We start from the raw sequence: 72,089 nt of genomic DNA, 5'->3' as shown, positions 1-72,089 counted from the left end.
TACCCTGTTTTTCTTAAGAGTCACACATGGTTTCATGCGAAACTAACCTACAGACATAAACAAGCAAACAAAACAATAACAAATCAAAGAGAAGAGGATAATGCGAAAGAAAATCAAGTAAGAAAAGTACGTGAGCAAGCAAACAAACAAACAAAGAGAGAAAATATGCATGCAAGAAAATAAAACATAAAGAAAGCACTACTCCTACTCCTAAGCTAATTGTGCATGGGTCTGCTCATGCAAAGTGATATTTCCAATCAGCCACTAGTGCATTGGTTGACCCATGTTGGTGAAGGCATGGTTTGTGAAAAGCATAATCAAGTGAACCAGCAAACATGAAATATATAACAATGAATACCCCCACACTCTGAGTTTAAATGTGTCCACATAAAAGAATTCATTAGACAGTGCAGTAAAAAAAATATCAAGAATTCATTAGATAGTGCAGTAAAAACAGTATATCAGGAATTCATTAGACAGTGTAGTAAAAGCATAATAAAGCATCACACATAAGTAACACACATGAACACCAAGATATAAGGCGGAAACCAAATGTGGGTGAAAACCATCTGCTGTTGTCGTCTTTGTCTTATTTTAATAATAAGAAAATTATGTTTACAATTTTTGTACTGGTGCAGTCTTATACCAGTGTGCAGGCTTCTACCTACAAAAGGCTACAACCTTCTCTCATTCTACAACTTCTACTGGAAGGGAGCTAGAACCCCCTAGCTCTTGTACTAGCTGATATGTTTACTAGTATATAGGTGCCAGCCTACAAAAGGCTACAACCTTCTCTTTTCTTCCAGGGACCACATTTCATAAATTTTCAGACTAGATCCATCAAGAACATCATTCAATCATCAAATATATCTGCATCAACCAATTTCCTTTCAAACCAACCACAACCGAATTAATCAATCACTTTGACAACCCATCAATCTAATCATTCAGAATGCTGTCACCAGAATAGAGTAACTGGACCCAAGCCAGAACCCAGAACACTAACAATAAATAGAAGAAATTAAAACATATTTTATAAGGTATATGCTACTTCCATGTGTTGAAACTGTGTGCATACGTGCTTTCCTCAAAGTGAACTAGTGTACTGATCTGAAAATAAAATTTATGATGTATACGCTGCTTTGATATGCAGAACCAGTGTGTATATGCTCCTTTTCTAAAGTGAACCTGCGTGCAAATCTATAAATGATGATTTAAACATTACAACTATCCCAGACTTCAGTCATACCCAAATCAATATATTTACAGACTACAATATGCGTCAGTTATTCAGATACATGATCAAACCATATAAAGATAATTCACCTCAAGCCTTAAGATCGTAATACATCATTAGATCTTATCCTTCATCAAATGCTAGGGTTCATCCTTGCTTCAGATCAAGCACAACACCATAAGCCAATCACCTACATATTAGATCTCACACCTCATCAGATATTCGATACTTGCACACCCTGGCCTAATGATATTCTCCTCCTTTTATAGTTTGTAGGCCTTTCTCAATACCATGGACCAAAACCACTTAGGACCAATATCTTGGACCAAATATCTAGGGTCAATACCTCGGACCTGATACCATGGACCAAATGCTTTGAACCAAAAGCTTAGTTTTCCAAGGTATGCATGCTTTTCCTTTTGTGAAAGTGGGTGTGTACGTATATGTGACTTGTATACAATGAATCTGCGTGTATACAGGACTTGGCCAATGGTGAACCTGCTTATACCTCTCTTTCTTCATTCTATGAAGTCTGATCTGTAACTCTATGCTGTTAACTTGTTGTACTATGATCTTTCTTCTGAGTGAGTTGCCATCAAGGAAAACACCTGTGTCATAATGCCAACAATCTCCCCCTTTGGATTTGATGGCAACACTAAGTCACTCTCCCCCTTTGACATCAAGGGAAAAGGGTCATGCTCCCCCTGAGTACATGTTGAATTCTCTAATATGCTGAAGTGTGTTGATTGAGCTCCCATGATTGATTCCATGCTCCCCCTGAGCATAAGCAAATTCTGCAAAAATATGTTCTAAAAGAAGAACATGACTCTATACATACATCTCAAATGACCTTCCTATCACTAATGACTCATACATACATCCATCTCCCAACCAAGTGGGGATATACCAAATTTGACTCATCCACCCAACCAAGTGGGGATATATAAATTGTTTATACATGTCAAAAACAAGAAACATTACATCATCCATCCCATGCATAGTGGGGTTACAAATTAGGTCTTTTCATGACCGTTACATTAAAAGATATACATGACATATATAACAGAGACCAAATATCTTAAACAAGACCATGATAGTCATTAGAAACTATCATATGATCTGCACCATCAGCAGCATCTGTCAACAGCATCTAGACCAGCAACCTGTATATGTCCATCATTAGTTCTCAAAATATCATCAACCATGTTCTCCCCCTGAACCTATTCCACATGTTCACTGTCAGATCTGATCATTGCATATGTTAGTAAGAGATATCAAAACATCATCATCAATCAGATATACATCAAGATATCAACAACTTCATGAGGACCAATATATTTCCACATGTTATCAGTAGATTGAAACCATCATCAAACAGAGCAGATAATTGATAGAACCATATCAAACCCCTTTTTTTTTTACTCTGGACCATTGCTTTTCTTCAAACCAACATATACGTGACTGTGGTGTTAGAAACACGCGTATGTACATGACTATGCTTCATGCAACTCGTGTATAACCACCTTTCCTTAAAGAAAATAGGATTTAACAATAGGATGATGCAACAACTACTCCCAACTTTTGTCTGAGATATTCAAATGTCTCTTTGGGCAGTGGTTTAGTGAATATATCAGCAACCTATTCTTTTGAGGGAACATACTCCAATTTGAATTTTTGTTCAAGCACTTGTTCTTGTAGAAAATAATATTTGATGCGTATGTGCTTGGTCTTGGAGTGCATGATTGGATTCTTTGAAATACTAATGGCACTTGTATTATCGCATAGAATGGAGATGGGTGGAGTACATGTGATCTAAATTTCTTGCAAGGTTTTCATCATCCAAAGTAGTTGTGTGTAGCAAGATGTAGCAGCCATGTATTCTACTTCAGATGTAGATAATGCAATTGAACTTTGTTTCTTACTAAACCAAGACAATAACCTGAAACCCATATAGAATGCACCACCACTAGTGTTGTTTCTGTCATCAACACATCCTGCCCAATCTGCATCTGTATATGCATGAAGTGTAAGATCTATATCCCTAGGATACCATAAACCAAATTTCTATGTTCCTTTAAGATATTTGAAAATCCTTTTGATTGCCTGAAGATGTGATTCCTTTGGATTTGCTTGGAATCTTCCAACTATTCCCACTGCATGCATGATGTCCGGTCAGGTACCTGTTAGATAAAGTAGAATGCCAATCATGGATCTGTAAGTTGGTTTATGCACCCTTGCTAATTCATCATTTGAGCTAAGATTGCATCCTATTACCATTGGGGTACATACTGATTTAGAATCTTCCATGCTATACTTTTTCAGGATCTGTTTGAGATATTTGGTTTGTGAGAGAAAAACACCATCTTTATTTTGTTGAACTTGTAGACCAAGAAAATAGGTAAGCTCACCAAGAAAGGACATTTCAAATTCTTGCTGCATTACTGAAGCAAAATTCTGACTCATGGATTCTTCATAGCTTCCAAAAATGATATCATCAACATACACAACAATTATTAGCAATTTACCAGTGTCCATCTTTGTATATAGATTGCTATCTACTGACCCCTTTGAAAAACCCTGTTGGTGAAGATATTTGTCAAGACAGTAATACCATGCCCTTGGAGCTTGTTTTAGACCATAGAGATCTTTTCTGAGTTTTCATACAAGTTTTGCATCATTTCCAAGAATGAATCCTTTTGGTTGTTCAATATAGACTTCTTCTTCTAAGTCTCCATTAAGAAAGGTAGATTTTACATCCATTTGGTATACTTTGAATTTCTGAAAACTAGAAAGAGCAAAAAACATTCTTATGGCTTCAAATCTAACAATAGGTGCAAAAGTTTCTTCAAAACCTATACCTTCTTGTTGAGCATATCCTTTACAAACAAGTCTGGCCTTGTTTCTAATAACATCTCCATATTGTTCAGCTTGTTTTTGAATATCCATTTATTTCCTATGATATTCTTATCATGAGGTCTAGGAACTAATTCCCAAGTATTATTCTTTTCAATTTCCTCAAGTTCTTCATTCATGGCCTTGACCCAACATTCATCTCTACATGCTTCATTTACATTTTGAGGTTCAGTGGAAGATAGTAATGCTAGATAGCTTGAAGCTTCAACAACGGTTCTTCTAGTCTACACACCTGCCCATTTTTCCCCTAAAATTTGAGTTTCTGGATGACTTTTTTTGAACATACCTGGATGGAGTCTTTTCTTCTATCGTTATCTCTTCTTCTGGTGCTTCATTGGTTTCTTCTTGAAAATCAGTGTGATTTGATGTGGGAAAATGATCCTCATCTTCTTCATTGTTATAATCTTTGGTTTTTATCTGTTTTGGATTTTTGCATGCTTCATCAACCACAACATCAATACTTTCAATAATTTTCCCAAGTCTTTTATTATAACATTTATATCCTTTACTTTAGGAAGAGTAGCCAAGAAGAATACCTTCATCTGCTCTGGGTTCAAACTTACAAAGTTTTTCATCAGTCCTTTTGATGTAACATTTGTTTCCAAAAACTTTGAAGTATTTTATAGTAGGAGTCTTAACATACGGAAGTTCATGTGGAGTTTGAGTGTTGTTTACCCGAACATTTGCTTGGTTGAGAATAGTGACGGCGGCGAATGCAGCTTCACCCTAGAAGGTTGCAGGAGTTCCAGATTCATCTAGCATAGCACGAGCCATTTGTTGAACAGTTTTGTTCATCCTTTATACCACTCCATTTTGTTGAGGATTCCTTATGGTGGAGAACTACCTTTTTATTCCATGTTGTTCACAAAAGTCAAAGAATTCATCCAAGTAAATTCCCCTCCTCGATCAGATCTGAGGCATTTGATTTTGCGATCTGATTCATTTTCAACCAAAGCTTTGAAGGCTTTGAACTTTTCAAATGCTTCATCTTTATGCTTTAGAAGACCTATCCAACACATTCTAGAAAAATCATCAATGAACAATATAAAATATTCTTCTCCACGAGGTGACTTTTTCCTTGATGGTCCACATAAATTAGTATGAACAAGTTCAAGAGGTTTACTAGCTGATCCTTCCTTTTCGATGAAGTGAGATTTGGTTTTCTTACCGAATTGACATGATTTGCATATAGTATTTTCAAGAATGTTGATATCTGGAAGATCACAAACAGCCTGGAATCTACATGCTTTTCTTATTTGAGAAAAACATAGATGTCCCAATCTTCTGTGCCATAGCCAGTTTTCATCATTTTTGCTAAGATAGCACTGTTGTTGTCCTCCCTTGAGTATGTATAGGTTGTTTGGAGTTCTTGTACCTTTGATCACAGCTTCTCCTGTATCAAGCTCACGAACAACACATCCATTTGATCGAAACACTACTTCATTTCCTTGATCACACATTTGACTTACACTCAACAGGTGATGCTTTAAGCCATCAACATACATAACATTCCTAGCTTAAAATTTTTCTTTCAAGAAAACAAATCCTTTACCTTTTATGATAACAGGAGTGTCATTTCCAAATGAGACACTCTTTTCCTTTTATAAGGCATTATATGAGTGTAGTTTTCCTTTGTCACCTGTCATGTGTTTTGAGCATCCACTGTCGATGTACAAATGGTTTTCTTATCCTTTTGCATACAAGGCTATACCACATCTTTCTGTTTGCGGTTCTCTCTTTCTCCATATTTTGGGATTTAATGGAGTTTGCTCCTTTTGATATATTTACTGAAATTTACTCCTGCATTCAGATTCTTCACGGCCAAAGTTGTTACAGATTCAACATTTTATTTCATTTTCAAGAAGATAAAATATATTATAGGAACCTTTCTTGACCCCTGTCACATTCCTTTGATTTCGTGCTTCTCTAGTCATGATGGTTTTGTAAGCAACACATTGGGCAGCTTTGTGTCCAAAATTATGACATGAGAAACATTGACCATTGAAGAAGTTCCTGCGATTATCGAATCTACTGACCTAGTGATTGTAGTTTCTATTGATATTCATCTTTGAAGCAAATTGAGTACAATTTACCTGAGGTTGGTTGTGGCTTTTGTTCATCCTTGAAGTAAATTGAGCCTGATTTACCTGGTGATCTGCTTCATGCCTTTGCTGATGATTGTCAATCTGTCCACTGCTCTTTGTTGCATCAAGATAGCTTTAGTGGAGGTTGACGGTTCTGTGATTGAGATGCTTCTTCAGTATATCCAAGACCTATCTTCATCAGAGGAGAACGCTGCACTTTGATAATTTCATTTAATGTTTTTGATCCTTTAGCAAATCTGAGATTGAGAGCTTTTGTTTTCTCAAGATCCTTTCTTAGACCCACAATCATATCGTGTTTTTCTCTTTTAGCAAGTTGGTATGTCAAAGTATCTATAATCATATTCTTTTCTTCTAAATAGATTTTGAGTTTAGAGATTTCTTCATACAGGTCATCTTCATCTAAAGCATGCAAGAAATCATCATCTTCATAAGCCATCAGAAGTCTATAGTCATTACTATTTTCATCTTCATCACTATTTGATAAACCATCGCTATCTTCAAGAGTATAGTAGCTCTTTTTACTTACACTTCTTTTTTTATTCCATTTTGCAGATTCCTTCCCTTTATCATTTTTATCTTTATGAGGACATTTGGCAACATAATGATCGACTCTACCATAGGCAAAACATTTGAAAGGTAGTTTACCTCTGAATCTTCCGGAACCCCGTTGAAGCTTCTTGACAAAGTTTACTTCCTCTTCTTCTTTTGAAATATGGACTGATTCATTGAGTTCTTCTTTTCCTTTTACTGAAGCTTTAAAAGCGGCTTCTCTTATATTTGATGGACCTCCTTTTCTCATCTCAAAGGCAGTTAAGATTCCGTGAAGCTATGTCATATTAATAGTTTGTAGATCATGCTTTTCTTCTATGGAAGATACTTTTGATTCAAATTTAGTAGACAGGGATCTTAAAACTTTTTCAACTAAGGTAACTTCCTTTATCTCTTCACCCAAATTCTTCATGCAATTAACAACCTCATTTATACATAAGAAGTAACTAGCTATACTTTCATCATTGTGCATCTTGAGAGTTTCATATTGAATTCTGAGAGTTTGCATCTTAGCACGTTTTACTTGAGAGTGTCCGTCGTAGCATAGAACGATTTTGTGCCATATTTCTTTGCCTAATTTGAGCTGCATAAGTTTGACAAACTTTGATTGTGACAGACTTCCCAATAATGTATTGACAGCCTTGGCATTGGTTTCATATTGCTTTTTACCTACCGTATCTGTAGGAATTGCTGACGGAAATGTATATCCTCCTTCCACGATTTCCCATACATCTGTTCCAAGTGATTGAAGATAGGTTGTGATTCTTACCTTCCAATAAACAAAGTTTCTCCCATCAAAGATTGGTTGTTTTATGGATCCCCCGCTTTCTTGATTACTCATGATGTTGGATCTTCCTTCAAGCGATCAAGCTTCTTCTGAAGGACCTGCTATAATACCAATTGTTGGAAACAATACTGAGAGGCGGGTGAATCAGTATTATTAGATCAATAATTTAATTTTCAAAAATGATTTGTATATGCTACTTCATCTTAGTGAACTACCGTGTATACACAACTATACTTAATGCGATCAACGTATATGAAGAGATCTTTTGATTTACGCAAATTATCATACATTAAACTTTAACCAGTATATTAGGAATTCATTAGACAGTGCAGTAAAAATGAAATAAAGCATCCCACATAAGTAACACACATAAACACCAAGATATAAGGTGGAAACCCAATGTGGGTGAAAACCACCTGCTACTGTCGTCTCTGTCTTCTTTTAATAATAAGAAATTTTTTTTTACAATTTTTGTGCTAGTGCAGTCTTATACCAGTACGCAGACTTCTACCTGCAGAAGGCTACAACCTTTTCTCATTCTCCAACTTCTACTGGAAGGGAGCTACGACCCCCTAGCTCTTGTACTAGTTGATATGTTTACTAGTATGTAGGTGCCGGCCTACAAAAGGCTACAACCTTCTCTTTTCTTCCAGGGACCATGTTTCATAAATTTTCAGACTGGATCCATCAACAACATCATTCAATCATCAAAAATATCTACATCAACCAATTTTCTTTTGAACCAACCACAACCGAATCAATGAATCACTTTGAGAACCCATCAATCTGATCATTCAGAATGTTGTCACCAGAATACAGTAACAAGAACCCAAGCTAGAACCTAAAACACTACAACAGCAAACAAAAGCAACTAAAAATATTTTATAAGGTATACACTACTTCCATGTGTCGAACCTGCATGCATATGCGCTTTCCTCAAAGTGAACCAGCGTACATATTTGCAAATAAAATTTATGATGTATACGCTACTTTGATATGCAAAACCAGCGTGTATATGCTCCTTTTCTAAAGTGAACCTGCGTACAGATCTATAAATGATGATTTAAACATTACAACTATTCTAGACTTTAGTCATACACAGATCATTATATTTACAGACTACAATATGTGTCATTTATTCAGATACATGATCAAACCATATAAAGATAATTCACTTCAAGCCTTAAGATCCTAATACATCATTAGATCTTATCCTTCATCAAATGCTAGGGTTTATCCTTGGTTCAGATCAAGCACAACACCATAAGCCAATCACCTGCATATTAGATATCACACTTCATCAGATATTCGATACTTACACATCCTGGCCTAATGATATTCTCCTCCTTATATAGTTTGTAGGCCTTTCTCAATACCATGGAACAAAACCACTTAGGACCAATACCTTGGACCAAATACCTAGGGTCAATACCTTGGACCCGATACCTTGGACCAATACCATGGATCAAAGATGCCATGGACCAAATACTTCTGACCAAAAACTTAGTTTTCCAAGGTATACACACTTTTCCTTTTGTGAAAGTGCGTGTGTATGTATACGTGACTTGTATACAGTGAATCTACGTGTATACGCGACTTGGCCAATGGTGAACCTGCGTATACATCTCTTTCTTCATTCTATGAAGTCTAATCTATAACTTTGTGCTGTTAACCTGCTATACTATGATCTGTCATCCGAGTGAGTTGCCATCAATGACAACACCTGTGTCATAATGCCAACATCAACATGTCAGGGGATCTCCCCGTAAGAATTCCAACCTAGACCTTAGACTATTTGGAGAAGGAGTCCAAGTAGTGGGTTGTATGGCATCACCTTGACTGTGGTTGTGTCCAAAGGTAAGTAATATTTCCTTGTTGGAAGCGAGGTTGTGACCTTGCAACAAGTCAAGGAAGGTGCATGAAAGGCTCTAACACATGGAAGGGGAGAGGAGTGCACCTCTTAGAAGCCTGTGATAGCACGTAGCTTGAAAGGGAACACACGAGCTGAAAGACATCATGAGATGGAAAGAAGGATAACCAACGATCCAAAATGATTGATTATAACAACGACATGTTTCAATAAGATTCATAAAAAAACATACGGAATAATCCACACATACATGTGTAAATTATAACTACATACATCTTTAGAGTAACCAGGATAGCTGAACTATAATAACAATATATGCATGAAACATGTTGGCTTTGTTATATTAAAAGAGTGAAAGATCCAATCATACATACAACCATGAAAACCACTAGCCCCGATAGTAGAACATTATAGTGACTGTCACATGCTCCTCCAAAGAGATGTACTAGCTCTGCATTGTGGAAAATCCAAGGCTCATTATAATACACTCCAAGCTTTCTCTAAGTTATACCTATCAAAATCTTGGATCCCAAAAGCATATGTAATGAGTTATGAGGTTCTATATATAGCAAAGTGTGGGGTGACCCTTGAAATTCCCCTTTGTGACTCTTCAACTACCTTCACAACTCTTCAACTTACACATGGCTATTTACATTCTACTTTTGACACTTGGTATTTCAATTTACAACATGTTTACAATACAATTTGCACATGTACTCATGTGAGACAAAAATGGGCTTGAGAAATCTTTACAAGATATCACTAAGATTGGGATAGCTATGGGAAGACTAACTCTTTGACATCCTCTTGATGATCAATGGTGGTGAACTGATGCTAAGCTTGGTGGTGTATTATGGTGTCCGTGTACTCCATGGTGACATCCTTCTAAAAGTGAACTCTTGCCTCCATGTTATTTGGGTACACTAATTTGGCACTACTATCCAACTCTTTAGATAACATGCACATCATGGTCTTAAGTGCAGCCAGACGAGTGACATACTAGCGTATAGTGTTTGCACTCATTTGGAAGTCTACCCTGGTGGCATGTGCATTAATTGATTCAAGTACATGTCTAGCTCCATTCGGACTTGGTTCTTTGCTTTCACCTCGGTGAGTGTGCCAATGGATGGGATTGCATGCATGTGCACAATGACATCCATGCTCTTGAATACTCATGCATGTGAATCTTGTAAGTTGGTGATGAGCTATGGGAGTTCCTCATAGTTCTGGATCTGACTCCAGATGTGTGCCTTGAGCTCCACTACCTTTGGCATCATCACCTTTTGCAAGTGCAATGGGGCTCCATCGTACCTCATTATCCATATCTGCATGTGATCAATAGTAGTGTGTATGTTTGTCAAGATGCGTGATCTCCTAGAACAATATTGCTGCCAACCATTAATATGGACAACTGACTTATCCATGGTGACAAACCTGAAGTAAAACTTCCGCATGAATACCTCGAGAGACACTAATTCATCAAGTATTTCTTTCTTCAACTATGCTATGGTGGATGTTGTAGCTTTCTCTTCTCCATACTTGGTTACTTGCAACTCCTTATCCATGTGCTCATTCTCAATTATCAAGAATCTCTCACTTGAGAGGGTAGCTTCAGCATATGCCTTTGTCGCATCGGCTAATGTAGTTGGATGCCTGCACACATTGGAAACGATCACTCGATCTTCAAACTACATAGGAGATACTTGGACATCTGGGGTGGGAACTCTACGCGACTGCACAACAGTGTGTTGTGACTCGTCAAAGGATATGTTGTGAACATCTGCTTTTGGATTGTCCTCAAGGATTTCAATGTCTCCTTGATCACTTGGGACTTTCTCTTCTCCTGGATCTGGTCAAGATTGTGGAGTGAACTCTTGGTAATTAGGAATGAGGTCAATGTCTTGATCTAGCCTGTGCTGAACCACATCCATTCCATCTGCTCCAACATCTATTCAATCTCATGACCAAAGTCCTTCTCCTACGACTGCTCACCCTATTTTCTATCTACCAGTTGTTCTAATGAATCAATAACCTCTATGGGCATAGTTTCATCAATGTGTGCATGTTGTGACTCCTGATGTTCTTGTTCCTACTATGCTTCCTTCTCTCTTCTACGCAACTCTTGTTCTTCCCTTGGTGCTTTCTTAAAATCTTGAAACTCCTTTTCTGCCTCCTTCAGTTTTTTCTTCTCCCTCTGTCTTTGTGCAATCCTTCTGTCGTGTTGTTGCCTCTTTGCCTCAAACTCTAAATTTTATCTCAAGACTAGTGGATCTACTTTGAACTTGCAACTTTGCTCCACCTCTGCACTATCTGCAACCTTCCTCTTGCCTTTTTCAAGCATAGGTCTGTTTCCCTCTATTGCTGCCGATGTTACTGCTCTCTAAGATGTTGGTTCCTTTTTCATTTCTAACCACTCTACAACCATTCTAATGAGTTCATTAAGCCTTGAGAAGTTATAGTAGTATCTCCATGGGTCTTCCTCAGGCCAATGACATGCCCCGTGGATCCAAGGATCATGCACTCTCGCACAGTGGTCTTCCACTAAGAGATGCAGCTCATATGGATTGAAACATTTAGTTTTGAAGGCAAACCTCTTGAATTCCTCCATCTTGTTCTCAACATGCTTGATATTCTAGATCTCATACAACTCTATCTACAAAGGAAGAGCTGTCCAAGGTGCCTTCTTCTTCCTACACTGTCTTGCTAATAACCCTGTCGAGATGTGGTATGAAACTTATTGCATGACCAGCTTATCCATGACAAACTTTGGTAAAATATGCAAAGCCTTCTCTGCACTGTACATCCAGATGAAGGTTCCAAGGGGTAAGGCATACCAATCTATTATGTTAACCAATTCCTCCATCACTACCTATGACATGTAAGGCAGATCCTTCTCAAAGATCATCCTATACACCGGGGTCATGAAGTGGTCTAATAGTTATATTATAACTCCATGGAAACTTCACTCGAAGAACAAACTACAATAGGTGTTCACAGAGGTTTCTGAAGGTGTTCATGACCATCCCAAGCTTGGGAACTGCTGACAAGCACAGATTGCATCAAGTATGCAAGCGGACATGAAAATATTTGCTTTCTAACCCTTGGGCAGATGTCGGGCTTCTATTACTTGTCCCTTAATATGGAGAGCCAACATGTCAGACCAATTGAAAGGTATTCCTTCATTCGCTAATTGATCCAACACAATCACCCAACTCTACGAGAATGTTTTTATACTCTCTTAAAGAGACATGCAAAGATGACCAAGAACTAATAAGCCTTCCACAATATCCTTGTATTTTAAGCTTGGTTGGGTGTTGTCATGACATTATATGGCTCTTTCACCTAACTCTTCAAGATGTCTCTCGATTTTTCACTACTGTTGGGCCTAGTTAAGGGTGCATCCATTATGACTACTAACTGTGAAAAATGATACATCTCCTAGATGTCCTAGGCCCTGTAGGTAGCAAGTTGTATTCCACTGACACTGCTCCACACAATTGTCTCCGGATCAGTATGTGAGACAATCTAGTGGATCATGTCCACGCATGGAAACGTGGGATACCTGCATGCAATCTGGTACAAACCAGACTTGTGGATGAGGACATAAAATCTACAGTCCTCTAGATTCTCCTTGAAGGTGCCTGAAAAGATGTCATTGATGTCCTTCCATTTGATCTTCATTTGCTTGTCTATGAACAACTTAGTGTCTTCATAGATGGCCAAGCTCATAGACACTTGCTTGACCACATCTCGAGTTGCGGTCTCAATGGTGTCCTTTTACCCTGCTCTCTCGGAAGTCATTGTACATGTACTACTGAGAGACTATTGAACACCTGTGATACCTAGAGACATAGAAACACTCATAGAAAATAATCTATCAGTTGAAAAGAAAAGGTAACTTCAGGACTGACATGCAACACACCTAGGTGTATCAGTGGAAGATTTGCACAAATTTTACTGGGAGGTTGCGAGACTGACTGTCAGAACCATGCAAAAAATAGTCTAGACTGTCAATGAGCTAACTGAGTGCTGAAAATGTGTAGAGCACAGTCCAACTTGGCCTGCTAAGGATTGAAACTACACATTGTGCAGTTTTAGTCACCATGACTACAACTTGGTAAAACTACATTGAACAATTCTGGGGGCCAATTGAGGCACTGCCTCTTAGAATTACACAGAGAGATCCTGGGAGGCTAGTGTGAGGTAATATTTGTACAATTTTTGGTAGCAAGGCAAGGAATTCCATCCCAGAAATGTGCAGTGCAAGCCGAGCAAGGCAAGGTCCACACCTAGCAGCTCAGACCCGCTAACGAGCAACTGAAAATAGTAAGGACTGAATGCATGTGCAAACATGGGTGCAGATATGAGTGAATGAACATGCATACGATCAATGAATGTGGGATTTAGTAAAACAAGAAAAAAAACTAAGTGTGTGAAATGAGTTGCTGCAACGACGACTGTTAGAGCAGAAACAATGTCATGCATGCGACAGCAAGGAGATGCAATGAAAAGCTTGAAACAAATATTCTACAAGCTAACATGAATTAAAACAACAACAGACATTCAATGAAACCAAGAAAACAACACTCACACAAGCTGAAATACAAAATGTGCTAGAAAAGCAGCAAAAGACATGAAAAGTGGACTTACCCAGAAAAAGTTGAGTTGAGAGTGTCGAAGGTTCCTAGATGCAATGGGGATGCCATAGCTCCAAGATCTATGTGGGGAATTAGCTTTGAAGTGTTGAATAAATAGTTTTGACAAGATCGAGGCTTATGATGCACATGCCACAAATCTAGGAAAAAGCGACACTTGGTGGGAGGTTTCTAAAACTTCTTTTGCATGTAACCTCCAATTGCTAAAAATAGATCCCTAAAATCTAGGGATAGTTTTTTCTTTTTTCTTTTTTCTTTTTCAGGAAAAAGCTGCCCATGCATGCAAGCAAGATTGCCTAGTCATGGAGAGAACAGGTCAACTTGGGAGCACATGCAATGGACAACAATCCTCTCGATGATTTTTGCATAGTTGTTGGGCTAAGTGGCTCTGGCTACCCCTCTAGCTCTATGCAATTTCTGGACTGAAGCCAAGGCTGCTAGACAGAACTGCACAAATTCTAAGAGTAATCATAGTGATGGGCTGCTCTACGCAATTTTTAGGGGTAAGGGAATCATCTTTCTCTGTGCATTTCTAGAGAGTAATAGGCTGCCTTGATGTTTTGCATAATTATGGAGAGCAAGGCTTGTTGTCGTCCAGTTCTGCACAATTATCCAAGTGAGAACAACAACACATTGGAGATCAAGTCTCAAGATGTCATGTTGCAGGTGAAAAACAAGCAAGTTAGCCAACACAATTTGATAAGCCAAGAAACTTAACTTTAGAAGATGTACCTGGGTAATGTAAGACATGCTGCTAAGGATGGTTGGTAGGGAGGAATCAAAATGAAGCTAAGGAAAACTTTTGGAGGATGGTTTTAGCTGCTACAACACACAACAAAATAATATGTGATATCATGTAATGAATCCTCCAACTAATCGGTCATGCATGGAGGATCGATCTCGTATATCATCTAGAATATGACCATGAAGAAGTGCTCTGGTAATACTTCGTATATGTAAAAGCCCCTAGTTGATTTTCCCTTGTAAATAAAAAAATAAGACCAATGTCATGGGACACGTATTCGAAGCAGAGTTTTGGGAAAAACATTGTGATGGCGTATCACTAATGATTAGTTAACGGCTATGGAAATTGGCAGAGGCATTGGTAAAGGAAAAGTGCCAATAATTGGAATTTTGTTTATGAAATAATATAAAATAAGAAAAAAGGGAGATGAAGGTTCATTGGTTTGTAGGGGAGGAAAACTGAAAGAAAAATGAAGGAAAATGAGGAAAATAGAGGCCCTAACGATAAAAATGCCTCTAAGCATAAATTCACAACATTTTTCAGTTTTAGATTGAAGTTCTCTTCTATTCTCTAATGCAGGAGCATCCAGCACCCTTAGTCAAAAGGAGGAATCGAAAGCAAAGCAAAGAAGAAGACGTGGACCACCGAGAAAATAGGGACAATTTTGTTTAAAACAAAGCTTAATTGATGGAAGCGATAAGTCTCTAGAAGACTTTATCTGCCGCATATGTATGCATGTAGCAAGCTTTAGGGCTTTAGTTGAGTGATTCAAGGAAAGGATGTGATTGGATCCTTCACAGTGATCTGATCCAATGTTTCCATAGAAATATATGTGTAATGAACTTGCGCGATCACTATATGAGGCAGAGTGATATAGATAGAGTTAGTGTAAACAGAGTGTTGAAATGTAGTCGAGAGGAGAATCTGTGCTAAGGCTGAAATGCCTTAGAATTGTAATTGTGCTATGTATAATAAATGTGTTTGTGGGTTTCCTGCATGTCTGTGTAGTATGTTCCCATTCAATTCTATTATATATATAACTATTGTGTTGTGTGTTGATGGAATATGATAGAGGAAAGCCTGAGAAAGGCGTAAAAATCCATCAAATGAAAGATATTAAGTCCAAGAGGACACTGGAGAAATGATACACCTGTTCCGTTAAATCTATTAGATCAACAACCTAGATCAAATTGCAAAGGAGCAGAGAGCTCATATCGCATCAGTAGAATCATTAAAACGATATCAGAACTAAGCGAAATAATGATTTGATCAAGAATTTCAATTGAACGATAACCATCGGAACAGACCACGATCGAGGGTTGCGATCAAATCGCTAATCGTAATCGGGGAGTTCAAGAGATAGTGGTGGTGCGATGGAACACCAATCGGAGATGAGCGATGTGGCGATGTCGCTGATAGACCAATCAGTGATCAGGTAGTCAGAGTTTGAGAGAAGGCAGAGCTCAGTGTAGTGAAAAGGTTATGGAGTGCCGACCCAATGATTTATGTAGTCAGGTTAATGGTATTTCAGATTCGGCTTATGTGTTCAACCACATTATTTATTGTGTATTGCATTAGGATATATGTTTTCGGATTATTAAAGGGAATCCCAGTAAATGTGTAGCCATGGTTTTAAGGCCTAAAAGCCTCAAGAATGCTTTTGATAGTGTATGGGATCCCGATACTGTAAAGAAAGCTTTGATAAGTGTTGTGATCCGATTACAAAGGCTTATAGCCTCACAACCGCTTCCGATAGGCTTTGTGGGCCATAACCCATAGGCCTCATGATCAATTTTTAAAGGAAAAGTGATTTTGGTTAACCCCCAATTTCACTTTCCATCATTTGGTATTAAAGCAGGGAAAGTTTTCCTGTGAGAAGAAGGATGAAGAGTGCAAGCAGAGGAGAAGGAGATACAATGGTTTAAAGTATGGAGAGTTATGGTCTTACTGTCACACAGAGAATGAGAGCTAAAAGTGAGAAGATTGCCATAAACCTAGAGCAAGGTGTGCTCAATTGGTTCCAGAGAAGAGAACCAGAAGGATGCCAAAAGACTGAATGAGAAGAGCTTGGTGAGGTATCATGTAGTAGAAGGATACTATTACTGCAGAGGCTTGGTTGTAGCTCATAGAAGACCATGAAGGTAGTTCCACTGAAGAAGTGAAGTATCAATGGGTAGAATTGCTAAGGAGAAGGAGAAGCATATGACCAGGAGGTCATAAAATTTTGTGCCTCGGGAGTCTAATGTAGGAGCATTCAGCACCCTTAGTCAAAAGGAGAAATCCAAAGGAGAGCGAAGAGGAAAATGTGGACCATCGAGAAAATAGGGAAAATTCTATTTAAAAATGAGCTTAATTGATGGAAGAAATAAGTCTCTAGAAGACTTTATCTACCACATATGTATGCATGTAGCGAGCTTTAGGGCTTTAGTTGAGTGATTGAAGAAAAGGATGTGATTGGATCCTTCACAGTTATCCGATCCAATGTTTCCATATAAATATATGTGTGATGAACCTACGTGTTCAATATAGGAGGCAGAGTGATATAGATAGAATTGGTGTAAATAGAGTTTTGAAATGTAGTCGAGAGGAGAACTCGTGGTAAGGCTGAAATGCCTTAGAATTGTAACTGTGCTATGTATAATCAATATGTGTTTGTGGGTTTCTTGCGTGTCTATGTAGTATGTTCCTGTTCAATTATGTTATATATATATATATCTATATATATATATATAATTGTTGTGTTGTGTGTTGACGGAATATGATAGAGGAAAGCCTGAGAAAGGCGTAAAAATCCATCAATTGAAAGATATTAAGTCCAAGAGGAGGTTGGAGAAATGATACACAACATCCGTTAGATTTGTTAGATCAACGACCTGGATCAAATTGTAGAGGAGCAGAGAGCTCATATCGCACCGACGAAATCATTGAAACGATATCGGAATGGAGAGAAACGATAATGAGATTACGAATTTCGATTAAACGACAACCCTCAGATTAGACCAGGATTGAGGGTTACGATCAAATCGCTAATGTGAATCTGGGAGTCCAAGAGATAGTGGTGGTGCAATGGAATGCCGATGGCCGGTGAGTGATGTGGCGATGTGACCAATAAACCAATCGATGATTGGGTAGTCGGAGTTTTGGAGAGGGTAGAGCTCAGTGTAGCAAAAAGGTTATGGAGTTTGGACCCAACAAATTATATAGTCAGGTTAATCGTATTTCAGATCCGGCTTATGTGTTTGGCCACATTATTTCCTCTGTATTGCATTAAGATATATGTTTGTGGATTGTTAAAGGGAATACTGGTAAATGTGTAGCCATGGTTTTAAGGCTTAAAAGCCTCAAGAATGCTTTCGATAGCATATGGGCTCCTGATAGTGTAAAGAAAGCCCCAATAAGTGTTATGGTCCGATTACAAAGGCTTATAGCCTCATAACCACTTCCGATAGGCTTTGTGGGTCATAACACACAAGCCTCGGGATTGATTTGTAAAGGAAAAGGGATTTTGGTTAACCCCCAATTTCTCTTTCCATCATTCTCTCACGATCTTATACTCTTGCACACTTAAAGCATTCATGCATATTTCTTAGATCACTCTATCATACATTGGATTCAAATAAAGAAGGAAAGGTGATAACGAGAAATATTCAGGGGATATCAGGATCATAAACTACAGTGGGATTGCTTTGTAGGTAACATGTTGCATGTATGATCTCCTTATTGATTTATGGATGCATGGGATATGCATGTGATTATTTGGTTATGATATTTCATTGGCATACAGGATTTCCTAGATTGATAGTGAATTTAGCCTTGCCTTGCCATTTCCTAGATAACCATGATGTTGTGGGCTTTTTTTTTCCATTTGATTTTTTTCTGGTTAGTGCTCATAATTCCTTATGGGTGTGGGTTATAAGAAACAGAGTGGAAGCCCTAAAAAAACTTGGATTGAGTTACTAGTCCTGGAGCCAAGGTTGGACAAATTCTCTAGAACCATTGGTGGGTTCAGTTTCTAGTCTTGGAGTTGGGTTGGACAAATGCTATAGACCCCTGGAAGCTTGTGAGTTGACTTACTAGTTCATAGAGTCCTAGACTTGAACAGACCTGTGGTGTTTCCATGGGTTCACCCCTATCCCCTATTCTTGCAAATCTTTTTATGGAAGATTTCGAAACCAAACCTTTAGCCTCGGCTCGTCTCCTTCCCAAGCTGTGGAAAAGGTATGTAGATGACACTAATGTCATCTAGTCCCATGGCCAAGAGGAGTTGGATCTCTTCTTCAATCACCTTAACTGTCAGTCCTCTACCATTAAGTTCACTATGGAAAAAGAGGTCAATGGTTGCCTCCCTTTCTTGGATATTCTTATATCGAAGAATAAGGATGGTTCTCTCTACCACTCAGTGTTCTGGAAGAAAACACATACTGAGCAGTATCTTCATGCTGATTCCCATCATTTCCCTGCTCAAAAGTTGGGTGTTCTTAACACCCTCGCTACTCGTGCCCTGAGGATTTCTGATAGGGAGAGCTTTGATAAGAAGAAATCCCATCTCCTTAATGTCTTTGTGGAGAATGCCTATAATAGGCGCCTAGGTCAGAAGGGTTTCCTTAAAGCCTCTAAAAACTCGTTAAGCAAAAAAGAACCTAAAGAGCGCCGACTAAGGGTCCGTCTTCCCTATGTATAGGGAACCATGGACAAGATTGCTCGGATTCTTAAGAAGTATGATATTCCCTCAACCTTTAGGCCGCTCAACACTATTCGAAAATCCCTCCGATCAGTGAAAGATCCCATTGACCCGAAAGACATGAAGGGTGTTTACTTGATCTCTTGTTCTTGTGGGACCCCCTATATCGGGGAAATAGGGCACTCCATCCATCAAAGGATCAACTAACATGCAGCTGACCTAAAACATGGGAGAACCAAGTCTTCAGCGTTAGCAGAGCATGCGGAAAAGACCAAGCATAAAGTGTGTATTGAGGAGGCCAAGGTTATTGCCAAGGTTGCGCAGTTCCATCACCGTAAATTCAGGGAAGCTATTGAAATTGAAGGAAGGCCGAAAAATCTCAATAGAGATGATGGCTGGAAGATCAGTAGCTACTGGATCCCTTCCCTTTCTTCCTAGTCTTGCTTTTTCTAGCTTTCGTTGTTTCCCTTATTTTCGCAGTTCTTTTTCCTTGGAGCCGTGTCTTTCCTTCCTCCTAGGGTTTCTCCTTTTGGCTCTATAGTTTTCTTTTGATCCTGTTCTTGTCCTTCTTCTTTTTAGAATGTGTCGCTTGCTTGATTTATTTATTTTTATTTGTATTATTTTTTATTTCTTATTTCATTTTTTTTTTTAATATTTTCTCGTTATTTATTTATTTATTTTTTATTTATTTTTTTTTTATATGAATTTTTATAATTTATTTATTTATTTATTTTTTCTTCGATATTAGTACCTTTTACAACCTTCTACTTTTTAATTAAACTGTATATATTATTATTATTATTATTATTATTATTATTATTATTTTGGGTTAAGTTAACTTAATTTTCTCGTTCCAATGTTTTGATTATTTCTAACTAACTTTTATGAATATTACTTTATATATATATATATATATATATATATATATATATATATATATATATATATATATATATATATATATATATATATATATGCATATATTTTATACATATATTATAAGAAAAGGTCCTTTATATAACTAATTCCCATCTAAATATTAAACAACTTATAATTTTTAATTATCAAACATAACTTTTTAACTTACCATTAACACCATTTAAATTATTTTTTATATATTTTTATATTTTTATTGGTTACCTAATCTAACTAATTTCCATTAAATTATAATAATTTTTATAACCCTGGTCCTAAAGTCAAAATTAGCCATTGGTCAAGTTAGCTGTTGGAGACTCTGCTCAGACTATTTAACATGCTAAGCTGGATCTGTTTCTTCAACTTGTCCTGACGATGAACCGCACTAGTTGGTTCGAAACGTGTCGACAAAGGTTTTCCGAATGTGATTTACGCTGAAATCTCTTCTTAAAAAAATTATGTGGAGACCGATCTAGTTGGTATTAAAGACACAAAACTATGAGGTGGAATCACTAGTTGAGGGTTGAGATGATTTTACCTCTGGAAACCCTGGTATGGTTCTGTTTGGTTTATTCCATGAGATCCCAAATTCATGCTTGGAATATGGTTCAAGGATGATTGGCTGAAAGAGAGATTTGGTTTAGCCTAATCTATGCTTGGGTGGTACGTGGAAGTCCCTGACTAGGTTAGTTTTGCATATGTTAATAAGAACTCTTTTCCTATTGTATTCTATGAGTAATTGTACTTGTTATTATGTGACTTTCATGATTTTTCTATCATGCTTATTATTCTAGTTATATGTTGGTTATAAGTATAGTTCCATAACAGGTTGTAGCTATGGCTCTTGATACGTTTTGATTAGTTGATGAACAATTGAATAATGCATGAGATAATATATGTTATTATAGATATTATGAGAGGGAATTAAATGTTCTTGGTGAATCTTAGATAAGTTTTAGACCCCTATATTTAGATATGCATCAATGACCTATAAATTACATGCTTTCCATATGTTTGATGAAATGTCTGTCATGGTTACGGCTGGTTGGGTCAAGTCCTTGATCAAGTTTTGTATGAAATATTTTGTCCTGATGTTATTGACCATTCTGGAGAGTCTCACTTAGTTATAGGTAGTGGTCTGGAGGCTAGCATGAAATGGTGGCTCAGAATCTCTGACCGCATTGACTGAACTAAAAATTAGGCTACAACCGCATCGATGCAATGTTGTGCATGCGGTTAGGGGTTTCCCACCATTTGGACAACTTGTTGTTGGTGTGGTTCTGGGCCCAGGGTTTAGAAAAGATGTCTAACTTAGGGTTTGGGCACTTGGGGTGGTTTTTTAGCCTCTTAGTGACCTGTAGCCCCTGTCAGACTTTGTGGGCCATCATTTTGTCTTTATTAGTCTACCCCACTTTATTAAATGGATATAGGACATCAAGTCTGATAATATTAGCTCTCCCTCTCATGTTTACCTCAATAGACATGCATAATTTGGTAAATGTGGGAGGGGTGTTTATAGGGTGGCATCGAATAGTGTTTCCATTCTCTTTGGATGATATCTAATTCCACATATTTGTATCCGATCTGCTAGGTTTAACAAATGGACTGGATGGCTGGATTGTGTTTTTCGTGCATGCATGTTAGTTGTCTATGTGTTCATTATGAATGCATTTTGATAGGCATTGTTGTAGTAATGTCGTCATGTAGAACTTGATGTTGTTGATTTCATTATATATACATATGTTATGCTAATCCAGATTGATTTTGCAAAAGAGATAGCCTCCCATGAACTTCACTGAGGTATGTTAATTATGCTTCTATTTGGTTTATCTGACATTTTATGTTTGCGGGAATTAAAAGATCAAGATGACTAGTAGAATGATGGACTAAAGTTCACTCCATTATCCCTATAGATTAGATGAACAACATGATGATGATTACTCCCCTAACATAGTATATACATTGAGAAGCTTGAAAGCTGAGATTAAAAGTTGTAAGGAAGATAATGGTAGGATCATTCAGTCATAGGAAAGAATTTCTAGGGCATGAGAGAAGAAATTAGAGGTTAATGCAGTCATACTTTCGAGTCTATGAGATTTGTAAAGATAGTGACTGCTTAGAATTAGTGATGGATAGGAGGAAAGGAATAATGGCGCATATGGAAACAGGTGCCAATCAGGATACAAGTTTGACAGGGATGATACATTCAGAGATGGTAGGTTCTTGGATACAACTCAGAGGAGGGGTAATCACTGCAGGATCTATTCTAGTTTTGGATCAGAGAGACAACATCATAATCACCATCACCATATGTATAGGATAAGTTAAAAGAATTACATTCCATAGGATTTCAAGAAAGAAAAGCCTCCTACATTTGATGGAGAAATGAAGAAATCACAAGATCTAGAATCTTGGTTGCCTGGGATTAATAATTTTTCTAGATTACATGATTATTTAGAAAATATAAAAGCCATGATAAGTACTTTCAATATTAATGGAAAAGTAGACATTCGGTGGGAATATGTGAAGAATTGTAGGGACGTTCAAGAAGAAGAGGTCACTTGGAGTCATTTTGAGATACTTTTCAGGAAGAAGTATCTATCTGAATGATACTAAAATGACATGGAAAAGGAATTCTATGAGTTGAAAAAAAAATATATGATCTATGAGGAGTATACTAGCATATTCTTGGAGTTTTTTAGGCATGTGCCTTATCTTAAGGATGAGAAAGCAAAATATTTAAAGATTCATCAATGGATTGATGGTATCATTCAAAGATAGAATTAAATTTTATGAGACTAGATCATTGGAGTAAACCATTAGGATGTTGAAGTAGTATTATGAACAATGAAAGCACAGGAGTAATTGTAAGTAGGATTGCAAAGGTAATGAGAAGAATAAAAGAAAGTGGGATAAGAAGAGAGGAAAACCTTGGGATAAAAATGACAATGCGAATGCAACATCATATAAGAAGTTCAATGCAGTTGACGCATGATAGGAATTTTAGTCTATGGAGCAAAACAAGGGTGATGGTAGGAGGCCTTTATAATGTTGGACTTGTGGCAAGGATCATTGTAGGATAGAATGTCCAAAAAATCAAGGTGGCAGACCGCAGATTTATACTGCGTAGGACGAACAAACATTTGGGGATGTTGGACAAAGTAATCCTCGAATTTATGCAGCTTTGGATAGTATGTAGGCTGATCATTGGGAACCTGTTATCAAGACAGAAGGTAAGATTTTTCATCGTATTGTTTCTATTTTTATTGACCCTCGATCTAACTATAGTTATATTAGTCTTTACTTGGTGGAAAAGTGTTTCTTGAATTAAGAAGTGCATGTAGATTCTTGGTTAGTGTATTTTTCTATAAGAACTAAGAAAAGAGTTGATCATTGGTTAATATCTTGTGCATTTAAGTTTAAAAGTATGTCTACATTAGCGCTTCTAAATGTGCTTTTTTTGGGATCGTATAGTATGTTGTTGTGTACAGATTGGTTGTACATTCATAGGACTAAGGTTAATTTCTATGATAAGGTTATTGAGTGCTTGGATGATGATGGAGAAAAGAGTATCTTGTAGGGTAAGAAGAAGCCTACATCAATGTGAATGGTCATAGCTATGCCAGCAAAGCATAGTAGCTAGAAAGGATGTGTATTATTTGTAGTTCATATTTCTAGTGACAAAGGTAATGATATTGAGGATGTTGAAGTCTTGAAGATTTATCTAGTTTTGTAGTATTTTTAGGATGTATTTCGAGAAGATATTTCAAAGTTACCACCTCATAGCGAAGTGGAATTTTCTATTGAGTTGATGCTAGGAGAAACACCAAGATCGGAAGAACCATATAGGATGAGCACTCCAAAGTTAGTGAAATTGAAGCTACATTTGAAGGAAATGATTGAAATGAATACATTAGGCCAAGCGTGTCACCTTTGGGTGCACCCATATTGTTTGTGAAGAAGAAGGATGGTACTCTCAGGTTTTGCATCGACTATTGGCAGTTGTACAAGGTGAGGATCACTAATAGGTAGCCATTTCCAAGGATTGATGACTTGTTTGATCAATCGAAGGGAACATTAGTATTATCAAAGATTGATTGGAGATCTGGATATCATCATGTACACATCAAAAGAAGAGGATATCTACAAGACTATTTTCGAGACTAGGTATGGGAATTATGAGTTTGTTGTGGTTCATTTTCATTTGAATAATGCTCCAGCTACTTTCATGTGTTTGATGGATAGTGTGTTGCATCCTTATCTAGACAAATTTGTGATAGTATTCATTGATGACATACCGATATATTCTAAGAATAAGGAATATCATGCAGAACATCTGGAAACATTGTTAAGGTTGCTGAGAGTGCATCAATTTTATGCTAAGATTAGTAAATGTAGTTTTTTTTAGACAAACATTCATTACTTGGGGCATGTGGTTTCCATGGAAGGTATAGTAGCGGGCTCGAAAAATACCAAACTCCTCAGAATGTGGATGAGGTCAGGTCATACATCGGGTTAGCAAGTTATTACAAGAAGTTCATTAGGAACTTCTTACAGATTGTCTATCCTATTACATCCTTGCAGAGAAAAGGAACGAAATTTGAATGGAAATAGGAATGTGAAGATAGTCTTCAGCAGTTTAGGTAATTTCTTACAAATGCTCCTGTATTTAAGATTACAAATCCAAATAAAGAGTTTGTGGTATGTACAAATGCTTGCATGAGAGGAATTGGTGGAATCTAATGTAAGAAGGACAAGTAGTACGATTTATGTTAAGGAAGTTTAATGAGAATGAGTAGAACTTTGTGAGGCATAACCTTGAGTTGGTAGTGCCCATGCCTACATTTAATATGTGGATACACTATCTTCTTAGTAGGAGGTTCATTCTGATGAGTGGTCATAGTGGGATAACATATTTTTTTTACCAACCGAATATGAATTCAAGGCAAGCTAGGTGGTTGGCCATGCTCAGTTGGTTTAACTTCGAGATCGTGTACATTAAGGGAAAAGAAAACTAGGTTGTGGATGCTCTTAGCAGAAGAGTGCAAGTAAATCACATAGAAACTATGAGCTCATATGGGAAAAGATTATAGGATCAGATCTTGTAGACGGGATAATAGGATGAAAGGTAGCATCAACTTAAGCATAGGTTAGAACAACATGGTACATTTGAACATGATGTAGAATATCATCTCACGACATATGGTTTATTCAGATTTAGCGACAAGATTTATGTGCTAGACAACATTGAGCTGAAAAATATTATCTTGAGGGAATTTCATGTCAATTTGTATTCAGGCCACCTGCGATATCAGAAGACATTAAAAAATATTAAGAAGTTTTGTCATTGGTCGAAATTGAAGAGAGAGGTGGAAGTATTTGTTGTGATATTTTTGGATTTTTAACAAATAAAAGAATAATGTAAGCATCCAGTTGGTTTATTGCAACCAATTCTAATTCCAGAGTGGATATGGGAAGTTATTTCCATCGACTTCATTATAGGTTTTCCAAGGAAATCTATACAGCATGATTCCATCATGGTTGTGATTGAAGGGTTGACAAAGGTATATCACTTCATTTGAGTGAAGTCAACAAATTCATATAGTGAGGTAGCATAAGTCTTCATCCTAGAGATAGTGAGACTGCATGGTGTTCCTAAGAAGATTGTATCTCACAAGGATGCTAATTTCACTTCCAGGTTTTCAAAGGAGTTGTTTGTATTTTTAGAGGCAGAGTACACTTATCATCTACGGATAAATGGAGAACCAGAGAGGGTCAACATGATTCTTGAGGATATATTGAGGATGTACGTCATGCATCAAAAATGGAAAGGGGAAGAGTATCTAACATTATTTGAGTTTGCTTACAACAATGGGTATCAAGAGTCACTGAGGATGAGTTTGTTTGAGGCACTTTATGGGTGGAGTCATAATACTCCTATCAATTAGGGTGATAAGTGAACATGCTATCGATTGGACCGAAATGTTGGAAGAAATGGAATAGAAAATGAAGGTTATTAAGAAGAATCTAAAGGTAGCACAATACATGCAAAAGAGTCATACAAATTAGCACAGGGTGTTTAAGGAGTTTTAGGTTGGGTAACATGTGTACTTGTGCATTATTGGCTTGATGGGGCATGGCCCAAGTTCAGCGTTATCTGCGTCAACCAACAAAATCGTAACTGCTAGCCCTTTGGGAAATAACCCATATAGTGCAGGTTGTAGTCTCACCTGAAACAATATTGGGGGATGACAGAACCAGGTTAATGCATCTAGAGGCTTGTGTGATGGATTTCCAAAGTTCTTAAGGCTCAGATATAGCTTCGTGCACCTTTAACCCTTCCAAATAGACAACTATTGTAAATCTATCTAAATGAATTCCAAATATTCGTAAAGGTCCTTAATTATCCTTAACATGCATAAAGAGTACATATCTACTAGTTTCGCGTAGTAAATAAGCATTAATTCATACAAATCATAAAATATAGTGAAGATACATAAACTTTGCAGAAGTAATAATTAAGACACAGATGCATGCGAATCAGCTCAAAATAGTTTTTTCTAAGTATAATCTTTGATATACAAAATTCTTTTCCCTACACACTTAGTTACAAGAGCCCTCGCACTCAACCTATGGACTTACCTAGGTCTCCACGCACTAAGCTGCAGGAGGCTTGCCCTTCCACTTATGTATAGGAAATTGACCTTTCCTGCCTTCGCACATTGCCCTTAGAATGATTCTCATCAAATAGACACTTCTTAAGACTCGTTATGACTCATCTATATATAGCAGTTTCTTTACAATACCATGGTCCGTGAACCATGGGCAGGTCTCAAAAACTCTCTATCACTTACCCACCTAAGGGAATAAAGCCCCTTTTCCCATACTAGCTTTGCACTTCACTTCCACATTTTGTAGAGACTTTACATTCATTACAAAAAGGTATTACAAAATTTATCAAAACTTGACAAAATGGCCCCAGAGATCCTATCCTAACAGGCCCCCAACACAAATTGGGTCACTCGCCCTTGAGTCACTTGACTGGCACATCAATCTTCACCTAGAGTTTGTGGAACTCCACCTCTAGTACCTAAAAATCAATAGTGCCCTGCACCATGGACTGTTGTACTTCCTCTACTAGCTTTTCTATAGTAGGACCTTCCATTGAAAGGCCCATCGTCCTTTGTGTTTGCTGGATTGTCTTCAACTTTTCTTCTACCGATAGAGTAATATGGCTTCCTTCCTTTGTCCATGGTTTTGTCCTGGCCTTTAATATGGCCTCCTTTTTCTACAGCTCCTCCATTTGTGTCTGCAACTGTTTTGCTTCTGTCAATCGAATGAAGTGATAAACTGGGACCAAAGTGTGCGTAGTCACCCCGAGTTCATCAAATTTCTACTGCTTCTCTTGGATATTGTTAGGTCCCTATAATACTAGTGATTACCCCGTTACTATTGTAGTTGTATCCCTTATCAATATTGTTGTGCCCCTATTGTCCCCATATTGTTATTACTGTGCCCCATAGAATCCCTCTATTGTTATTTTTGTGGCTTCATATTATTATTGTTAGGTCGGTTGGGTTATATTGTGACTCCTTAAACTCCTATATATGGAAAGGAGGTTTTGTCATTTGAATCATCCAAGAATTGTTCATTTGTGTAATGTAAAGGAGGTTGCCCCCTCAAAGAGGCTGAATTCTAAGGCGTTCAACTATCTTTTCTATCTTTTTGTGAGCTGGTTTCATAACATTTGGTATCAGAGCTTTGGATTCTAGGGTTTCGCTATTCCAAACAGGTCATCGTGGCATTTTCGTTATAACTTTTTTTCTGCGACATTTCAGAGGCTAAGAAGAAAAACCATTTGAGACCAAATCACACTAAACCTCCGGTCCAAATTTCAGAGATTTTTGCACTATATTTGCAGAGATATGATCTGAGGAAGTTTGTCTTTTTGCAGACTCCTGGATTACATTCCAAATATGTGACCTGGGGAAAATCATCATAACATTCTCTCTGAGCATCGGATTGAAATTTCGACAGAAGGTATAGAAAGAGGACGGACTGTAGTTTCTTGTATATATTTTTCAGAGCCAAAGGTCGAAACAGTGACTCATGGCATGTCGTATAAGTTTGCTCTACTAAACTAGTCTATAATCAGGTCACTGTGGGAGATTTGCCATAAATCTTTCCTGGAGAATCCAATTTGGATCAGACTGGTGGCATTGGAAAGAGGACACAGAGGGCTATCATAGATCGTAATTTCAGAACTGGATGATCCAAAATTATGGAGATACATCAGATTCAATATCAAGCTCCTACAATGTAAAAAAAGGTGTGTAGTTTTTTTTTTAAATTTTTGCATAAGCTTGGTTTGAAAAATTAGTTTGAAGGAATTCAAAGGGCATAGTAAATCATTACTATCGAAAATTGATTCCCTGAGGAAAGCAAATTAAAACACCTAGTAAGCAACCTGAAAGCTCTAGCATGACTCATGAAGAAGAGGAAGAAATGCAACATGATATATCAAAATTACGAGACCAAGTGCAACAAGTGTCACTTGCACAAAAAGTAACAGAATCTAAGATGGATGGTTTAAATAAAGATGTAGAAGCTAAGATGGATTGTTTAAAGAAAGGTGTAGAAGCTAAGATGAATGATGTGGAAGCTAAGATGGATTGTTTAAAGAAAGGTGTAGAAGCTAAGATGAATGATGTGGAAGCTAAGATGGATGATTTGAAGATAGATTTGAAGACAGATTTGAGGACAGGAATGGAAGATTTGAAGACAGCCATGGAAGATTTGAAGACAGATTTGAGGACAGATTTGACAAAGTTTCTACAAGAAATGATTACTAATGGTGAAAGGGTAGTAAAGGAAACTCATGATGAGAACAAAAGAAATGTTAATCATGATTTCATAGACTCTAATGTTGGATCAAAGACCCACTATATTCCAAAAATCGATATGAGGAAGTTTGATGGCAAGGATCCCGCAACATGGATATTACAGATGGAGCAATTTTTCGATCTCAATAATGTGCAAAACACACAAAAGGTACATATTGCAACTTTATATTTGGAACTAAATCAGTTTGTATGGTATCAATGGCTTTGCTCTCGTAAGAAAATTATCACTTGGCTAATTTTTATGGAAGAATTGACAGCACATTACGAGGATACAAAAAGAAACACTTTTTTTAGCCAATTGATAAGTCTCAAACAAAAGGGTTCAATAATGGAGCACATTGAGGAGTTCCAAAAATTGAACATAAGGGTAAAAAATATTCTAGAGGAGCATAGGATTGATTTGTCAATAGGGACTTTAAAGGATAATATCCAACATGATGTTCGCCTTTGGGAACCTGATTCATTAGAGAAGGCATTTAGGTTAGCAAGAAAAATGGAAAGCAAAATTATGGCAACCAGGAAGCATACCACTCACAACTATAAAGATGGAAGTGTTGCTGCCCCTAGTCTTCCACAACCTATAAGGTTGACACCACAACAATTGGAAGAAAAAAAGAGCAAAAGGGCTTTGTTACAGTTGTGATAGCAAATACAGTAAAGGTCATAAGTGTGCTGAGAAGAAATTATTCTACATAGATTGTGAAGAGGAAGAAGAAAAGGAGCAAGAAAGGTTAAAAGAAGAGGATATACTCCAGGAACAAAGCCTAGATAAAGATGAAATGAATCTGACCATATCTTGTAATGCATTAGCTAGAATTACCGCTCCTCAAACCATCAAGATAGAAGGACAAATCAAGAAGAAAAAGGTAATAGTGTTGATTGATTAAGGAAGTACCCACAATTTTATTCATTGTAAGATAGCAAAAGAATTGAATTGCTTCCTATATCCAGCACCAGAGTGTCAAGTGATGGTTGCAAATGGAGGAATGATAAATTGCTCTGGAAAGTGCCATAATATCAAGCTATCCATGGGAGAATATGTGTTGACTAGCCCAATGCTTTTCATTCCAATGGGAGGTGCTGATGTTGTACTAGGAGTCCAATGGGCACAATCCTTGGGTACAAGAGCTTTTAATTTTCAATAACTTTCCATGAAATTTTCTGCGGAAGGAAAGGAAGTTGAATTAATGGGTATTGCAGGGAAACCAAGAAAGATAATTAGCTCTAACGGTATGACAAAGCTTCAAAAAAAGGAACAAAGAGGTGTAATAGCACAATTATGTTCGCTAGATGTTTCCACATCAGAATCATCTATTTCTCCAGATCTCCAAAAAGTCTTGGAAAATAATTCCAAGGTATTTGAGACTCCCAAAGGTCTCCCACCTATTTGTGGTCATGATCATGCTATTCATCTGATTCTAGGAAGTGTTCCTCCAAACATCAGGCCATACAGATATCCATATGCCCAAAAGAGTGAAATTGAACGTATGGTTACAGAAATGCTAGAGGCTGGTATAATTCAACCTAGTCAAAGTTCTTTCTCTGCTCTAGTATTATTGGTGCACAAGAAGGATGGATCATGGCGCATGTGTCTGGATTATAGGGAGCTCAATAAGCTCACTATTAAAGATAAGTTTCCCATTCATGTCATTGATGAATTACTGGATGAATTGCATGGATCAATTTACTTCACCGAGTTGGATCTTCATTCAGGATATCATCAAATCAGAATGAAGACTTAAGACATTCTGAAAACAACATTTAGAACTCATGAGGGTCATTATGAATATTTGGTCATTCCTTTTGGCCTTACCAATGCACCTTCTACATTTCAAGGTTTGATGAATTCCATTTTCAAAGCCTTCCTTAGAAAATCTGTGTTAGTATTTTTTGATGATATACTAATCTACAGCAAGTCTTGGAAGGATCATGTTGAACATGTTGACAGGGTGCTACAACTATTGGAGGAAAAACAATTATATGCAAAAAGATCCAAATGTTTCTTTCGAGTACAACAGGTGGAATATCTGGGTCATATTGTATCTCATGAAGGAGTTAAGGTAGACCCTAGCAAAATTAAAGCCATTAAGGAATGGAAAATCCACACATCCATAGAGAATTTGCGAGGATTTCTCGGGTTGACTGGGTATTATCACAAGTTTGTTAAGAATTATGGGAGAATAGCAGCACCTCTAACAACATTATTGAAGAAATATGCATTTTCATGGACTCCAGAAGCAACAAAGGCCTTCAGACATCTTAAAGAGGCAATGTGCCAAGCACCAGTCTGAGCTACACCGACTTCAAAAAAACCTTTATTGTGGAATGTGATGCTTTAGGAAATGGAATTGGTGCTATTTTAATGCAAGATGAAAGACCCATTACTTTTGAAAGTCGTCCAATCAAGGGAAAGTTTTTACACAAAGCTATTTATGAGAAGGAAATGTTGGCAATACTACATGCACTTAAGAAATGGTGACCCTACCTAATGGGAAGACACTTCAAGGTAAAAACAGATCATGATAGCCTTAAATAATTTTTAGAACAAAGATTATCCTTTGAAGAGCAACAAAAGTGGGTCACAAAGATGTTGGGTTATGACTTTGAAATCATCTACAGAAAAGGGAAGCAAAATGTGGTGGCAGATGCACTCTCAAGAAAGGATAAGGATGTGGAAGCATTGTTGTGTGCCATTTCTATTATCCAACCAGATTGGATAAATGAAGCAATGGAGGAATGGAAGAATGGTGAAGAAGTGTGGGAACTTATTCGAAAGTTGCAATAAGATTCCAGTACATCTGATACATTTAGCTAGCAAAATGATTCATTATGGTACAAAGATCACTTATACCTCTGTAAGAATTCACGACTCAAACAAAAGATTCTTATGGAATTGCACACTTCTCCCTTAGGAGGGCACTCAGGATTTTTAAAAACTTACCACAGGGTTAAGAAGGAATTTTTTTGGGATGGCCTTAAATCAGATATTCAAAATTTTGTGGCGGAATGTTTGGTTTTCCAACAAAATAATGTTGAAGCAATTCATACCTCGGGTCTATTACAACCTTTATCCATTCCAAGCCAACATTGGGAGGAGGTTTCAATGGATTTTATCATAGGTTTACCCAAGTCTGAGGGAAAGAGTGTCATCATGGTGGTAGTTGACAGACTTACCAAGTATGCACACTTTTGTGCATTATCACATCCATTTAACGTCATTACAGTTTCTCCTGCATTTATGGAAACAATTCAAAAGCTACATGGAAATCCAAAGATTATTGTAATTGACAGATATCCCATTTTCACTGGAAGTTTTTGGACAAAATTATTTTCTTGTCTTGGTACTCAGTTAGCACATAGCTCATCTTATCATCCTCAATCTAATGGGCAAACTGAGATAGTAAACAAACATTTGGAAGGATATCTTCGTTGCTTTTTATCTAATAAACAAACACAATGGGTCAAATGGTTGCCTCTGGCTGAATGGTGGTATAACACTTCCTTCCATACAGCAACAAAAATGACACCATTTATGGCACTTTATGGATATCAACCACCATCCATCACATCATATTTAAGAGAAAATTCTAAGGTTCAAGCAGTGGAACATCACATCGAACATCAACAACAAGTCCTCCAACTCTTAAAGGATAACCTCATGTTGGCACATAATAGAATGAAACAACAGGCAGATCAACATCGCAGTGAAAGAAGTTTTGATGTAGGTGATTGGGTATTCCTACGGCTACAACCATATAAACAATGTCCCTCAAGCAAGCTAAGAAGGATAATAAATTATCACCAAAGTATTATGGTCCATACAAGGTGTTGCAAAAGATTGGTACTATGGCATACAAATTGGAGCTTCCTGCAGCTTCTCAAGTGCACCCAGTTTTCCAAGTTTCATGTTTAAAGAAGGTTATAGGCAACAACCCCCCAGTTCAAACAATATTTCCAGAACTTGACAAGGAAGGAAAAATTATATTGGAACCGGAAGCAGTCACAGAAACAAGAACTTGACAGCTACAAAATCGATCAATTTCAGAGTATCTCATCAAGTGGAAGAACTTATCTGTTGAAGATTCCACATGGGAGGATGAGAATTTTATACAGAAGCATCCATAACTACGCAAGCGTTGAGGACAACACTTTTTTGAAGGAGAGGGTCATGTTAGGTCCTTATAATACTAGTGTTTACCCCATTACTATTGTAGTTGTATCCCTTATTAATATTGTTGTGCCCCTATTGTCCCCATATTGTTATTATTGTGCCCCATAGAATCCCTCTATTGTTATTTTTGTGGCTTTATATTATTATTGTTAGGTCGGCTGGGTTATATTGTGATTCCTTAGACTCCTATATATAGAAAGGAGGTTTTGTCATTTGAATCATCCAAGAATTGTTCATTTGTGTAATGTAAAAGAAGGTTTCCCCCTCGAAGAGGCTGAATTCTAAGGTGCTCAACTATCTTTTCTATCTTTTTGTGAGCTGGTTTCATAATAGATATCCATGCGAATTTTATGCAGAGTTGGGTCCTCCTGCAGAGTCATTGATAATTCCATTTCATGCTCAAATATTTCTATGCAGCCCTTGGCTATTGCATCCAAAGTTTCCATTCCCTCTTTGATCCCTGCTTCGCACTTCTCCTAGACTTCTCGCAGAGTGGTTGGTTGTAACTTCAATCACAACTTTGAGATCTGCATCTATAAGTCAAACTAGACTCGACTGATTTCCTCCTTTGATTCTCTAACTATGACAGACAACTTTCAAATCTTCACTCCTGATGTTGCATCTTTGGGAATATTAAGTTCTGGCAGCACATTACATTCTTGTATAATGGTGTCCTCCAAGTTTTGGCTGTGCCTAGCCAATTCTTCATTTTCCTTCAGTGCCTTTGCCTTCTCTATAAATTTTTGCTCGTTTTTCATCTCTACTTCGCTGATGACTAATAACACGTGCTTCTCCTTGACCATAAGCTTGTCTAATACCCCCTAATCTAGTTCATGGAGGGTCTGAATAAGTAGCGTGGCTAGGTTGACATCCACATCCTTCATATGTACAAGCTGGGTGTTTTATTCATCTATCTGTGTGCATAGTGATCCTTCTGGTAATGGTATCACTCTGAGATCCAGAGTCCTATCTGTCTTGTTAGACTCAGTCTTGTCAGTCTTCTATCAAAGTCAAATTCACCAAGGTTCATTTCTTGTCATGTGCAGTCATCAAATACCAGTTTGGTCAAAAAGGGTCATCTTAATCCTTGAGTCCAGGGTTTTGTCTCCAGAAGTGTTCACTAACGCCTATAGGCCAAAGAGAGATTCAATAAGGTTTCACTTCAAGATCCACATTATTAATAATGATGAAGGACAGTTCTTCTTCAAAACTCTGTTTTAAATAAGAAATTATTAAGTTCATTCAATACATGGTTGATAAGGTTTTACAGCTCTTCAGGCAACCCTGCCCATCTTGGTAAGTTTAGCAGCTCCTATCCATGCAGAAAATTAACCAAGAAAAGGTCATCATTTCAAGCCAAAATCAGAATGGAAGTTAAAACACATCTGTAGTATAATTTGTTCTATTTGCATAAGAATCTTGCACTATAGTTTCCAGATCCAATTTTGTTATGACAGTGCCAAGGGGAGGAGTCTAATCAGCCTACAGGAGGGCCGAATATGTTGTTTTTCGCCAAACAATAGGAGAGTTGAGTTATTTATCATTCTGGGGACCAGTTCCAAGAAGATTTGCTACCACCACCAGCTGATAGCGAAGTCATAATGTCCAGAGTTGAGGGCTTGCAGCAGTTGAGATTAAATATATGATGGTTGTCGTTTGCAGATCCAAGGACATGTAAATAAGGAACCTGTTCCAGATTTATTCATGCTCAGAATTTCAAGGTATTATGGCCGCATTGATGAGAGAACCATAAAGATTAAGCAGCCAGCACTGCACATACATTATTGTTGATACAGAAGTGCTACAAGAAGAGAGTTGCCAATCTTAGTAGATGTTGAAAGAAAGAGAGAAGATGAACTGCTTACAATGACAGATTATGTTGTGTGCTCAGCAAAGTTTCCTCAGCCAGAGAGGTGAAATACTACATATTGTTGTCATGCTTCTGCTATATGTTCGGGCAATTGTAGAATAGACCTGGACAGAGACACCATCTCTTGCAAGTATACTTCTTGGTATGGCTCTGAGATTGCCTCGCCTTAAGTTTGTACCTTTGACTTTGGGTGAAGCAGGATGTGTAATGCTTGAGAAACATTATAAATATTTTTCACCATGACTTTTTATAATTATTTGTCACCAATCAATTAGCATGCGCATTCAAGAAAACATCAAACAAATCGATTGCAAATGTGGGAGGGTGAAATTTGTAGGTTAAAGCTAGAACCGTGTGTTGAAGACTGGGCGTGGTGCATAGGATGACTGGCGCGACGCACATGGGCCGCGTGGTGCATTGGGCGCTCCTCCACAGTGCATTTTTTGCACAGCCATGGCGCACTGGTGACGCGTGGCGCATACAGCCCAAAGGCCTGAATTTGCACGAAATTCCCCCAGCTCAGACTTAGCATGGATTTGCTAGCTATAGGGCATTCTTAAATAGCCCCAAGCAGTGCGCCTTTGCAGATCTTCTTTACTACGCCTTGGACGCCCACAAAATCAATTCATGAGCTTGTTTTTCATAACCATAAGTTTGAGGAAACCGTGGCAATAAAAATTCCTGGAAACTATAGACGGTTGGGACGCAAAGCTACAGAATTCATTCATGTGCCCAGAATTCATTCCGAGATGCGAAGTGTTTGTACGAGAATTTATATGAAGGGTTTTGTTTAATCTCACACTCGACATTACTGAACCAAAAGAGCAGCAATGGATGACGCCGCCGTAGTTCGGAGGATCCGTTTGATATTCGAAGATCAAAATATGATAAACATGAAGCAAAGAAGGTACCAAGGGTAGAAAAGAGATAATGCAGTCTCTACCTTTTGTCCAACTTATACAGTGACCTATCGCAAAGCAAAATGTTTTTACAAGATAAGACCCTTCCAAAAAATTAACTTACACCTTAAGCAAGGATGGGATATCACTGGTTTCCGTCATGCTTTCTTCACGTTGTCGGTTTAGTCTAGGCTTTATGGCTGGATCAAAAGTGCATTCTCATTCCTTCCTTATTTTCAAGGCCCCCATATGCTGTGAATATTGTCAGTCTGCTCTCGTAATATCATGAGTTATTCACTGACATTGTTGATAAATTTTCCAAAATATATATATATATATATATATATATATATATATATATATATATATATATATATATATATATAATATATATATATATATATATATATATATATATATATATATATATATATATATATATATATATATTTAAGAGACTAAATCTAATGAACGGGAAATACTAATGGCGAGATTGGTTTTTATATATAAAAAATCAAAAGGGTGTTAGATTTATGAAATATTTTGTCGTGATTGAAAATGTAAATATTTAAATCATCGGCGTGGCAATGTGAGTGGTGGCACTTTGGAATTTCTGGAGAGAAATGGGAATGACATGCCAAGTTGAGTGGGGGAATTAGCTGGTTAGTGGAGGTTGTGCGATTATTCGACCAGTGGGATGTAGCGTAGGTGTTCTTTTTTATGCTAGACACCCAGTTGAATAAGGTGAATCAGTTCTATAGAACTAAAGAAAAGGAGTTCCTTGAAAGAGGGGATGCGTTGAAGGAACAGCTGGGAATTTTGAAGGGTTTGAAAGCTTCTCTCACAGAACCAAAGGAGAAAAAATCATCTCAGGGCAGTGAAAGTGAGAATAATTCCACGCATTCTGTCGCTTCAACGGATGACTGCAAAGATGATAGCATTCGTGAGCCTGCAGAGGATGGTGATCTTGAGGACAAGCAGGAAACGACGCAACTAGAGGAGGAAGGTATCATTGGTTTTGAGAATAACGTCGCACGATTGGTTGAATCACCCAGGAGACGGTCTATGGATGGAATAAGATCCAAGAAAAACAACGATAAACACCTGAGCAAGATCAAGTCTAACCCTAGAAGTCGCAGTTTTAGCTCACACGATCAAAGCATGAGAATGGACATTCCCCTCACCACACCTACCAGGACGTTCTCGGAACTCACGCATGTTCTGTGGGACGATTTGATGAACCAGCAGAACAAAGACATGCCGAAAGGCAATCGATTTATGCTTAACAAGAAGAATCTTCACCGTGCCGAAAAATTGATCCGCGGAGCTTTAGTGGAGCTATATCGTGGGCTAGGTTTCCTCAATACTTACAGATCGTTGAACATGCTAGCATTTGAGAAGATCTTGAAGAAATTTGACAAGGTAACAGGGCAGCAGCAAATTTTACCTATTTATTTCAAGTTGGTCGAGAGGTCATACTTCAACACCTCGAACAAGGTGGTAAAACTGTCCGATGAGATTGAGGAACTGTTTGTTCAATATCTCGCAGCTGATGACTGCCGAAAGGCAATGACATATCTCAAGCCAAAACAATCGAAAGTGTCCCATACAATAACATTCTTTATTGGGGTTTTCACGGGATGCTTCTTAGCTCTGTCTATAGGGTACATAATCATGGCCCATTTAGCTAAACGATACCTTTTGCGTAACATGACAACTAGTTACCAAGTTTTCAGCTTGATCAATTTGCACATATTCTTGTAGAGATGTAATATAGTCATGTGGAGAAGGCATCAAATCAACTATATATTCATCTTCGAATTTTCGCGAGAAAGAGAGCTTAAATACCAGGATGTATTTTTGATTTGTACAAATTTTATGACAATAGTAGCGGGTTGTATGGTTGCCCAGCTGGCCCTGAGAGAAAAAGGGGTTTTCTCTGTTCAAGTTGATACTATTCCTGGTCTCTTGTTATTGGCCTCCATGGTAGTCCTACTATGTCCACTGAACATTATTTATAGGTCAACAAGATTTAATTTCCTTCGAGTTCTATGTAACATTGTCCTATCGCCCTTCTATAAGGTGGTGATGGTGGATTTTTTTTTTTCACGGTTGATCAACTAACTAGTCAAGTTCCGCTGCTAAAGCAGTTGGAATATGTAACATGTTATTACGCTAGTGGAAGTTATAAAGGGAACTAGAACTCTCATAGTTGAACAGATAATAAAAATTCCACAGACTTACTATACGTTGTCTCGTTTCTTCCCTACTACTGGCGAGCTATGCAGTATGCGAGGATGACAACAATGTCTACATTATCATGGAATTCTGTGAAGGTGGGGAATTGTTGGATAGAATATTGTCCAGCTGTGGAAGGTTCTCAGAGGAAGATGCCAAGGGTATTGTTGTGTAGATTTTGAGCGTAGTTGCCTTTTGTCACCTTCAGGGTGTGTTGCATCGTGATTTAAAACCAGAGATGAAAGACTGAACGATATTGTAGGCAGTGCATATTATGTAGCACCAGAAGTCCTTCACCAATCATATAGTATGGAAGCAGATGTATGGAGAAGATCAAAGCATTCAGGTTTTCCATTCAGATTCTTCTTCATATGTTTCATGTGCTAATTTTTTTTTCCAAGAAGATATCTGCTCATCTATTTGTTCAGAATTTTTTGGGGACCAGGAGCAGTTTTTTATTGAAGTACATTTTGAAGAAAGATCAGAAGCAGGTGAAAAGGACACCTTGTTCTTTCAGCAAGAGGTAAATCTTCATGTTTTTTAGGATCCAATGGCCAATCTGTTGCAGTCAGCTGTGAAAGTGTTTATTTCAATGTTCAGTGATGAAGGAGATCATGGTCAACTATGTTTTTGGATGCCTAGTGATTAGTTTGTATTGTTGACCAACAGATCTGATAGGAAGAATCAGTCAAGAAGCCATCTTCTTGATTGGTTGCATTGGCATTTTGATATAGTTTGAGGATATATTATCTTGTAAGAAACACGAGTGGCCATGTACTGCCACCCAGCTTTAAGTTTTAAGTCCAGGTCTTTGCCTTTTTGAGTTAGTTTGTTAGAGTCAAGTTTTTCAGTCATGTCAGTTTGCATTGAGTCAGTTTCAGTCAAGTTTCAGTCAATAAATTGAGTCGTGTTGGTTTGTCGGAATAATGGACTCCATAGCCCAATGGACGAAGGCACTATCTAGCTCTCCCAGAGATCTGATGTTCTTGGCACCTCCATGGAGCGACAACTGCCATCCCAATTGGAGCCAATGTTAGACTTAGTCTTGTCAGTCTTTTGTCAGAGTCAAATTCACCAAGGTTCATATCTCGTCATGTGCAGCCATCAAATACCAGTTTGGTCAAAAAGGATCATCTTAATCCTTGAGTCCAGGGTTTTGTCTCCAGAAGTGTTCACTAACGCCTATAGGCCAAAGAGAGATTCAATAAGGTTTCACTTCAAGATCCACATTATTAATAATGCTGAAGAACAGTTCTTCTTCAAAACTCTGTTTTAAAGAAGAAATTATTAAGTTCGTTCAATACATGGTTGATAAGGTTTTACAGCTCTTCAGGCAGCACTGCCCATCTTGCTAGGTTTAGCAGCTCCTATTCCTGCAGAAAATTAACCAAGAAAAAGTCAGCATTTCAAGCCAAAATCAGAATGGAAGTTAAAACACATCTGTAGTATAATTTGTTCTATTTGCATAAGAATCTTGCACTATAGTTTCCAAATCCAATTTTGTTATGACAGTGCCAAGGGGAGGAGTCTAATCAGCCTGCAAGAGGGTCGAATATGTTGTTTTTCGCCAAACAATAGAAGAGTTGAGTTATTTATCATTCTGGGGACTAGTTCCAAGAAGATTTGCTACCACCACTAGCTGATAGCGAAGTCATAATGTCCAGAGTTGAGGGCTTGCAGCAGTTGAGATTAAATATTTGATGGTTGTCGTTAGATCCAAGGACATGTAAATAAGGAACCTGTTCTAGATTTGTTCATGCTTAGAATTTCAAGGTATTATGGCCGCATTGATGAGAGAACCATAAAGATTAAACAGCCAGCACTGCACATACATTATTGTTGATACAGAAGTGCTACAAGAAGAGAGTTGCCAATCTTAGTAGATGCTAAAAGAAAGAGAGAAGATGAACTGCCTACAATGACAGATTATGTTGTGTGCTCGACAAAGTTTCCTCAGCCAGAGAGGTGAAATACTGCATATTGTTGTCACGCTTCTGCTATATGTTTGGGCAATTGTAGAATAGACCTGGACAGAGATGCATACTTCTTGGTATGGCTCTGAGATTGCCTTGCCTTAAGTTTGTACCTGTGACTTTGGGTGAAGCAGGATGTGTAATGCTTGAGAAACATTATAAATATTTTTCACCATGACTTTTTATAATTATTTGTCACCATTCAAATAGCATGCCCATTCAAGAAAACATCAAACAAGTCGATTGCAAATGTGGGAGGGCGAAATTTGTAGGTTAAAGTCGGAACTATTTGTTGAAGACTGGGTGTGGCGGATAGGATGACTGGCGCAACGCACATGGGCCGCGCAGCGCATTGGGCGCTCCTCCACAGTGCATTTTTTGCATGGGCGCGGTGCACTGGTGACGTGCGGCGCATTGGGTATGCCGCGCGGCACATACAGCCCAAAGGCCTGAAATTGCACGAAATTCCCCCAGCTCAGACTTAACGTGGATTTGCTAGCTATAGGGCATTCTTAAACAGCCCCAAGCAGTATGCCTTTGCAGATCTTCTTTACTACGCCTTGGACGTCCACAAAATCAGTTCATGAGCTTGTTTTTCATAACCATAAGTTTGAGGAAAGCGTGGCAATAAAAATTCCTGGAAACTATAGACGGTTGGGACGCAAAGCTACAAAATTCATTCATGTGCCCAGAATTCATTTCGAGATGCGAAGTGTTTGTACGAGAATTTATATGAAGGGTTTTTTTTAATCTCACACTCGGCGTTACTGAACCAAAAGAGCAGCAATGGATGACGCCGCCGCAGTTCGGAGGATCCATTTGATATTCAAAAATCAAAATATGATAAACATGAAGCAAAGAAGGTACCAAGGGTAGAAAAGAGATAATGCAGTCTCTGCCTTTTGTCCAACTTGTACAGTGACCTATCGCAAAGCAAAATGTTTTTACAAGATAAGACCCTTCCAAAAAGTTAACTTACACCTTAAGCAAGGATGGGATATTACTGGCTTCCATCGTGCTTTCTTCACATTGTCGGTTTAGTCTAGGCTTTATGGCCAGCTCAAAAGTGCATTCTCATTCCTTCCTTATTTTCAAGGCCCCCATATGCTGCGAATATTGTCAGTCTACTCTCGTAATATCATGAGTTATTCACTAACGTTGTTGATAAATTTGCCAATATATATATATATATTTAAGAGACTAAAGCTAATGAACAGGAAATTCTAATGGTGAGATTGGTTTTTATGTATAAAAAATCAAAAGGGTGTTAGATTTATGAAATATTCTGTCATGATTGAAAATGTAAATATTCAAATCATCGGCGTGGCAATGCGAGTGGTGGTACTTTGGAATTTCTGGACAGAAACGGAAACGACATGCCGAGTTGAGTGGGGGAATGAGCTGGTTAGTGGAGGTTGTGCGAATATTTGACCAGAGGGATGCAGCACTGGTGTTCTTTTCGACGCTAGACACCCAGTTGAATAAGGTGAATCAATTCTATAGAACTAAAGAAAAGGAGTTCCTTAAAAGAGGGGATGCGTTGAAGGAACAGCTGGGAATTTGTTAAAATTGTAATTTCAACAGCGCGGTAGTTTTCGGAAAACCGCCCCGGTCTCCTCGCACCACCATTCGCAGAAGGCGGTATCCTTGAAGGGGGACCCGACACAATGAAACTCCACCATGCGTCCCCAGTACGAACGACGAAACCGCTTTCCCCGGACGCTAAAGGTCGTTTTATTTGCCCGAGGTTGGCTCCCGAACCTCGTTGGATCGAGTTTGGTAGCTCGGATCTGCGCGAACTTTAATGACCGGGCCCGACGAATGAGGTGGCGACATGTGGCACCGAAGTGACGTCAGCCGACCCCGCCCGCGTCAAAATGAAATTTTTTTTGTGTCGTTTTGTGGTTGACCGTCGTGGAGGAAACGACATGGTTTTAATGCTTCTACGTAGAATTAGGAGGCGGCTTTTAATGTGGAAATGGGGCATTCGTCCTATATTTTTTTATATATGTTTTTACATAGAATTTGGTGAGGCCATTTAATATGGTTATGCGCCATTTTTTTATATGTTTTTATATATGGCTATGTAAGCCCGTGTGTGGCAATGGTTATGCAGTTTTTTTTTGTTGTGTATTGTGACTGTGGCAGCGCACAGTGGTGTGGGTTAGTTTTTTTTTTTGTTTTGTTTGTTTTAAATGCACAGCAGTGCGAGAGCTCATGGATTTGTAATGAACGCACAGCAGTGCGAGATATCATTGGAATGATTAGAACGCAGAGCAGTGCGAAAAGTATTTGAAAACAGGGATGTATTGTATTGCTTGCTCATCGCAAAAGCAAGAGATAGCATGAGATTGGATTTGTAATACCCACAACAGTGGAAGGCCAGAAGTGAGAGAGAGAGACAGAGTCTCTCCATTGAATCCCTCTCTTCGCAGAGGATGAAGTTTGTAACAGTTTTTTTTTAAGCAATAGAAAGTGTTTTTTTATGCTGTTGTAATGGACTTTTATGAGTCATTTTGTTTTAATAGCTTCCCTGTGCAAAGGTCCTGGAACAAAGGAAATAGAGCATTGGCTCTGTGATGTCTGTTTGTATGGTTTTGGTATTTTCTCCATTGAAAAAGGCCCAACAGTGGTATCAGAGCAGGCTCAGGCTCTTTAAAGAAGTTAAAGAAGCTGAAGGAAGGTGTGGTTGCAGCAGTCAAAGTTCTCCAGCAGTGTGAAGACTCAGCCAAAAGAGTTAAGGTATTTCTCAAAGCTTTCCTTTGTGTTACTGTTGAAGGAACAGTCAGTGATTTAAAAAAACACAGTCAAGTATTTGAAGCCTAGTTAAGAATGGCGAGGTCAAAGAAGAAAGCCTCCAAGCCTGCTAAAAATGTGTCTCCCTCCTCTACTAAAATAGAAGGCAATCTATTTGAATACATTTTATTTGAAACCCCAAAGTTTGATGGAAACTTTGATGTATGGGAAATAAAGATGAGGGCTTTCCTAATGTCTGAGGGGATTGAAGTCTGGGAGTCAGTGATTAATGATAGCAAGATGGATAAAGAATCCATGGAGTATGATGCACAAGCAGCAAAGACTATCTTGAATGGACTCCCTGATTCTGTGAAGAAGAATCTAGGAAAATATACATCAGCAAAGGATATATGGGACAGACTGCATGACCTTCATGCAAAGGGAGCACTGACCATAACAATGAGTCAAGAAGAAAATTATGAACCCATCATAGAAGCTAAGAATGAAAAGCTTGACCTCATCAAGCTTCAGGTAAAAGAAAGGGATGAAGAGCTTGCCAAGCTTAAGAAGGAGCTTGACCAATGCAAGAAGAAACATCATGAAGAAGTCATATCCATGACAAATCAGCTGAATGGAGCAAAGAAGCAGGCAGATGTCTTGACAAGTCAACTTGAACAAAGACACAAGAAAGTGAATAAGCTTGTGGAAGAGATTGGACAGTATAAGGTAGAGGTCTCCTCCCTTAAGTCTGAACTACAAGAAGCCAGGAAGCAGGCACAAGGAGCTGAAAAGAAAATGAAGAGCAGTCAAGCAAAAGATGAAGAAGTCTCCAAAATGAAGACAGAGATTATCTCCTTCAAAATAGTAGCAGCTGAAGCTACTCGTAGCAAGGAAGAAACTGAGGGACAACTAGCAAAGAAAAATAATGAATGTGAAAAGTTAGAAGAAGAGATTGTCCTCCTCAGGAAGAAGGTTGAAGGGATGAACAAGATCATGAAGAGCTCTCAAGCTTTGGATGACATGCTCAGCTATCACAGATCTCCATCTGATAAATCAGGACTTGGGTATGTAGCTGAACCCTCAAACAAGGATGAGGATGCTTTAAGCAAAGGAGATGTGAAGAAGCCAGAAAGAGATGGTGATGCTCCTAGTTCCAGCAAAGGCAAGGAGAAAAATGAAGGCTGCAATAGAAGAAATCTTGCTCCAAGTAGAAAACCAGCTCCAAGAAGAAATGTAGTTGATGTCAAAGAGGCAAGAGGCAATGGTTATCATCAAAGAATCTCAAGGCAGCAAGGCTTCAGAAGTGCATCAAGAAAACCTCCATCTCCCAGGTACCAAAGTTCATTTTATGGTTATTGTTATGCTTGCTCAAACTTTGGTCATATGGCAAAAGACTGTAGAGCATTTAATAAAGATAAATGTTGTGGTCTCCGAAAATCTCCAAGAAACAATTTTAGAAGAAATCATGAAATGTTATTCATGAAAAATGTAGAATGTTTTAAGTGTCATAACATTGGGCATATGGCACGAGACTGTAACTTAGCATGGGCTCCTATGCAAGCTAGACCCATGCAAAAGAAGAAAGTTACACAAGTATGGAGAAGGAAGGAAAGGCAACCTGAAAACCCCTTGAACTCCCTAGTGGATCTAAATTTGTTTTGAGAAGAGTCTGCCAAAAGAAGACAAGCATACATTAAAGGGGAGCTTGTAATTCTTATTGCTGAACTGTATTAACAGTCACTCCTTGATGAAGACTTTTTTATAAGGGAAGGACATGAAGTTAAATCTGTTATAATAGCAGAGAAGAAAAGGGGACAGCGCTCAAATGTAAAGTGCAACAGCGCAATAAAAGTATGCAAAGCATGGAGACCCTCACAGCAGTGGGAGGACAAAACATAAAACAGCGGTTTGAATTTTTTTTTATGGAATACATGCATTGAAATGCATAGCAATGGAAGGTAGTTTCCTTTTATGTAAAGTGAGAGAATATACTCACAGCAGAGTGAGTATAATACACAGCAGATGGAAATGTTTTGTATTGGGAATGAAAATGCAAAGCAGTGAGAAGAAAATGAGAAGAAGGCAAAACGCAGCAGAACGTAAATGCCCAGTGGCTGAGGATGCAATGAAATTTTTCACACAGCAGTGAAGAATGTAATATTTTTTTTGTATGCAATGCAACATGCACAGAAATGCCTAAAGAAAAACAGGGACAACAGATTTTTAATGCACATGGATGAATGAAAATGTGTGGCAGCAGAAAAATGAAAGGAATTGCACAGCAGTGCATTGTGTAAAAAAATGAATGAAGACTAAGATTGTGTGAAGCAAGGGTGTAAAAAGAAAAGGCAGCAACCCGTGTTAATTTTTTTTGTGTTGTGTGGAGAATGCAGCGCAAAACAACGTGAGGATGACTTCTCTCTATGTGCAAGTAATGGAGAGTAAAGAGTTAGTGTATGGGCACACAGCAGTATGATGAAACAAAAGGCAGCCACAGTGCAAATTGCAGAGGCAACGCAGCAGCAAATAAAAACCCAGGGATGACAGAGTCTATGGTTATGGGTATGGACAGCAGCATGATGGCAAGAAGGAGAAGCACACAGCAATGCAAATAAGAAAATGCAGCAGCATGAAGTTTTGTTGAAGAAATGAAAGGTAATGGACAGCAGCACATGTAAAAGAAAATTTTGTTTACAGCAGTAAATGTAAGAGCAGTGAGTGTGTTGTTTGCATTTGAAATGCAAGTAAGACACAGCAGAAGTACGATTGTAATTAATGAAGGGGAGCACGCAGCAGCATGAAGAAAAGTTTTTTCATTGTGAAGAAGGGAAGCACGCATTAGTGCACAAGTAAAGAATTCTCACACAGCAGTGTGAATGTGAGAAAGGAAAGGCACAGCAACGCACATGTAAGAATTTTTTTATTAACGCACAGCAATGCAGAGTTTGTAAAGAAATGTAAGAGCAGTGCAGGTGTAGACGCAGTAGCGTGGAGCAGACACAGCAGTGTGGGCTAGACGCAGTAAAGAAGATGGCACAACAGTGCAGCAGAGAATATGCAGCAGCATAAAAGAACATTGTAATGAGTTTGCACACACAGCAGTGCAATGATTGTTTGTTTTGAAACTGCATCTAAGGCAGTGTTTGGTAGTAATCCCTCCGTGAGAGGAAGTGAAGTTCTTGGAGAATCCCTCTATCATGAGGATGATGCTTTTCAGCATAGTCATTTGGTGAATCCCTCTGTTGAGAGGAAGATGCTCTTTAGCATAGTTTGGTAAATCCCTCTGTTAAGAGGAAGATGTTTTTTATAACAGGTGAATCCCTCTGTCATGAGGAAGGTGCTCTTCAGCACATTGTAATGGTGAATCCCTCTGTCATGAGGAAGGTGCTCTTAAGCACAGTTTCAGGTTAATCCCTCTGTTAAGAGGAAGACTATTTTGTTGTTTATGGAACTGCATCAGAAGCAGTTGGTGAATCCCTCTATGTGAGGAAGATATCTTTGTAACAACAGTACTGAGGAATCCCTCTACGAGAGGAAGTGTTTGGGTATGTCATAATGCCCAGCAGTTGAAATTAAAGGGGAGTGTTAAAATTGTAATTTCAACAGCGCGGTAGTTTTCGGAAAACTGCCCCGGTCTCCCCGCACCACCATTTGCAGAAGGCGGTATCCGTGAAGGGGGACCCGACACAATGAAACTCCGCCACGCGTCCCCAGTACGAACGACGAAACCGCTTTCCCCGGACGCTAAAGGTCGTTTTATTTGCCCGAGGTTGGCTCCCGAACCTCGTTGGATCGAGTTTGGTAGCTCGGATCTGCGCGAAGCTGCGCGGACTTTAATGATCGGGCCCGACGAATGAGGTGGCGACACGTGGCACCGAAGTGATGTCAGCCGACCCCGCCCGCGTCAAAATGAAATTTTTTTTGTGTCGTTTTGTGGTTGACCGCCGTGGAGGAAACGACATGGTTTTAATGCTTCTACGTAGAATTAGGAGGCGGCTTTTAATGTGGAAATGGGGCATTCGTCCTATATTTTTTTATATATGTTTTTACGTAGAATTTGGTGAGGCCATTTAATATGGTTATGGGCCATTTTTTTATATGTTTTTATATATGGCTATGTAAGCCCGTGTGTGGCAATGGTTATGCAGTTTTTTTTTATTGTGTATTGTGACTGCGGCAGCGCACAGTAGTGTGGGTTAGTTTTTTTTGTTTTGTTTGTTTTAAATGCACAGCAGTGCGAGAGCTCATGGATTTGTAATGAACGCACAGTAGTGCGAGAGCTCATGGATTTGTAATGAACGCACAGCAGTGCGAGATATCATTGGAATGATTAGAACGCACAGCAGTGCGAAAAGAATTTGAAAACAGGGATGTATTGTATTGCTTGCTCATCGCAAAAGCAAGAGATAGCATGAGATTGGATTTGTAATACCCACAACAGTGGAAGGCCAGAAGTGAGAGAGAGAGACAGAGTCTCTCCAGTGAATCCCTCTCTACGCAGAGGATGAAGTTTGTAACAGTTTTTTTTTAAGCAATAGAAAGTGTTTTTTTAATGCTGTTGTAATGGACTGTTATGAGTCATTTTGTTTTAATAGCTTCCCTGTGCAAAGGTCCTGGAACAAAGGAAACAGAGCATTGGCTCTGTGATGTCTGTTTGTATGGTTTTGGTATTTTCTCCATTGAAAAAGGCCCAACAGAATTTTGAAGGGTTTGAAAGCTTCTCTCACAGAACCAAAGGAGAAACAATCATCTCAGGGCGGTGAAAGTGAGAATAATTCCACGCATTTTGTCACTTCAACGGATGACTACAGAGATGATAGCATCCGTGAGCCTGCGGAGGATGGTGATCTTGAGGACAAGCAGGAAACGACGCAACTAGAGGAGGAAGGTATCATTGGTTTTGAGAATAACGTCACAAGATTGGTTGAATCACCCAGGAGATGGTCTATGGATGGAATAAGATCCTTGAAAAACAACGATAAACACCTGAGCAAGATCAAGTCTAACCCTAGAAGTCGCAGTTTTAGCTCACACGATCAAAGCATGAGAATGGACATTCCTCTCACCACACCTACCAGGACGTTCTCGGCACTCACGCATGTTCTGTGGGACGATTTGATGAACCAGTAGAACAAAGACACACCAGAAGGGAATCGCTTTATGCTTAACAAGAAGAATCTTCACCGTGCCGAAAAATTGATCCGCAGAGCTTTAGTGGAGCTATATCGTGGGCTAGGTTTCCTCAATACTTACAGATCGTTGAACATGCTAGCATTTGAGAAGATCTTGAAGAAATTTGACAAGGTAACAGGGCAGCAGCAAATTTTACCTATTTATTTCAAGGTGGTCAAGAGGTCATACTTCAACACCTCAGACAAGGTGGTAAAACTGTCCGATGAGATTGAGGAACTGTTTGTTCAATATTTCGTAGCTGATGACCGCCGAAAGGCAATGACATATCTCAAGCCAAAACAATCGAAAGTGTCCCATAGAGTAACATTCTTTATTGGGATTTTCACTTGATGCTTCTTAGCTTTGTCTGTAGGGTACATAATCATGGCCCATTTAGCTAAACGATACCTTTTGAGTAACATGACAAGTAGTTACCAAGTTTTCAGCTTGATCAATTTGCATATATTCTTGTACATATGTAATATAGTCATGTGGAGAAGGCATCGAATCAACTATATATTCATCTTCGAATTTTCGCGAGAAAGAGAGCTTAAATACGAGGATGTATTTTTGATTTGTACAACTTTTATGACAATAGTAGCGGGTTGTATGGTTGCCCAGCTAGCCCTGAGAGAAAAAGGGGTTTCCTCTATTCAAGTTGATACTATTCCTGGTCTCTTGTTACTGGCCTCCATGGTAGTCCTACTATGTCCACTGAACATTATTTATAGGTCAACAAGATTTACTTTCCTTCGAGTTCTACGTAACATTGTCCTATCGCCCTTCTATAAGGTGGTGATGGTGGACTTTTTTTTTTCATGGCTGATCAACTAACTAGTCAGGTTCTGTTGCTAAAGAAGTTGGAATATGTAACATGTTATTACGCTAGTGGAAGTTATAAAGGGAACTCGAACTCTCATAGTTGAACAGATAATAAAAATTACACAGACTTACTATATGTTGTCTCGTTTCTTGCCTACTACTAGCGAGCTATGCAGTATGCGAGGACGACAACAATGTCTACATTATCATGGAATTCTGTGAAGGTGGGGAACTGTTGGATAAAATATTGTCCAGTGATGGAAGGTTCTCAGAGGAAGATGCCAAGGGTATTGTTGTGCAGATTTTGAGCGTAGTTGCCTTTTGTCACCTTCAGGGTGTGTTGCATCGTGATTTAAAACCAGAGATGAAAGACTGAACGATATTGTAGGCAGTGCATATTATGTAGCACCAGAAGTCCTTCACCAATCATATAGTATGGAAGCAGATGTATGGAGTATTGGTGTGATAACGTACATCTTACTATATGGTAGTTGACCTTTCTGGGCACACTCTGAATCAGGAATTTTTCGTGAAGTTTTGAGCACTGAACCTAATTTTGATGATGCACCATGGCCTTCTATCTCTCTTGAGGCTAAGGATTTTGTGAAAAGGCTTCTTAACAAAGATATACGCAAAAGAAATGAGTGCAGCTCAGGCCCTTTCTCATCCATGGCTTTGTGGGAAACATGTAATTCCATTAGATATTTCGGTGTACAAACATGTTAAAGCTTATCTCCGCTGCTTACCGTTCAAACGTGCAGCTCTCAAGAATAAGGAGTTGATGTGACCAAATGGTTCCAGGCACTGGTGAAATCATTAAGAGAGGACGAATTGGTGTACCTCAGAGCTCAGTTTAAGCTCCTGCAACCTGATAATGATGCCAGGATTTCTCTAGAAAATTTTAAATCAGCTCTAATGAGAAATTCGACAGAGGCCATGAAAGAATCCAAGGTTCCAGATATACTAAATTTGATGGATCTGTCGCTAATTACAAAAATTGGTTTCAAACGGAAAAAGAGAAGGTGAAAGGTCAAAAGCCCAATTAAATGAAGAATACCTGCGGCAGCCGAAAAATAGGAAACGATGGTCTATTTCTGACTTCAGTTACAATTTCAAGGGATTCACACCTACAAATGTCACTTTTTCAGATCCGAGCAAAATGTAACGCTGCTCCTTTAGCGATGGATGGCTTTTCATCTTCAGTTAGTAATGATTAAATCATCCCATATTCTGAATCGATTCATTTTTTGATAGAGTGAGTCTATTTATTGTATAGAAAATTTTTGAAGAGGGTTCTGAGTTCTGGCAAACAGTGGGAGAGTTGTGAAGGAAAAATTCACTGTACAGTTTTTTGACAGGGATTTAATGAAAAGATACAGCTCTGACTCCTGAGATTCTTGTGGTGTGAATTCAGTATTTGTTTTTTCCTTTGTTTCATATGTAGCTTGTTATGTTTCCATTTCATTTCATAATCATTTATAAATGAATACTTTTAAGTGAGAAAGGAAGAATCCAGTTTGCTGCTCTGCCTTGGGAAGGTATTCATGTTTTGTGTTTTCTTCTGTTTTGATAAGGATTCATCTATTTCCCTTGTCAACCTCTCAGCATTCTTTTCATTCCATATAATGTCAAAATTGAATGATAAATTTATTGCCTGTCTTGCCTCCTGAGATAATCTATGTCTCAGATTTAATTTCCCTACTCATGCTATTCTCAATCCCACGCTGCCCAAAAAACCCAGTCATTTATCAAATTACCCCTTTTCTATCCATTTACTAGCCTAAAATCAATTCCCATTTTAAGTCATCTCGCACCCTATTGCTCATTTTATCGAGATTGACTGGAGAGAGCCCTCTCCTGTCCTCGTAGCACTAGCTACAAGGCTGAGCTTGGTTTGATGTTGCCTCAAGTTTTGCCTTCTTCAGCCTGAGGTAGATTCGAGCGCTAACATGTCTCCAGCACAGTTGCATTCGCTTACTATGGGCTCGCTTGAATAATGATTTCCTATCCCAGGCTCGCTTGAAGTCGTCTCTTTTGAATCTGCAACTCGTGCAGATCCTTTTGTACATTTCCTAGTGCCTGCTGGTATTTCTTCTCAAACTGCATCCATAGTTTGGTCATTGTGTCATGGACATTTTCTCCAATTTCATGCAAATCCCCCTTAGTGAGGACCATTGGATCTACATGGGCATTCTTGTCCAACTTCTACTACTTCCTTGGTCTAGAGGTTGTCTCCTTATCATGCTTTATTATTATGAAGGGAGTTCTCTACTCCTCACCCCTTCCTTCTTCCTCTTTAGAACCTTTCTTGTCTACATTATGCTAAGAAGCAGCCTCCTCAACATCCACTGTGGTTTCTTTCACGACGCACTCCTTGTCAGCAACTGCATTAGCAGCAGCTACCTTGGCAAAAGCTTCCTTCTTTTGCTGTGTAGCTTTCTCTCGAGATGCATCTTGCTCAACTTCCTCTTGTTTCTACGTTGCTATCATCTGCACGAAGGAACTCTCTTCACCCTTACTTGTGCCTACGCTGATATCTATGGGGTGTATCCACTCCCCTAACCATTTCCATACCATGATCAGCCTTGGTGACTAGGTACGGAAACTTCTACCATATCTTTTTCAAATCTCATCACGCGTGGATAGAAACCTTGGGAAAATCCTCCTTGAACTCTACATAGGCCTCCAACTACTCAAATAGGGGCGGGGATAGCCTCGACCTCTGGATGATCACAGTGCAGAACTCCATCTCTACTAGCACCTAGAACATCTTCGTCCCCATGACCCTCTCAGGTTCCTTTGTCACTAATAGCGAAGTGAACTTTGTGGCCTCTCGTAAGTTGACATCCTATAGAGGGAACTGACTCTCTTCTAGCAGCCTCCAACGACGAGGACAATCAACAACAAAAACCATGCATAATGGAATGCCTTGCCATCATATTTTGCTTCATGACAATTTAACAAAATCTCCTTACATAGATATTGTGTTGAGTTGTACTATACCCCCTTCGCACATTGGGAAGAAAGCGAAATAACTGGCATCGGAACCTTGTCCGTACCACATTTTCTGACAACCTTTTAGGCCAAAAATTGCGTGGCAAACTATACCGACTTTTATATGATTGAGCAAATGGAGTATCCGCATGACTTGTTTATTGAGCCAAGCTTGCATTTCATCATGTTCGTGAGTTTTTTTCCTTTGTTTTTCCTCCAAATTCCTTGGGTGGATCCAACCCTTTGTCGGGAAACCTTGTGATACAATGGATTAACATATCTGTAATGGGGATGGGTTCTCCCAACCAGAGACACCCATCATGTAACAAAGCGAGTAATTTGCACACACACACCATGTTGATGATGATTCTGCTGAAATGTGGCACCCATAGCATATTCAACAACCCAACCTTTTCAACCCCCACGACACACTTCGTAGGCTCCAGTCGTGTGACTCTGGTCTCCTCATAATAGATCTTCGTCAAATACTTGTTTGTCACCAACTACTTGATTTTTTCATGGTCAGCTAGATCCCAGTCTTCCATCTTTAGATAGGAATGTGTCCTAAGAGCATGCCTTTAAATAACACCTTTTCCAGAAACAATTGAGTAGAAATCATGAACTTTACGATATCTGGGTCTTTTTGTACCTTTATTTTTCCTTTCCACGAAGGGATATACTTCGGGAGCTTGGCTATGGGCTCACCCTCTTCAGCATCCAACTCTTCAACACCTTCACGAAGCTCTTCTTCATCAGGATGCAGGGGTTCATGCGGCTATTTGGACTTGTCCATTTTCCCTTTTTGTCGGATCTTAGTAGGGTTCTTCCTTGACAACTACCTCACTAGAACAGACTATGGTTTCTTCTATTTCACCTTAGCAGTAGATGGCTTAGGCCTATGCAATCACGATGCTGTAGGTACCAAAGGTGTAGCTTCCTTGTTTGATACTATTTCATGGGCTACAGATTTAAAACTTGCTGCTTCTACGGGTGTTGGGCTAATTTATGGAGTAAATTAACACAAGTATTTCATTATCAATCTAGGCTTGTAGAACTTGGAGGCATGTTCAAAATGTATGGATATCAGACGTAGTCAAGGTTAGAAGATAAAATATGAATAATTCAGGAAATACATATTATAAATATAAATCTAATTATGTAATTTCTAGTTCACTTATGCAATCTCTGTGAGATGAAGTGACTCCTAACTTAGGAGAGCCAATTGTGTCCTTCTTCCAAAATATTACTTCATGAAATAGAAATCAAAACCACACTAATTGAGAATAGATTTAAGATGCATAAATAAATAATGAAAGAGGATCCTAACTTAGGAGGTCCTTTCTGTTTCTCATCGCAAATTCATTCATCATAATACCATTGTTAGAAAACTAGAAATTCTTAAAATTACTTGGGAGTAAGAAAGATGAATTTTAGTTCTTATTCATTAATCCAAAAGAAGGAGGGTTAAAGTTGAACATTGGGTTGTCCCTTCATATAAAGATGATAAATAAACCAAGATTCATCAGGAAACATAAATCGTCATAAATCAAATCAAGTAAACAAATCTGAAGAAAAACAACTAAACAAATGTGAAGCAAACTAGTTTATTAAAATCAAGCTAGATTAACCATGAAGTGTACTTAGCGTGGAGTGGGGGCCATCCACCCTTGCCTTGCACACTTGAAGATATTATTCACTACTAAAAATTCAATCAATCATCCACACCATTGAATAGCAAAATTAAGGTAGAACAGGTTCCTCAAATTAACTCAAAGTATTCAGATGTCTCAATATAAAATTATACAAATTCTACATACCATAAGCCTTCAATGTTTTGGCTTAAATAGAAGAATATGAAACAAACTGATCTAAAATATCTATAAAAACTATATCTATCCATATCCCACCTATCCAAGCCAAACTCATCCATCATATCACTAAAAATATGGAAAATCCCATGAAATCACAAAACTACCGTATTTCCTAAGGATTTCTTGAATGACTGGTCCTATTTGACCATCCTTTACTGGGAATGTTTAAGCTTGTTTTGACTGAACCAATAAGAGTTAGTTCAATTCCAGTTCCCAAGATTTCTATAAATGTATCCATCCCATTCCCAAGTGTCCTACAAATATGACATCCATGTATCCATTACGAGAATTTATGATTCTGTCCAAAAATGCACTTGAAATTCAATTTTCACAAAAACATCTAAAAATTGCAAAATTAAATTTATATAAGTGAATATGCATAAATACATCAAAATGAGGTGTATGTGATGGAAAATGGATGGAAAATATAGAAATTAAGTATGTTTCCTTAAGCAAAATTAGACCCAAAACGAGGGCCAACTTCTCCCCCTTGCCGATTCACAAGCATGTGCTCGTTCTTGTTTCCTCTTCTTGGATCTTCTGACCTCTATTGTAAACTCTCTGCCTGACCTTGATGCTTCCTGCTGTGCTTCCTTTAGAAGACAATCTATCCCAATATATTGTTCTTCCTTGTAAATAGTAGCTTTGACCTTCTGTTTCTCATACTTGTTTTCCCACATGTTTTTATCTTTGAGCCACTTGAAAGCCTGTTCGCAAAGTAGATCATTCTTTCTTTTTAGTTTTCCTACCTCCTCATTTTGTTTTTTATCCTCCTTGACTAACTTTGATTTATTTTTCTTTTATGCTTTATTTTCTTTCCTCAAGTGCTTCTCTAAGATCCTGTTTATCTCTAACTGATCTGTTAGTTCCTTTATCTTGCTCAAGTGAAACTATTTTTCTAATTCCTGTGTATCCTTGGAAAATGATGTGGCCTTTACATTATCAAAGTATGAGTCATTTTCTAATGCTTCTTTCTCCAATCTTTCAATTATGTCTTCTACTTGTTTCTTTGTAGAAAGTGTCTCTATGATCTATACTTCAGGGTCTTCGCTACTTGTTTATATTGGGCTTTTTCTCCTATGTCTCCTAGAAGTGGATATGAAGGATGCTTCCTTCTCAATCATGACATTGTTGTGTTGCTTCTTAGATCTAGTTCTTCTGTAGAGTGGTGAATTCGTTATGCCTCTGGTTTCTTGATCTGTTTTGTACTTCTCTTCTATGTCATGTTATTCATGCTGATTTGGATTAAAAACTCTTTCCAGATTATACCCTAAGTTCTCACTTGATGTTCTACAAGAATTTTTAGAATTTCTTGATGATAAACTTGAGCTTATTTTGGTTTCAATTCATTTTTCACCGACTCTATCATTTTGATCATATTCCAGGAGAAGAAATATGGAAATTTAATTTTTTCTTCTCCTTTGATGTGTTGGAGCAGTCTAACATGGTAAAGATGTGCCACATTATCGCCTCTATCACATGGGAAATTTTTTTGACTGATCAAAACTAACTCTCCCCAAGGTTCGTTGAACCATTCCCTAGGAATGCCTTTAGTTCTATAAAAGGCTCCTTTCCGGTTCTTCTCTAAGAAGAAATTCCATGCTTTCTATTTGAAGTGTAGACCTTTATGATAGTTTTCTCCTGTCAATGGTAGATCTAATGCTTGAGAGACGTATTCTGGAGTCAATGGAATGATTAAGTTTCCTGCCATACTTTGGTCTTGGGCATAGTTGTTTACAAATGCCTTGGTTATACTTTCATTGTGCCCATTAAACCTCTCAAGAAAACCTATAAGCCCACATTGATATATCTTTTCCACTGTTTCTTTCTTCCACTGCTCAATCTGAAATTTTGGTTCTATTCTTGTAGTCATTCTTTCTGAAAACCAATTGATATATCCCTCTACTATCATCAATCTCATTTTAAAAATGAAAATAAAAATCATTCATGCATACAAATCTTCTCGATTCAATTATACATTGTATTAGTAGAGCTTACCTTCTTCCTAATACTCCTTAGAAACAATGAATTCAAGCTTTTTTAATCTTTGTTTTGCTGCAACAATAAGTCACAATTATTTTCAAAACATTTCTCTTTATAGATGAAACAAAAAAAACAAACATCCTTCTTATTCTCTGATACAAAAACCATTGACTGTTCTATTCCATTTCATCAAAAACTCTGCGCTGTCAATGTAAATGAAATGATCTTCTTATGCATATCATCCATTATATTCACTGTTTATAGGAAAAGAAATCAAAAAGAGAAACTCTTTTTTGATTTTCAAATTCCTTTTATAAAATAAAAAAATCATGCAATAGTTCCTCCTTTCGATTTTCATTTATAACTCTTTCCTATGGTTAACAAATTCATTTATATGTCAAACTGAAGTAGTTTTCAAGCTTACTATTTGTGCAATCAAACAAAAACTAGTTCACTGTTTATTCAACACTCTTTTTCATTGACTAACTCGGTGATTGGATGATTAAACATAGAAGATTTGAATTCACTTACCTTCTTGTGGTGAAATGCCGTGATTCCCTCTGAGTCATGGCTTTATCTCCCTATGTTTCATAATGTTTTCTACTGTTAAACTCCACTCAAAAGCTTATGTCTTTATTGGTGGCAGAGTCTAAATGAATGATGGAAATGACCAATTGTAAACAATGCTAGAAGAATTTTCTTATAACTTGGAGTTAAACTGGTGTTTCATTAAAAATCCCAAGATTTACTCATCAAAACATTCGTTGCATTTATTAAAACAAATTGGGTTTTTCTCTTACCTTCTTACTCATGAGATCTTTCTCAGTCAATTCCACTTTCTCTTACATAACTACCAGATCTCTCGGCTTATCCCTCAATCAACTCCACTTATTCTTCTTATCTCTCTAATTCCCCATTGCTATATTTCTTGCTTCCCTTCTCTCGGTTTGATTTCCTTCATTTCTACATTTTCTTTGTCAAACCATTCTTCACTGGACATTCGAATGCATGCCAATAGCTTACACGACATTCAACATCCTCCCTAAGCCTGCAAATGGCTATGATGGTGGAGAGAAAGCGGTTTTACAGAGGTCTATGTGTAAAAATGGCAGAGGTGCATAGTATGAGTTTGGTTGAATGTGGAGGCTCACAGTGTTGTTTTGGTTGAAATGTTGTATTGCTGTGTTTTCAAATTAGCTTGACCATTCCCGCATGCTTCAACCTCTGACTTTGATCCCTTCATGGCTATCCTACTTACCCATGGTGTATACTTCCACGTTTTTTCTTTACTCATTACCATAACCTTTGACTGTTGTTTACTTATATCACCGTATACTCATACTGCCATACATTTGCAAGTCCACTGGCTCATATTATTACTCCATCTTGTACCTATTCACAGTGTATTATGGTTGGATCATCATGCCCTTTGAAATTCATTATAGCTCCATTGCATGGCCTCATGCCCATTGAACTTCATCATACCTCCACTTCATATCCATTCCCAACGTATTATGCCACCGAAACATATCATAATACAACTCCATAATGTTTGTTTTGTTGCATTATGTGCATGGCATCGCATTATTTGTTTCATTGTGTTATGATAACCTTACACTCTATTGTATCATGTTCATTTAATGCGCTTTGATTATGCCTTATAGAAATGCAAATGAATTATTTCGATTTCTTTTGACTTATATCATTTCATAACATGTGCTCTTCAATATTTGTAATTTAATTTTAAAATGACCATGTGAAGGTCATATTTAAAATTAAATTTATGATACTAACTTTTGGTATGGTTTGCAAGTATAGGTTTTGACTATTGGACCCTCTATTTCTAATCCATTTTCTTTTAAGAAGATACCTAGGGTTAATATGATGTGTATATGGAATATGAAATGAATATGTGTTACTTGGAGTATGAAATGAAATATGGTATATGGAATTAAATGGGTAGGATAATGGATATGGAAATGAATATGATGAATAGGATAATTGTAGTAGAATAATGAAGGTAATGAAGTGTAGGTAAAATATGCATGTCAGGTATTAAATTAATCTTAACAATCTCTAGAAAAAAAATTTAAAAATTTTGAAATTTCAAGAACAAAAAACATTTTACTCACTGTACTTTACTCCCGTAAAGTATTTGATGATGTATTTTCATCAAATAATAAGTTCTAATGTCTTTGATGGATCTTCAAGGATAGATTTCAATGTAGACTTATTCATGCTTCATGTTTTTTCATCCATCATTGATTCAGCATCATCGAATGTTAATGTTGTTCAGGTCCCTTCTGACATGTGTTTTTGTATGCAACATTTGTCATATAATACATGTTTCTTTTGACATTTCAGGTCCCTTCTGCACAATGTTTCCAATGATGTTTTAGGTCCCTTCTAACATTCAATTCAAGTTCTTTCTTCAATTCATCTGCTCAAAATTTCAGCTGCTCAAATTTAGTTCTTTTTGCAACTGCCCGCTTGCTTATGTGAAGACTTGTCCTCAAGTCTTGTATTGTTTTGGAGGGTTAATTCTGCAAAATCAAACTGACATTAGAGTAAAACAAGATAGAGAATTCATTCAGACCAAAATAGTTGGTTTTCCTCTATGAATTCAAGTTTGCTTTGTGCTAGTTGCCTGGGTTTTCACAAGCAAACTTAATTTATTTTTTTAATTATTGCTTTTTTTTCTTTTTCTTTTTTTATTCTTCTGGAATAATGGAAGGCATATTGCTATGTTGTTCCATTATTTCCAAATTAGTATCTATTGATATTTGTTTCACAAATTCTTCTTTATTGATAGGCTTATTGTATACTTTAAGCCTATGTCAGTTAACTACAAATGAAATAGATTCTTGATCAACTGTTTTTATTTTGACTGCTCCATTATCAAAGATCTCTTCTATCTCGTATGGCCCCAGCCAATGAGTTGTAAACTTTTCCTTGAAATCTTTAAATTTGGAGTCCAATAATAATGCCCAGTCTCCTTTATTGAATGTTTTGTTCTTGATGAATTGATCATGCCATTTTATCCTTTGTTGTTACACAAGAGTTATGTGCTCCACTGATTGTTATCTTATTTCATCTAGTTGATTTAATTCCATTAGTCACTGTTGTTGTGCTTTAGATAATTCCATTCAGAACTTTGTTGCTAACTTGAATGTGTGTATTTGAAATTCTATGGGTAACAGGACTTCATTTCCATATACTAACTGATATGGACTGAACCTAGTTGTGTTCTTCCATGTTATTGTGTATGCCCATAGTGAATCTCTCAATTTCTCTGACCAGTCCTTTTCATTCATTTGTACAGTCTTCGTCATGATACTCTCCAAGAATTTGTTTTCTGACTCTACTTGTCCATTTGCTTGAGGATGATATGGAGTTGATTTTATATGTTTGATCTTGTACTTCTCTGTAAGATCATGAACAAGTTTGGAAGTGAACTATGTGCCTTGGTCAGTTACTATCTATCTCAGTACTCCAAATCTGACAAAGATTTCCTCAAAGAGGAATGTGACTATTGTGTCTTCTGTTGCTCTTGCTACTGCCTTTGCCTCAACCCACTTAGTAACATAGTCAGTACATACCAAGATGTACCTCTTTCCATTTGAAGGTGGATTTATTGGTCCCAAAAAGTCTAGAGTCCATTGCTCAAATGGCTCTATGAGCACTTGTGGCTTAAGTGGAATTTTGTCTGATGTTATTGGCCTTCCTACTCTTTAGAAATTGTCACACCTTTTGGCACAATCTTTGGAATCCTTAAAGATTGTTGGCCAGTAGTAGCCAAGTTTCAGCACCTTGTAAGTTGTTCACCTGACTGCAAAATGGCCACCACAGGGATTGTCATGACATGCTTTCAAAATTTCTAATATTTCATCTTCTCTAACACATTTTCTTATTATCAGATCAAAGCTAATATAAAAGAGATTAGCATTGACCCAGCTATATCTAGAACTTCCTCTAATTGTCTTTCATTTTTGTTTCATTGTGAACTGGGATGGTAATTTTCCAGAGCATAAATAGTTTGCTATATCTGCAAACCATGGTGTTTTGACAGTTATTACAAACAGATGTTCATCTGGGAAATTATTTGAAATAGGATTCAAATCACCAGGTGTATGAAGCCTTGAAAGGAAATTAGCTACTTGATTGTCTTTACCTGGTCGATCTTGAATTGTAATGTTAAATTCCTGCATTAACAAGAGCCATCTTATAATTCTGCCATTTGTGATTGCTTTATTCATTAAGTATTCGATGGCTGAATGGTATGTGTTAATGAATACTTCATAGCCTATTATTTAATACTTGAATTTGTTTATTGCATGTACTATAGCTAACATCTCTTTTTTTGTGACTGTGTAGTTGAGTTCTGCTGGTGTTAAGTTTTTACTTATAGCATAATTGAACTGGTTTTCTTTCTGTCCAAGTGATGAACGTATGGCTGCATTAGTGTATATATGAAATGGAAAAGACCAATTTGGTCCTTGAATAATGGCAGCAACTGATAGTTTTTCTTTCAATAATTGAAATGCATTTTGACAATGATTTTTCCATTGGAATTCGATATCTTTTGCTAGTAACTTGAATAGAGGTAGAGCTGCTGGTATTATGATATATGTGTTGTACTTGATGGAAACCCACTTGTAGCAGAACAACTCTCTTGTATATGGTAACTAGATGAATCTACAAAAGAGATATTAGATGTGACAGAACACATGACAGGATTGTTTACAAGTGTGATGAAATGTAGGTCAGCTTCAAGGAATCAGTTCAGAAAGAAACTCACTCAAATCACAGATCACAGTACTATAGGTTAACAACACAGAGTTATAGATCAAACTACATAGAATGAAGAAATAGAGGTATCCACATGTTCACCATTGACCAAACCGCGTATACACGTGAGTTCACTGTATACAAGTCGCGTATACATACACACGCACTTTCACAAAAGGGAAAGCATGTATACCTTGGAAAACTAAATGTTGGGTGCGAAGTATTTGGTCCATTCTATTTTGATCCATGGTATTGGTCCAAGGTATCGGGTCCGAGGTATTGAACCCAGGTATTTGGTCCAAGGTATTGGCCCTATGTGGTTTTGGTCCATGGTATTGAGAAATGCCTAAAACTATAAAAGTAGGAGAAGATCATTAGGCCAAGGTGTGCAAGTATCGAATATCTGATATAGTGTGAGATCTAATATACAGGTTATTGGCTTATGGTGTCGTGCTAGATCTGAACCAAGGAAGAACCTTAGTGTTTGATGAAGGATAAGATCTAATGATCTATCAGGATCTTAAGGCTTGAAGTGAATTATCTTTATGTGGTTTGATCATGTATCTGAATAACTGGCACATGTTGTAGTCTATAAAAATGATTATCTAGGTATGATTGAAGTCTGGAATAGTTGTTATGTTTAAATCATGTTTTACAGATCTGTACGCAGGTTCACTTCAGAAAAGAAGCGTATACACGCTGGTTATACATATCAAAACAGTGTATACATCATAAATTTGATTTGCAAATCTGTACGCTAGTTTGCTTTGAGGAAAGAACGTATACACACAGGTTCGACACATGGAAGTAGCATATACCTTATAAAATATGTTTTAGTTGCTTCTGTTTGCTATTGCAGTGTTCTGGGTTATTGCTTGGGTTCGGGTTACTATATTCTAGTGACAACATTATGAATGATCAGAGTGATGGAGTGATTGATTTATCTGGTTGTGGTTGGTTCAAAAGGAGATTGGTTGATGTAGATATATTTGATGATTGAACGATGTTGTTGATGGATGCAGTCTGAAAATTTATGAAACGTGGTCCCTGGAAGAAAAGAGAAGGTTGTAGCCTTCTGCAGGCTGACACCTATGTATTAGTAAACATATTAGCTAGTACAAGAGCTAGGGTGTTGTAGCTCCCTTCCAGTAGAAGCTGGAGAATGAGAGAAGGTTGTCACCTTCTGCAGGTAGAAGCCTGCATACTAGTATAAGACTGCACAAGTACGAAAGTTGTAAACAAAATTCTCTTATTATTAAAAGAAGACAGAGACGATTCCAACAAGTGGTTTTCACCCACATTGGGTTTCCACCTTATATCTTGGTGTTCATGTGTGTTTTATGTGTGATGATCTGTTCTGTTTTTACTGCACCAAGTTACTATTGATATGGTTCTGATGCATTGATTAAAGATGAATATATGATGAATTAACTGAATCATAAGTTTGTTGGATATACTCTAGTTGCCCTAAACACAGGTGCGTGTATACGCAAGTTCCCTTAACTAAAGTAGTGCATATGAATCTGATTGTGGAAATGAAAAATTATTAGTTTTATAATACTGATTCACCCCCCCCCCCCCCTCAACATTATTTCCAACAATTGGTATCAAAGCAAGTCCTTCAGATGAAGCTTGATCTCTTGAAGGAAGATACATCATCATGAGTAATCAAGAAAGCGGGAGATCCATCAGACCGCCAATCTTTGATGGGAGCAACTTTGTTTATTGGAAGGTAAGAACCCTAGCCTATCTTCAATCTCTTGGAACAGATGTCTGGGAAACTGTGGAAGGAAGATATACATTTCCCTCAGCAATCTCTACAGATGCAACAAGTAAAAAGCAATATGAAACCAATGCCAAGGCTATCAATACATTATTGGGAAGTCTGTCACAATCAGATTTTGTCAAAGTTATGTAGCTCAAATCAGCCAAGGAAATATGTGACAAAATCTTTCTAACATACGAAGGAGAATCTCAGGTAAAACGTGCTAAACTGCAAACTCTCAGAATTCAATATGAAACTCTCAAGATGCACAATGATGAAAGTGTAGCTAGTTACTTCTTACATATAGATAAGATTGTTAATTGCTTGAAGAATCTAGGTGAAGAGATAAAGGAAGTTACCTTAGTTGAAAAAGTTTTAAGATCCTTATTTGCTAAATTTGAATGAAAAGTATCTTCCATAGAGGAAAAGTAGGATCTATAGACTATTACTATGACACAGCTTCATGTAATCTTAACTACCTTTGAGATGATAAAAGGAGGTCCATTAGATATGAGAGAAGCCACATTTAAAGCTTCAACAAAAGGAAAAGAAGAACTCAATGAATGAGGACATATTTCAGAAGAAGAAGAGGAAGTGAACTTTGTCAAGAATCTTCAATGGGGTTCTGGTAGATTCAGAGGTAAACTACCATTCAAATGTTTTGCCTGTGGTAGAGTCGGTCATTATGCTGCCAAATGTCCTCATAAAGATAAATATGATAAAGGGAAGGAAATTGCAAAATGGAATAGAAAATAAAGTGTAAGTAAAAAGAGCTACTATACTCATGAAGATAGCGGTAGTTTATCAAATAGTGATGAAGATGAAAATAGTAATGACTATAGACTTCTGATGGCTTATGAAGATGATAATTTTTTGGATGCTTTAGATGAATATGACCTTTATGAAGAAATCTCTAAACTCAAAATCTGTTTAGAAGAAAAGAATATCATTATAGATACCTTGATACCAACTTGCTGAAAGAGAAAAACACAATGAAAATCTAGAATGTGAAATTGTGGGTCTAAGAAAGGATCTTGAGAAAACAAAAGCTCTCAATCTTAGATTTTCTAAAGGATCAGAAACATTAAATGAAATTATCAAAGTGAAGTGCTCTCCTCTGATAAAGACAGATCTTGGATATAGTGAAGAAACATCTCAATCACAGAAGTCGTCAACCTCCACTAAAAGCTATCTTAATGCAGCAAAGAGCAGTGAACAATTCGACAATCATTAGCAAAGGCATAAATCTGATCACGAGGTAAATCAGGCTCAATTTACTTCAAGGATGAACAGAAGACACAATCAACCTCAGGTAAATCGTACTCAATCTGCCTCAAAGAATATCAATAGAAACTACAATCAACATGTCAGTAGGAGGAACTTCAACTACAATCAACAGGTCGATAGATTCGATAATCGAGGGAACTTCTTTGATGGTCAATGTTTCTCATGTCATAATTTTGGACACAAAGCTGCTCAATGTTTTTCTTACAAAACTATCATGACTAGAGAAGCACGAAATCAAAGAAATGTGACAGGGATCAAGAAAAGTTCATATAATAACTTTTCTCTTCCTGAAAATGAAACAAAATGCTCAATCTGTAACAACTTTGGCCATGAAGAATCTAAATGTAGGAGTAAATTTCGTCAAATAGCTCAAAAGAAGAAAACTCCATTAAATCCCAAAACATGGAGAAAGAAAGAACTACAAACAGAAAGATGTGGTATAGCCTTATATGCAGAAGGACGAGAAAACCAGTGGTAAATTGACAATGGATGCTCAAAACACATGACAAGTGACAGAGGAAAACTACACTCATATAATGCCTTAGAAAAGGAAAAGAACGTCTCATTTGGAAACGACACTCCTGTTGTCATAAAAGGTAAAGGCTCTATTTTCTTGAAAGAAAAAGTTAAAGCCGGGAATGTTATGTATGTTGATGGCTTAAAGCATAATCTGTTGAGTGTGAGTCAAATGTGTGATCAAGGAAAGGTAGTGTTTCGATCAAATGGATGTGTTGTTTGTGAGCTTGATATAGGAGAAACCGTTATCAAAGGGACAAGAACTCCAAACAAACTATAAATACTCAAGGGAGGACAACAACAATGCTATCTAATAAAAAATGATGAAAACTGGCTATGGCATAGAAGATTGAGACATCTAAGCTTTTCTCAAATAGGAAAAGCATGCAGATTCCAAGTTGTTTGTGATCTTCCTAATATCAACATTCCTAAAAATACTATATGGAAATCATGTCAATTCGGTAAACAAACCAGATCTCAATTCATTGAAAAGGAAGGGTCAGCTTGTAAGCCTCTTGAACTTGTTCATACTGATTTATGTGGCCCATTAAGAAAAAAATCACCTTCTGGAGAAGAATATTTTATATTGTTCGTTGATGATTTTTCGAGAATGTGTTGGATAGGTCTTCTAAAGCATAAAGATGAAGCATTTGAAAAGTTCAAAGCCTTCAAAGATTTGGTTTAAAATGAATCAGATTGCAAAATCAAATGCCTCAAATATGATCAAGGAGGTGAATTTACCTCAGATGAATTCTTTGACTTCTGTGAACCACATGGAATAAAAAGGCAGTTCTCCACCGCAAGGACTCCTCAACAAAATGGAGTGGTAGAAAGGATGAACAGAACCATTCAACGAATGGCTCGTGCTATGCTAGATGAATCTGGAACTCCTGCAACCTTTTGGGGTGAAGATGCATTCGCCGCCATCACCATTCTCAACCAAGCAAATGTTCGGGTAAACAACACTGAAACTCCACATGAACTTTGGTATGGTAAGACTCCTACTGTAAAATACTACAAAGTTTTTGGAAGCAAATGTTACATCAAAAGGACTCATGAAAAACTTGGTAAGTTTGAACCTAGAGCAGATGAAGGTATTCTACTTGGCTACTCTTCCCGAAGTAAAGGATATAAATGTTACAATAAAAGACTTAGGAAAATTATTGAAAGTATTGATGTTATGGTTGATGAAGCATGCAAAAATCCAAAACAGATAAAAATCGAAGATTATGAAGAAGATGAGGATCATTTTCCCACATCAAATCACATTGATTCGAGAAACCAATGAAGCACCAAAAGAAGAAATAATGATAGAAGAAAAGGCTTCATCCAGGTATGTTCAGAAAAATCATCTAGAAGCTCAAATTTTAGGAGAAAAAGGAGTAGGTGTGCAGACTAGAAGAACCATTGCTGAAGCTTCAAGCTATCTAACATTACTATCTTCAACTAAACCTCAAAACGTAAATGAAGTATGCAGAGATGAATGTTGGGTCAAGGCCACGAATGAAGAACTTGAGAAAATTTAAAAAAATAATACTTGGGAATTAGTTCCTAGACCTCATGATAAGAATATCATAGGAACTAAATGGATATTCAAAAACAAGTTGAATAAAAATGTAGAAATTATTAGAAATAAGGCTAGACTTGTTTGTAAAGGATATTCTAAACAAGAAGGTATAGATTTTGAATAGACTTTTGCACATGTTGCTAGAATTGAAGCCATCAGAAACTTTCTTGCTCTTTCTAGTTTTCAGAAATTCAAAGTATACCAAATGGATGTAAAATCTGCCTTTCTTAATGGAGACTTAGAAGAAGAAGTCCATATTGAATAACCAGAAGGATTCATTCTTGGAAATGATGCAAAAGTTGTATGCAAACTCAGAAATGCTCTCTATGGTCTAAAATAGGCTCCAAGGGCATGGTATTACCATCTTGACAAATAACTCCATCAACAAGGTTTTTCAAAGGGGTCAGCAGATAGCAATCTATATACAAAGATTGACACTGATAAATTGCTAATAATTGTTGTGTATGTTGATGATATCATTTTTGATAGCAATGAAGAATCCATGAGTCAGAATTTTTCTTTAGTAATGCAGCAAGAATTTGAAATGTCCTCAGTTGGTGAGCTTACCTACTTTCTTGGTCTACAAGTGCAACAAAATAAAGATGGTATTTTTCTCTCACAAACCAAATATCTCAAACAGATCATGAAAAGGTATGCAATGGAAGATTCTAAACTAGTATGTACTCCAATGGTAATAGGATGTAGTCTCAGCTCAAATGATGAATCAACAGTAGTACATCAACAAACTTACAGATCCATGATTGGCAGTCTGCTTTATCTAACAGATACCCGATCAGACATCATGCATGTAGTGGGAATAGTTGGAAGATTCCAAGCAAATCTAAAGGAATCATGTCTTCAGGCAGTCAAAAGAGTTTTCAAATATCTTCAAGGAACACATAACTTTGGCTTATGGTATCCTAGAGATACAGATCTCACACTTCATGCATATACAGATGCAGATTTCACAAGAAGTGTTGATGGAAAAAAAAGCACTAGTGGTGGTGCATTCTATATGGGTTCCAGGTTAGTGTCTTGGTTCAACAAGAAACAAAGCTCAATTTCATTATCTACAATTGAAGCAGAATACATCGCTGCTACATCTTGTTGCACACAATTACTTTGGATGATGCAAAACTTATAAGATATTTAGATCACATGTACTCCACCCATCTCCATTCTATGAGATAACACAAGTGCCATTAGTATTTCAAAGAATCCAGTCATGCACTCCAAGACCAAGCACATACCCATCAAATATCATTTCCTACGTGAACAAGTGCTTGAACAAAAAGTCAAATTGGAGTATGTTCCCTCCAAAGAATAGGTTGTTGATATATTCACTAAACCACTGCCCAGAGAGACATTTGAATATCTCAGACAAAATTTGGGAGTAGTTTTTGCATCATCTTGCTGTTAAATCCTATTTTTTAGAGAAAGTTAGTTATATGCGAGTTTCATGAAGTGTAGTCGGGTACAGAAGTGAGTTTTTGTAGACACAGTCACATATATGTTGGTTTGAAGAAAATCAGTGGGCCAAACTCAGGAAAAAGGGGGTCTACTATGGTTCTGCCAATTATCTACTCTATTTGATGATGATTTCAATCTGTTGATATATAGGTCCTCATGATGTTGTTGATCACTTGATGTATATCTAATTGATGATGATGCTTTGATATCTGTTACTGACATATGCAATGATTAGATTTGATACTGAATAGGTGGCACAGGTTCAGGGGGTGAACATGGTTGATGATATTTTGGGAACTAATGATGGACATAAATAGGTTGCTGGTCCAGATGCTACTGATGATAGTTGCTGATGACTATCATGGTCTCTTTTAAGAAATTTTGTCTCTGTTATAAATTCCATGTATATCATTCAATGTAAAGGTCATATCAAGACTCATGATATAATAATTAGTCTTTGTCTGTTCATGAGTCCCTTTTGGTCATATGATGTAATTTGTACCCCCACTATGCATGGGGAGGATGATGTAATATTTCGGTCATGTATAAACAATTGGTATATCCCCACTTGGTTGGGTGGATGAGTCAAATTTGGTATATCCCCACTTGGTTGGGACATGGATGCATGTGTCATTGGTAATAGGAAGGTTAATTATGATGTACGTATAGAGTCATCTTCTTCTTTTAGAACATCTTTATGAAGACATTGGTTATGCTCAGGGGGAGCATGGACTCGATCATGGGAGATCAATCAGAACTGTAGCATATCAGAGATTTCAACATCCACTTAGGGGGAGCATGACCCTTTGAACTTGATGTCAAAGGGGGAGAGTGACTTGGTGTGTTTGTTGGTGTGGTTGTTGCCATCAAGTCCAAAGGGGGAGATTGTTGGAATTATGATATATGTGTTGTAATTGATGGCAACCCACTTGTAGCAAAATAACTCTCTTGTATATGGTAACGAGATGAATCTATAGAAGAGATATCAAATGTGATAAAATGCATGACAGGAGTGTCTACAAGTGTGATGAAATGTAAGGCAGCTTCAAGGAATCAGTTCAGAAAGCAACTCACTCAGATGACAGATCATAGTAGTACAGGTTAACAGCATAGAGTTATCGATCAGACTACACAGAATGAAGAAAGAGAGGTATACGCAGGTTCGCCATTGACCAAGCCATGTATACACACGGGTTCACTGTATACAAGTCGCGTATACGTACACATGCACTTTCACAAAAGGAAAAGTGCGTATACCTTAGAAAACTAAATTTTTGGTCTGAAGTATTTGGTCCATGGTATTGGTCCAAGGTATCAGGTCCGAGATATTGACCCCAGGTATTTGGTCCAAGGTATTGGCCCTAAGTGGTTTTGGTCCATGGTATTGAGAAAGGCCTAAAACTATAAAAGGAGGAGAAGATCATTAGGCCAAGGTGTGCAAGTATCAAATATCTGATATAGTGTGAGATCTAATATGTAGGTTATTGGCTTATGGTGTCATGCTAGATATGAACCAAGGAAGAACCTTAGTGCTTGATGAAGGATAAGATCTAATGATGTATCAGGATCTCAAGGCTTGAAGTGAATTATCTTTATGTGGTTTGATCATGTATCTGAATAATTGGCGCATGTTGTAGTCTGTAAAAATGATGATCTGGGTATGACTGAACTCTAGAATAGTTGTTATGTTTAAATCATGTTTTACAGATCTGTACATAGGTTCACTTTAGAAAAGAAGCGTATACACGCTGGTTCTACATATCAAAACAGTGTATACATCATAAATTTGATTTGCAGATCTGTACGTTGGTTTGCTTTGAGGAAAGAACGTATACACGTAGGTTCGACACATGGAAGTAGCGTGTACCTTATAAAATATGTTTTGGTTGCTTATGTTTGCTGTTGCAGTGTTCTGGATTATTGCATGGGTTCTGGTTACTGTATTCTGGTGACATCATTATGAATGATCAGAGTGATGGAGTGATTGATTTATCCGGTTGTGGTTGGTTCAAAAGGAGATTGGTTGATGTAGATATATTTGATGATTGAACTATGTTGTTGATGGATGCAATCTAAAAATTTATGAAACGTGGTCCCTGGAAGAAAAGAGAAGGTTGTAGCCTTCTGCAGGACGACACCTACGCACTAGTAAACATATGAGCTAGTACAAGAGCTAGGGTGTTGCAGCTCCCTTCCAGTAGAAGCTGGAGAACGAGAGAAGGTTGTATCTTTCTGTAGGTAGAAGCCTGCATACTAGTATAAGACTGCACCAGTACAAAAGTTGTAAGCATAATTCTCTTATTATTAAAAGAAGATAGAGCCGATTGCAGTAGGTGGTTTTCACTCACATTGGGTTTCCACCTTATATCTTGGTGTTCATGTGTGTTTTATGTGTGATGATCTATTCTGTTTTTACTGCATCTGGTTAATTTTATATGGTTCTGATGCACTGATTAAAGATCAATATATGATGAATTAACTGAATCATAAGTTTGTTGTATATATGTTAGTTTCTCTAAACATAGTTGTGTATATACACGAGTTCCCTTAATTGAAGTAGCATATATGAATCTGATTATGGAAAGGAAAAATTATTAGTTTGATAATACTGATTCACCCCCCCTCTCAGTATTATTTCCAAGATTTTACTGAAATTTTCAATAAATCTCCTATAGTAGCGTGCATAACCCAAGAAACTTCTTATTCCTTTTGAGTTGTAGGTGGTATTAAATTCACAATGACTTGTATTTTTGTTGGGTCCACCTTAATTCCTAATGAAGAAACATGGTGCCCCAACACTATCCCTTCTGTTAACATCATGTAGCATTTTTCATTACTTAGGGATAGATTTGTCTCTATGCATCTTTTCAAAACATTTTCAAGATTTTTCAAACAGTCGTCAAATGTGTTTCCAGATACAATGAAGTTGTCCATATAAACTTCTACACATTCATGGATCAGGTCAGCAAATATTGCAAGGACTACGCTTTGGAAAGTAGCAGGTGCATTACATAACCCAAAAGGAAAAACATTGTATGCATATGTTACCCATGGGCAAGTAAACCTTGTTTTGTCCTAGTCTTCTAATGCTATCCTAATCTAGTTATACCCACTAAATCCATCTGGAAAGTAAAATTATTTCTTCCCACCTAATGAATCTAGTACCTGATCAATAAATGATAGTAGGAAATGATATTTTAATGTGGCTTTGTTCAATTCCTTGTAATCTACACATATCCTCCACTTCTTATTTTTCTTTGGCACTATTACTAATGGAGAAACACATTGACCATCAGAAATAGGAGAGATGAATCCAACTTTTAACAGTTTCTCTAATTCTTCTTTCACTATTTACTTCATCATGGGGTTCATCCTCCTTTGATGCTGCCTTATTGGTTTGACATGATCATTAGTATAGATGTGGTGGATACATTTTTTAGGATGAATTCCCTGCATGTCTGTGTAATCCCAGGAAAAATCTTTTGAATGTTTCTTTAACAATGCTATTACCTCTTGTTCTTGCGACGTTTATAAGTTATCACCAATATTCAAATGTTTTCCAGGATAAATCTCTGTAGTTTTAATTCTTTAATTGGTAATTGTATTAATAGGAGAAATATTTGTGAATGAATCTTGCAATGATTGAATTGTGCAGGTTTCCTAAAAACAGTGGTTCAGAAGATTACTTGTAGCTTCATACTGGGTTACTCTAAGCTGCTATGAAATATCTGGTTCTGAGATGAAAAGATCTAATAGATCTTCATTCTCCTCTTCGTCTCTAAGATCAAAGACTTGGTTAATACTAAGAACTAATTTAGTTTGTTGTTGTTCTTGTCCTTCAAGCCATGATCATAAATAAGGTGCTTGTGCTGGAGAATAAAGTGTGATGTGATTTCTGTCATCCCCATGTACAATAATCATACTTCCTAATCTACATCCTATAAAGGAATTAGCAGTGGCTAACCATGTTCTGCCTAAGATTAGAGGATGTCCTCCTAAGTTTGTTTTTGGCTTCAAAATGAGAAAGTGTACAGGATACTTCCATGAATCCAGAGAGACTATGATATCTTCTAATATTCCTTCTGGTACAACCTTAGATTTGTCAGCTAACTCTAAGATGGTAGTAGTAGATCTAATATTGTTTAAGTTTAAATGTTTCATTCTCTCTATAGTCATAACGTCTATAGCTGCTACAAAATCTATTAATGTGTTTGGAATTGAAAAAATTATTAGTTGAAATAGTAGCCATAGGGATGCCAGGGTCAATATATTTTTCAACTGTTGTCTTTGTAGACATGAGGCTAGCTAGTTTTCCTATGACTTGGATTGTAGTAGGATCCTTTTTCCTTTTACCAATTTTCTTGATGCATAACTCCTTTACTATTTTAGCATAAATTGGAATTTCTTTTATTGCCTGTAATAAAGGAATTTTGACATAAGCATTTTTTAATTCATCCAGAATATCAAATTCAGGAAGAGACATTTAAATTTTCTTCTCTACTAACCTCTCTGGATAGGGTGGTGTTTGAGTTATTACAGATTTTCCTTTCTGACTTTGATTTTCTAAATGTGATGTTTCAAGTTGTTCTCCTTGGTTAGTTGGTTCT

General features: G+C 37.5%; 1 protein-coding gene and 3 pseudogenes across 1 annotated transcript; all 4 read left to right on the top strand.

Annotated features, from left to right (window-relative positions):
* Positions 1–37,020: 37,020 nt before the first annotated feature.
* On the top strand, positions 37,021–38,187 carry LOC149178240 (phosphate transporter PHO1 homolog 1 pseudogene; annotated as a pseudogene).
* LOC149178239 (phosphate transporter PHO1-3-like) lies at positions 38,080–40,996 on the top strand (annotated as a pseudogene).
* A 6,133-nt stretch (positions 40,997–47,129) lies between these two features.
* LOC149178238 (uncharacterized) lies at positions 47,130–48,406 on the top strand. Its single transcript, XM_089422032.1, has 3 exons — positions 47,130–47,210; positions 47,480–47,538; positions 47,936–48,406. Exons 1-3 carry the CDS (start codon positions 47,130–47,132, stop codon positions 48,375–48,377), a joined length of 582 nt encoding a protein of 193 aa, XP_089278158.1. The 3' UTR covers positions 48,378–48,406.
* A 1-nt stretch (position 48,407) lies between these two features.
* Positions 48,408–50,267, top strand: LOC149178237 (CDPK-related kinase 3 pseudogene; annotated as a pseudogene).
* The last annotated feature ends 21,822 nt before the right edge of the window (positions 50,268–72,089 follow it).

Source organism: Pinus tabuliformis, chromosome 4_1 (genome assembly GCF_031772625.1).
Source record: "Pinus tabuliformis cultivar Carrire ecotype Pingquan chromosome 4_1, CPIR1, whole genome shotgun sequence".
In the NCBI taxonomy this organism is placed as follows: Eukaryota; Viridiplantae; Streptophyta; class Pinopsida; order Pinales; family Pinaceae; genus Pinus; species Pinus tabuliformis.
Note: the sequence above shows the minus strand (reverse complement) of the source record. Positions and strands in the feature narration are given on the sequence as shown.

Excerpts from the sequence above, each read along its gene's own strand:
- LOC149178238 (XM_089422032.1), top strand. The coding sequence starts at position 47,130 with ATGTCAGCCGACCCCGCCCGCGTCAAAATGAAATTTTTTTTGTGTCGT. Across the intron at positions 47,211-47,479 it reads GCCGTGGAGGAAACGACATG|CAGTGCGAGAGCTCATGGAT; the intron begins GTTTTAATGCTT and ends TTAAATGCACAG. Across the intron at positions 47,539-47,935 it reads GTGCGAGAGCTCATGGATTT|GCCCAACAGAATTTTGAAGG; the intron begins GTAATGAACGCA and ends CCATTGAAAAAG.